The sequence below is a fragment of the Carcharhinus amblyrhynchos genome, unplaced genomic scaffold (genome assembly GCF_965287045.1).
Source record: "Carcharhinus amblyrhynchos unplaced genomic scaffold, sCarAmb.v2.hapA scaffold_44, whole genome shotgun sequence".
Classification (NCBI taxonomy): domain Eukaryota; kingdom Metazoa; phylum Chordata; class Chondrichthyes; order Carcharhiniformes; family Carcharhinidae; genus Carcharhinus; species Carcharhinus amblyrhynchos.
Window position 1 is genome coordinate 672,014 of NW_027649785.1, and position 72,089 is coordinate 744,102.

The window sequence follows — 72,089 nt, forward strand, 5'->3', positions numbered from 1 at the left end:
ATATTGCTACAGCGCTGGATTCACATGTAGGCCAGCAGATTTCCTTCCCTGAAGGACATCAGTGAACCAGATGGGTTTTTCCAACAATCATTTCATGGTCATCAGTAGATTCTTAACTCCAGGTAATTTTTATTGAATTCAAATTCCACCATCTCTGTGGTGGGATTCGAACCTGGATCCCCAGAACATTAGCTGAGTTCCTGGGTTAATAGCCTAGTGATAATACAACTGGGCTATCACCTCCCCAAGGTTGGGTGTTTCCCAACCTTTCCAAGCTCTTCTCTTTAAGATTCTGAGGGGTAGCGACAGGGTGGATGTGGAGAGGATGTATTTAGTTTGTCGTGTATGTTGGTCACTCCTTATCGGAGTGCTACCATTCTGCTCTGTTGCTTGCTGGTGCCTCAGTGGGAACTCCCTGTCTTTTGGTCACGCCTGCTGTGGCACACTTTACCATCAGATGGGGCATCATTGGCCACAGATCATAGTATCATAAAATCCCTATACTGCAGGAGGAGGAGGCCATTCAGCCCAGAGAGTCTGCACTGACAACAATCCCACCCAGGGCCTATTCCTGGAACCCCATGTATTTACCCTGCTAATCCCCCCTGACACTAATCGGCAATTTAACATGGCCAAATCAACCTAATCTTTGGCGTGTGGGAGGAAACCAGAGCACCTGGAGGAAACCCACGCAGACATGGGGAGAATGTGCAGGTTCCACACAGATACCTGAGGCTGGAACTGGACCCAGATCCTTGGCACTGTGAGGCAGCAGTGCTAATCACTGTGCTAGACTGGACCTATCAACAATGATATTTGGGTTTCCAACTGTGATTAAATCTATTCCTGGAAGTTGCATTATATGAGGTTCCACCATCCTCCCCCCCCCTGTATTCCTCCCCCCACCAAACCCCTGCACCCAGCCATGAGTTGGCCAACACCCAACAGATCCACCCTTGTGATGCAGAGCCTTCCTATTCCAATCGGAAAATACAAAGACTCGTTACCCAAGTCAATGATGCTCAACCGTCAGCCACAGAATCCCTATGGTGCCATTCGGCCCATCGAATCGGCAAAGACTGTCCAAAAGAGCATCCCACCCAGGGCCCTCACCCCCTCCTCCTCCCTCCAACCCTATCCCTGCCGAACAGACTTTACCCCCACATTTTCAATATTTTTACATCTGGTGTAGGGAAACGTTCAGAGAAAATGACAAACATATCTTTTGTTTTTAATGTCCAGATGATTTTTCTCTGGGGTTGAACAGAGCTGTGACTTGGAGAGTGATCTCCTGGTACTGGGAGGCTCCAGGAGCATTGGTAATCCTGAGCTATTGCGTCGCTGACTGCCCTGATTCCCTGTGGGAATCGTCACGGGAGGTTAACTGGGAGGTTGGAGGAGGGAGATTGGAGTTGTGAAGGATGTTTTGGGGCAGAGATTGGGGCTGTAGTGGAACAAACACAGGATGGTGAGATGGGGGGGTGCACAGAGGCAAGGAAAATGAGCACCTTAATATTGGTATTCTAGATGACAGTAAATCAATGAGTTTGAGGACTTGATGCATTCAAATCCAGCACACAAATACCATGCCTAGGCATCGAGGAGGACATGGGCCTCCCAAATCAAACACTCAAGCAACAGTGGTTGGCGCTGCTGCCTCACAGCGCCAGGGACCCCAGTTCAATTCCAGCCTTGGATCACTGTCTGTGTGGAGTTTGCACGTTCTCCCCATGTCTGCTTGGGTTTCCTCCAAGTGTTCCGGTGTCCTCGCACTTCCACAGAGGTGCAAGCTAGGTGGATTGGCCATGCAGAATTGCCCCTTAGTGTCAGGGCATTAGCAGGGGAAAGATGTAGGGTAAAGGGTAGAGTCTAAGAACTGTTGTGAGTGCAGATTCGATGGGCTGAATGGCCTCCTTCTGCACTGTAGGGATTCTATGATCTTGGGCTCAGTGTACAATATAACCTCTATTAGAAGGTCTGTGTGTGAGGATGGAGTTCACTGAGGCCATCCAACTGGAGGCACGAAGGGCCAACTAGTCTACTCCTGCTCCTATTTTCCATGTTCCTCAGGGTGATGCCTCCCCTGGGATTCTGCACAGATGTTCGTCTCTCTACAGCAATGTTTGTATTGACCCGTTCCCTCCCTTGTTTCCCGACTTACTTTAACATTGAAAACTTCTGTCAGTTTTTTTGACCCATTCTCCCTTTTCAAGTCACATCCCTGTGTAAGTCCTCGAGTGTGTTTGCCCTTTCTAAACGGCAGGGTGGCCCGCATTCTCAATACTTTCCTCAACTCCCCAAAGACACCGGATGGGGTACAAGCATTTCTACTGTCCTGCCAGGGCTCCATTGATGGCACCTTCACCTCCCAGTCATTAGATTTTGGGTGCGAGGCTCACTCAAGGCCTTGAGCACGGATATCAAGGCTGCCCCTCCCGTGCGGCACCGAGGGAGTGCCACACTGTCAGAGCTGCCGTCTTTCCAAAGAGACCTCAAATCAAGGTCCCACCTGCCGGCCAAGGGCGGCACAATTTCAAAGGAGAGCTTTCCCCAGTGTCCTGGTCAATATTTATCCCTCATGTCAGTATCGCCGATATAGATTATTTGGTCATTGCCACATTGTTGTTAGTGGGATCTTGCTGTGTGGGAATTAGCTGCCATGTTCCCTACATTGCCACAGTGACTACACTTCAACAAAGTACTTCAGTGGCTGCAAAGTGCTTTGAGATGTCGAGTGGCTAAGAAAATGCTTTCGAAATGTACGTCTTTCTATATTTGGTGAACCCATCTGGTTCACTAATGTCCCTTCAGGGGAAGGAAATCTGCCTTCCTTACCCGGTCTGGCCTACATGTGACTCCAGAGCCACGGCAGTACGGTTGACTGAACTCCCTCCGAGGGCAACTGGAGATGGGCAACAAATACTGGCCAGCCGGTGACAGGCATATCCCCACGAATAAATTTTAAAAAATATTCCTCTCCTATTGGGATTAGCAGGAGAAAACACAGACGGAGGTTAAAAAGCATTGGAGGCAGAGCAGAGAAGACTCACCAGGGTGATCCCGGGTATGGAGAGATTTTCTTACGAGGAGGGGTTGTATAAGTTGGGTCCATATTCACCGGAGTTGAGAAGAATGTGAGGCGACCTTATTGCAACATATCGGATTCTCGGAGGGGGGGGTTGACAGGGGTCGATGCTGAGAAGTTGTTTCCCTGTGTGGGGGAATCTGGGACCAGAGGGCATCATCTCAGAGTGAGGGGTTCGTCCATTGGAGACAGAGATAAGGAGGAATTTCTTTCCTCAGTGGCGGGGGGGGGTGAATCTGTGGAGTTCTTTACAGCAGAGGGCTGTAGAGGCTGGGGCTGAGATAGACAAGCTGAGATAGAAGATTGTTACTCAGCAAGGGAATCGAGGGAATAAGGCAGGAAAGTGGAGTTGAGGATTATCACATCAGATCAGGGTGGCACGGTGGCACAGTGGTTAGAACATAGAACACTACAGCACAAACAGACCCTTCGGCCCCACAAGTTGCACCGATCACATCTATACCTACTAAGCCATAGACATATCTATAACCCCCAATCCCATTAGATCCCATATACTCATCCAGAAGTCTTTTAAAAGACCCCAGCGAGTTCACCTCCACCACCACCGACGGCAGCCGATTCCATTCACTCACCACCCTCTGAGTGAAAAACTTACCCCTAACATCTCTGTACTTGCTTCTCTGCACCTTAAATCTGTGTCCTCTCGTAGCGACCATTTCGGCCCTGGGAAATAGCCTCTGAGAATCCACTCTATCTATTCCTCTCAACATTTTATAAGCCTCTACCAGGTCACCTCTCAACCTTCGTCTCTCCAGGGAGAAGAGTCCCAGTTCCCTCAACCTATCTTCATAAGGCATGCCTCCCAGTCCAGGCAACATCCTTGTAAATCTCCTCTGCACCCTCTCAATAGCTTCCACGTCCTTCCTATAGTGAGGCGACCAGAACTGCGCACGGTACTCCAAATGAGGTCTAACAAGGGTCTTATAAAGCACTGCTAGTTCACAGTGCTGGCGACCTGGGTTCGATTCCCAGCTTGGGTCACTGTTTGTGTGGAGTTTGCACATTCTCCCTATGTCTGTGTGGGTTCCCTCCGGGTGCTCCAGCTTCCTCCCACAGTCCAAAATTCGGGTTAGGTTGATTGGCCATGCTAAAATTGCCGCTTAGAGTCCTGAGATACGTAGGTTAGAGGGATTAGTGGGTAAATATGTAGGGATATGGGGGTAGGGCCTGGGCAGGATTGTGGTTAGTGCAGATTGATGGGCCGAATGGCCTCTTTCTGCACTGTAAGGTTCTATGATTGTTCATGATCTTACTGAATGGTGGAATGGGCCGAATGGACTACTTCTGCTTCTCCGTTTTATGATATTTGCCTGGCAACAGCAGGTTAGTGAGCCGAGGCGACGTCCCTCAGGGCATCTGAAGACTTGGCGAAATGTTGTAACCACTGCAATCATGTTGTTCCTGATGCGAGAGTCATCAGGCTTTAAATATTATTAAGTAATTGAAACACATTGTAGCACAGAGTAACTGCTTGACATCCTGTTTTCAAACAAACAAAGGAAACTGGATTCTAATTTTATTTAAAAAGGAAACATAGAATAACCTCAGGAAATCCTTTGAGGGAAAAATTGAAAAAAAAACCCCCATCAGATGTGCAAACTTGGATCAGCAGGATTCTGTAATCAGATCATTTCTGATCTGTGCCTTAACTCTTGTCTATTTTCCTCATTGCCGTATCTCTCACTGTCCAGAAAGGTAAGGAGATTTCTGCGACCACATTGTCCCTCAGCCTCAGCGGCTCTTTGAGGTGATAAGTTCCAGATTTCCACCCGCTCTTTGTGTGAAGAAGTTCTTCTTAACAGTGTCTCATATTAAGGTTCTGTTATAGGTCTCCCCAGAAATACAATCTGGCGGTTATAGCTTCTCTCCATCTCTCTCTCTCTCTCGCTTCAGTCCAGGCTCCAAGGTTCTCCATGGGAGATATGGGCCAGAACTCTACCACCTCACCCGCCCACCACAGAATCAGAGCGGGTGAGGAACCGACAAGAGAAATCTCCATTGATCTCAGGCAGGAATTTCTGCTCCTGCCCGAGGGACACTATAAAATCCACAGATATCTTCAGTGCTGAAAGAGGCCATTTGGTCCACCGAGTTTACACCGCCTCTCCAAAAGTTGCATCTTACTAAGGCCCACACCCACCTCCACCCTATCCCCATAGCCCCAACCATTGACCACAGACAATCCACCTACCCACAACAGCTTGGTACACTAAAGGGGCAATTTACCATGGACAATCCATCTAACCTGCTCATTTTTATTTATTCGTTCGTGGGACACGGGAGTCATTGGTTAGATCAGCATTTAATGCCCATCACAAATTGTCCTTGAGGAGGCGGTGGTGAGCTGCCTTCTTGAATCACTGCAGTCCACGTGCTGTGGATTGACACACAATGCCATTAGGGGGGGGAGCTCCAGGATTTTGACCCAGCGACTGTGAAGAACAGCACGATATATTTTCAAGTTAGGATGGTGAGTGGCTTGGAGGGGGACTTGCAGGTGGTGAGGTTCCCAGGTATCTGCTGCCATGTCCTTCTAGATAGAAGTGGTTGTGGGTTTGGAAGGTGCTGCCCAAGGAGCCTTGGTGAATTGCTGCAGTGTAGATGGTACCACAACTGAGGACACTGAGGGGCAATTTAGCACAGTCAATCCACCTAACCAGCATATCTTTGGAGTGTAGGAGGAAACCGGAGCAACCAGAGGAAACCCACGCAGACACAGGGAGAATGTGCAAACTCCACACAGACAGAGACCCAAGGCTGGAATTGAACCCAGGTGCCTGATGCTGTGAGGCAGCAGTGCTAACCACTGTGCTACCATACCACTGATATAACATGCACAGAACAGCAATAAAGCTTCTTGAATCAATGCCTTTCATGTTCCCTGCACATCCCACAGTGAGCATCTTCCTCAGTGATCTTAGTGTCAGGGTGGACACAGGCCAGCAGAGCTGGGAACAGAGTCACCAGGAAAAATGGAACTGGCAATGTGGAAGACCTTCTTCTGCTGTGCAGTATGTGTGACGTCCTCTGTCTGCCAAACCCAAACACAACATCCCGGCTGCACCTCTCAGTGGAAGATCTGACTATGTTACTATCGGACAAGGGTGAGATTTCCCAGCCGCACTCATCCCAAAATTAGAAAATCCTTTCCAAGTTTAAAGGACCTTTCCATGGTCCGTGCTTTGCGCACTACAATTTCCTTGGCAGGCGGACCAGTAAAATTTGCCCCCAGATGCCACTGGTGGAGAAGATTGTTTGGCTGAGCACATATCATCTCAAACCTCAAAATCCATATTCCTTTTAAAGTTTATTTATTAGTCACAGGTAGGCGTACATTAACACTGCAATGAAGTTACTGTGAAAACCCCCTAGTCGCCACATTCCAGCGCCTGTTTGGGAACTCTGTTGGAGAATTTATTATGGCCAATGCACCTGACCAGTACATCTTTCAGACGGTGGGAGGAAACCCACGCAGACACGGGAAGAATGTGCAAACTCCAAACAGACAGTGACCCAAGCCAGGAATTGAACCCAGGTCCCTGGCGCTGTGAGGCAATGGTAGCCGTGATGTGGGGATGCTGGCGCTGGACTGGGGTAAGCACAGTAAGAAGTGTCAGGTTAAAGTCCAAAAGTGTTAATTGGTAGCACAAGCCACAAGCTTTCGGAGCACTGCCCCTTCATCAGATGAGTGAGAGTTCTGTTTGCAAACAGGGCGTATAAAGACACAAACTCAATTTACAAAATAATGGTTAGAATGCGAGTCTTTACAGGTAATCAAATCTTAAAGGTACAGGCAATATGAGTGGAGAGAGGGTTAAGCACAGGTTAAAGGGATGTGTATCGTCTCCAGACAGGACATTTAGTGAGATTTTGCAAGCCCAGGCAAGTCGTGGAGGTTATAGATAGTGTGACATGAACCCAAGGTCCCGGTTGAGGCCATCCTCATATTTGCGGAATTTGGCTATCAGTTTCTGCTCAGCGACTCTGCTATGTCGCGTGTTGTGAAGGCCTCCTTGGAGAACATTTACCCGAAGATCAGAGGCCAAATGCCCATGACCACTGAAGTGTTCCCCAGCAGGAAGAGAACCATCCTGCCTGGCGATTGTTGAGTGGTGTTCATTCATCTGTTGTCGTCTCCCCAATGTACCATGCCTCGGGGCATCCTTTCCTGCAGCGTATCAGGTAGACAATGTCGGCCGAGTTGCAAGAGTATGTACCGTGTACCTGGTGGATGGTGTTCTCACCTATGATGATGTCATCCATGTCAATGGTCTGGCATGTCTTGCAGAGGTTGCTGTGGTAATGTTGTGTGGTGTTGTGGTCACTGTTCTCCTGAAGGCTGGGTAGTTTGCTGTGGACAATGGTCTGTTTGAGGTTGTGCGATTGTTTGAAGGCAAGAAGTGGGGGTGTGAGGATGGCCTTGGCGAGATGTTTGTCTTCATCGATGATATGTTGAAGGCTCCGAAGAAGATGACATAGCTTCTCTGCTCTGGGGAAGTACTGGACAACAAAGGGTACTCTGTCCACCCTAAACACGTTAAAGAAGCCATCCCCTATGGACAAGTCCTCCATATATACAGGATCTGCTCAGATGAGGAGGATTGCAACAGACCCCTTGAGATGCTGAAAGATGCCCTCATAAGAACAGGATATGGCGCTCAACTCATTGATCGAAAGTTCCGATGTGCCACAGCGAAAAACTGCACCAATCTCCTCAGGAGACAAACACAGCATGTGGCAGACAGAGTAACCTTTGATGTCCAGAACTTACCTGGAGCGGAGAAGCTATGAAATCTTCTCCGGAGCCTTCAACATGTCATCGATGAAGACGAACATAGGCAAAGGCAACCTAAGGGCAGCACTTGTGACACAGTGGTTAGCACTGCTGCCTCACAGCGCCAGGTACCCCGGTACAATTCCCGGCTTGGGTCACTGTCTGTGTGCAGTCTGCACGTTCTCCCCGTGTCTGCGTGGATTTCCTCCGTGTGCTCCGGTTTCTTCCCACAGTCTGAAAGACGTGCTGGTTAGGGTACATTGACTGTGATAAATTCTCCCTCAGCGTACCCAAACAGGCTCCAGAGTGTGGGGACTAGGGGATTTTCACAGTAACTTCATTTGCAGTGTTAGAACATAAGAACATAAGAAATAGGAGCAGGAGTAGGCCATCTAGCCCCTTGAGCCTGCCCCGCCATTCAATAAGATCATGGCTGATCTGTCGTGTCTCAGTTCCACATTCCCGCCCTCTCCCCATAACCCTTAATCCCCTTGCCTATCAAAAACCTATCAACCCGCGTCTTAAATATATTTAGCGAGGCAGCCTCCACCACTTCAACAGGCAGAGAATTCCAGAGATTCACCACCCTTTGAGTGAAGAAGTTCCTCCTCAACTCTGTTCTAAACCGCCCCCCTTTATCTTGAGGCTGTGTCCTCTAGTCCTACTGTCCTTTCTGAGCGGGAAGAGTCTCTCCACCTCTATCCTATCCATCCCATTCATCATCTTATACGTCTCAATGAGATCTCCCCTCATTCTTCTAAACTCTAACGAGTACAAGCCTAGTTTATTCAGCCTCTCCTCATAGTTAATGTAAGCCTTACTTGTGACACCAATAAATATTAAATTTGATGCTCGGCCATGATCACGGTGAATGCTTCTAAACTTTAAACTTAAACTTAACTCTCCTCCCGAGAGTGACGACATTTCCTCACGCAGGCAAAGGCTGCTTGGCACGGGACTGATTTAAAAACAGAAGCTGCAGGTTGGAAAATAAACAAAACCAAAACTGGAAAAAGTTCCAGATAAAAGTGGGGGGATCAGGCAGATGGTGGCAGACCTCAGCGATACCCTATCACACAGCAGGAAGAGAAAGAGCCCAGAGGCATAAGGTTATGAGCTTATAATAGAAATTTCAAATGAGGTCAAGATCTTCCAAGAGGCCACAGGGAGGAAGTTCTTATTTAGTACGAACTCTCATTATTTACTTGACCCAAAGGTTTGGTCATTTTTAACCGTTGCTGCTTTTAAGGATGTGGCATGACCTGCCTGGGAAACATGAGTCACTATCAACAGGGGTGAGAGTCGCTGAGTAGGCAAAAAAAAATCTAGTATCCAAATCTTGGATCCTTGCAGAAGAAAAGTGGGAGGCAAAGAAAGAGTTTAGAATAAACAGGAGGCTATCCAGGCCTGTTCCAACCCTTTGGAAGAGCTATAGAATCCCTACAGTGTCAAAGAAGGCTGTTCGGCCCATCAAGCCTGCACTGACAACAATCCCTGCACCCCTATGTATTTACCCTGCTAGTCCCCCTGATACCAAGGGTCAATTTAGCACGGCCAATCAACATCTTTGGGCTGTGGGAGGAAACCAGAGCACCCGGGAGAAACCCGCACAGACACAGGGAGAACGTGCAAACTCCCACAGACAGTCACCCAGGGCTGGAATTGAACCTGGGTACCTGGCCTTTTTGGCAGCAGTGTTAACCAGTGTGCAATCATGCCACCCCCAAGCTATATCCAATTTGTCCCTTAAACATCACATCCCAGCTTGGGTCATTGTCTGTATGGAGTCTGCATGTTCTCCCTGTGTCTGCCTGGGTTTCCTCCGGGTGCTCCGGGTGTTAAAAATCCACTTCTCCCCTGCCCCGGGTTCTTTTACTAATTATCCCAAAATTATCCAATTCCCCCGCTAATAGTTCCTCATTATTTTTTCTGTCAAACTTTTCATAATTTTGAACACTTCTGTGAAATTACCGTGATGTGGAGGTGCCGGCTTTGGACTGGGGCGGGTGGGCACAATGAGAAGTCTCACAACATCAGGTTTAAGTCCAACAGATTTATTTGGTATCACGAGCTTCTGGAGCACTGCTCCTCCATAAGGTGAGTGATGAAGGAGCAGTGCTCCGAAAGCCCGTGGTACCAAATAAACCTGTTGAACTTTAACATGGTGTTAAATCTCATGTTCACCTTTTTTTTTGCTCTAAGGAGAACAAACCCAGCTTCTCCAGTCTCTCCACATTAACTGAAGTCCCGCATTCTGGGAACATTCCAGTCAGTCTCCTCCACACCCTCGCTAAGGTCTTGACATCCTCCCTAAGAAGTGCTGCCCAGAATTGGAAACAATGCACCAGCTGAGACCTCGTTAGAATTGAAGGGGTGATGAGGTGGTTAAGGGCAGGGAGGTAATGATGGAGCTGTATAAAACACTGGTTAGGCCACAGCTAGAGTATTGTGTGCAATTCTGGTCGTCACACTATAGGAGGGATGTGATTGCACTAGAGAGGGTGCAGAGGAGATTCACCGGGAATTTACCTGGGCTGGAGTATTCCAGCTATGAAGGGAGGCTGCTTAGGCTGGGATCGTTTTCCTTAGAGCACAGAAGGCTGAGGGAGGACTGGATTGAGGTATTACAAAATTATGAGGGAAAAAACTTATCTCCATAGTTGAGGGATCAATAACCAGGAGGCACAGATTTAAGGTCAGGGGTGGGAGATTTGAGGACAAACTTTTTCACCCAGAGGGTGGTGAGAATCTAGAACTCACTGCCTGAAAGGACAATATAGGCAGGAACCCTCACAACATTTAAGAAGCATTTAGAAGAGCACGTAAAGCACAACAGCAAACAAGGCTGCAGAGCAAGTGCTGGAAAATGGAATTAGAGTAGATCGGTGCACTATGGCCAGCATCTTCCAACCTCACGATCTCTACCATCTAGAAGGACAAGGACAGCACATATTTGAGGAACACCATCACCTGCAAGTTCCCCTCCAAGTCACTCACCATCCTGACTAGGAAACATATTGGCCATTCCTTCACTGTTGCTGGGTCACAGTCCTGGAACTCCCTCACTAACAGCGCTGTGGGTGTACCTACACCATGTGGATTGCAGCGGTTCAAGGTGGTGGCAGGCACACAACCACCTTCTCAAGGGGCAATTAGGGATGGGCTATAAATGCTGGCCTAGTCAGCAACACCCACATCTGGTGAAAGAATTTTAAAAAATGCATGCAGAGTCAGCCTTGAGAATAAAAATAAACTTGAAACAAAGAACAGCAAAATGAGGGATCAGCCAGTGTGGCTCCAGCCACTGGGAGTCTAGCCAAGCCACACTGGCCAGTGGTGTCCCAAATGTGTCCCCAGTCTCTGAAACGGATGATCTCAGTCAGGGTAGTAGCCAGAGCATTGCTGTTGTCCTCAGGCTGTTGCATAAGGAAATGGACAACCAGATGGGGTTGTAACCCATTCTGGAAGGTATGGACACTAGCAGGACCAGCAGGGGGACATGGTGGCCCGATGGTTAGTCTGCTATCTCACAGCATCAAGGATATGGGTTCAATTCCGGTCTTGGGTCACTGTGTGGAGTTTGCACATTCTCCCTTTGTCTGCATGGGTTTCCTCCCACAGTCCAAAGATGTGCGGGTTATGTGGATTGGCCATGCCAAATTGCACCTTAGGGTCCAAAGATGTGCGGGTTAAGTGGATTGGCCACACTAAATTCTCCCTTTGTATCCATAAATGTACAGATTAGGTGGATTGGCCATGATAAATGCATGAAGACTGGGGATAGGGTGGAGGGAAAGGCCTCCTGGGTGGGATGCTCCTTTGGTGAGTCAGTGCAGACGTGATGGGCCAAATAGCCTCTTTCTGTACTGCAGGGATTCTACAGCCTTTCACCACTACGGAAGAAACCAGGGGCAAGGTCCAGTCTAGGGATGAGTGAGCAATAAGAAATTGGATTGAGGCTCTGGAATGTAGCCACATCCTCGACAGGAGACAGTAGAATAAAACCAGAAGGGGTTAAGGATAACTAGCAATCTGCTGCCTGTTCCAAGTAAAGAGATGGCAGTGATAAGCTGCGAGCTTTCTGAGGGTAATTACACTAAGCAAAGCATTTCCTTTCTTTCATTGGAGTGAAAAATTATTCGATTGAACAGAACAAAAAAAAATCCCACAGCAATTTAAAAAACATATAAACAGCTGGAATTTACCCAAACTGGGCAAGAGATTGTGTCTGTTCACTAAACAGAATCAACATTGCACTACAATGAAAAGCAAGAAATCCATTTGCTGGGAATTAGTTCCAGTTGTTGCATCTTTAAAGGAAAACAAACTTTTTTCAAACGGGAATTGTGGAAAGACAGTTTGGCTGAGTTAATGGAACCAAAGGGCTGGACTTTCCAGTGACAGAGACCTCTCAGCTTCAGTTTATTTATCAGTGTCACAAGTAGGCTTACATTAACACTGCAATGAAGTTACTGTGAAAATTCCCAAGTCTCCACACTCTGGCGCTGTTCGGATACACCAAGGGAGAATTTAACACGGTCAATGCACCCTAACCAGCACGTCTTTCGGGAACTGCAGCATCTAGAAGAAACCCACGCAGACACGGGGAGAACGTGCAGACTCTGCACAGACAGTGACCCAAGCCGGGAATCGAACCCGGGTCCCTGGAGCTGTGAGGCAGCTGTGCCGATTTTGCATGACGCAGTATCTCCTGTGAGGGGAGTTCGCGCAGGGTGGGCTGTCACTGGAGCTACTCGGGGTGAACAAGAGAGAATGGAGAGCAAATATTCAAAGGGGAGGATTTCCAGTCAGAAAACTGAAACCAAACACCACATCAGGATCAGATGGAGTCTCCCAATTTATCATAACCTACATGTCATTGGATTTTAAACATATAAGGAAAAAGCATCACTCACACTGGGGAGAAACCATACACGTGTTCATGGGCCATGGGTGTCGCTGGCTGGCCAGCATTTATTGCCCATCCCTAGTTGCCCTTGGAGAGCAGTTGAGAGTCAACCGCATTGCTGTGGCTTTGGAATCACATGTAGGCCAGGCCAGGGAAGGATGGCAGATTTCCTTCTTAGTGAACCAGATGGGTTTTTACGACAATCGACAATGGTTTCATGGCCTCCGTAGATTCTTAATTCCAGATATTTTTTATTGAATTCAAATTCCACCATCTGCGGCGGGATTCAAATTTCTGTCTCCAGAACATTAGCTGAGTTTCTGGATTAATAATCTAGCGATAATACCACTAGGCCGTCACCTCCCAAGGTTTTATGTGTGGACAAGGTTTCAGCCGATCATCTGGTCTGTGGAAACACAAACACATTCGCAACATGGAGGAAACAATGTAAATGTGGGACTGTGGGAAGGGGTTCCACTATCCATCTTAGCTGGAAACTCATTGGCCCAATCACACTGGGGAGAAACCTTCACTTGCTCCAAGTGTGGGAAAGGATTCACTAACTTATACCACCTGCTTGCGCACCAGGGAGTCCACACTAATAAGGGACCTTTGAACTGTTCAGATTGTGGGAAGTGCTATGAAAGCTCTGAAGAAAAAATTGGGAATGGCGGCATGGTTATTAGCACTGCTGCCTCATAACGCCAAAAACTCGGGATCCATTCTGGCCTTGGGTCTGTGTGGAGTTTCCACATTCTCCCCGTGTCTATATGGATTTCCTCCAGGTGTTCTCGTTTCCTCCCATAATCCAAAGATGTACAGGTTAGGTGGATTGGCCATGCTAAATTGCCCCTTAGTTTCCAAAGGTGTGCAGGTTAGGTGGATTGGCCATGCTGAATTGCCCCTTAGTGTCCAAAGATGTGCAGGTTAGGTGGATTGGCCATGCTAAATTGCCCCTTAGTGTCCAAAGATGTGCAGGTTAGGTGGATTGGCCATGCTAAATTGCCCCTTAGTGTCCAAAGATGTGCAGGTTAGGTGGATTGGCCATGCTAAATTGCCCCTTAGTGTCAAAGATGTGCAGGTTAGGTGGATTGGCCATGGTAAATTGCCCCTTAGTGTCTAAAGATGTGCAGGTTAGGTGGATTGGCCATGCTAAATTGCCCTTTAGTGTCCAAAGGTGTGCAGGTTAGATGGATTAACCATGTTAAATGCACGGGGTTACAGAGATGGGGTACACCTGGGTAAGATGCTCTTTCAGTGCAGACATGATGGGCCAAATGGCCTTCTTCTACACTGTAGGGATTCTATGGTTCGATGGTTCACCCATCCCATTGCTGGGCAACCCACCATGGGGCCTGCCTTTAGTAAGACTGGAAGGTCCTGCCGGAGGGGGGAAGGGCCGGATAATCCTGCCCAAGGTTTTTGATATACGTTGATTCGCCTAGCAACACTAAACAGATGTGTTTACCTGAGGTAGATAAAGATGGCAAAAGTTCAAAAGAGAAGGTGGGGGCAAATTTCACACTATGTTCTAGAAAATGAACTCATGTAATAAGAGTGATTGAAAGTGACTTCTGAGAAGGTTAATTCTTAAGGAAAGATCAAAAGGAAAAACATAACATCAGAGACAAGTTTGCCCTACACAATGTTTTGAGGCCGCAGGTAGCTGTGTCCACTCTCAATTAGCTGTGACTGGAGAAAACATAAGAACATAAGAAATAGGAGCAGGAGTAGGCCATCTAGCCCTTTGAGCCTGCCCTGCCATTCAATAAGATCATGGCTGATCTGAAGTGGATCAGTTCCACTTTCCCGCTTTCTCCCCATAACCTTTAATTCCCCTGTCTATCAGAAACCTATCTACCCGTGACTTAAATATATTCAACGAGGTAGCCTCCACCACTTCAATGGGCAGAGAATTCCAGAGGTTCACCAGCCTTTGAGTGAAGAAGTTCCTCCTCAACTCTGATCTAAACTGCCCTCCCCCCCTTATCTTGAGGCTGTGCCCTCTAGTCCTGCTGTCCTTTCTAAGTGGGAAGAATCTCTCTACCTCTACCCTATCCATCCCCTTCATTATCTTATATGTCTCTATAAGATTCCCCCCTCAGCTTTCTAAACTCCAACGAGTACAGACCTAGTCTATTCAATCTCTCTTCATAGGCTAACCCCCTCATCTCCGGTATGCTTGAGAAAACATGCTTGAGAAGCCACTTGTCTCTATCCAAAGTCGGAAGCAATCCCAAAAGATATAGGTGCCTGGTGAGGTAACTATTGCTGGATTTCACACAGAATTTTAAAACCTATGGGGTGTTGTCTGGGAAGGTTTAACTCTGAGGTTAGGAAATTAAAGAGTTTCGGAACTGGGCAACTTTATAGTCAATGATGTCGTTAAGTGTATTCCTAGTTAATTTTTTGCTGTATGTTCTACTGTTTAATAAAAATGTTTAAAATCTTCACAGAAACATCTGGGGCATCCTTCGCTGCTCTTCAGATCTTTTCTCAGATTACACCACATTGCAAAATTCAGTTGAGAGCAGGCATTTCAATTTTCCTCCTGGGATTTGGAATGCCCAACCATTTAACATCAACTCTGCTCCAAACCACATGAATTTTATCTCTTTTGGCTCTAGTTCAAATTTCAGAAGTCTGGATTTCACAGGCCTCAGATTTAAAGTGCTTTTGTCCATATTTACATCCCTTCATCACAGAATCACATAAGAACATAAGAAATAGGAGCAGGAGTAGGCCATCTAGCCCTTCGAGCCTGCCCCGCCATTCAATAAGATCATGGCTGATCTGAAGTGGATCAGTTCCACTTTCCCGCTTTCTCCCCATAACCCTTAATTCCCTTGTCTATCAGAAACCTATCTACCCGCGACTTAAATACATTTAGCGAGGCAGCCTCCACAGAATCGTTACGGTGCAGAAGGAGGCCATTCATAGAACATAGAACATAGAACATTACAGCACAGAACAGGCCCTTCGGCCCACGATGTTGCGCTGACCAATTAAAAAAGCAATGACCCTCTAACCTAAACCAATCCCTTTCCATCCGTAAACCTATCCACGGATCTCTTAAACGCCCCCAAACTAGGCGCATCTACAACTGCAGCAGGCAGGGCATTCCAATCCCTCACCACCCTCTGGGTAAAGAACCTACCTCTGACATCCGTCCTATAACTACCACCCCTTAATTTAAAGCTATGCCCCCTCGTGCTAGCTTTCTCCATCCGAGGAAAAAGGCTATCACTGTCCACCCTATCTAAACCTCTAATCATCTTATATGTTTCAATAAGGTCCCCTCTTAGCCGCCTTCTTTCTAACGAAAACAACCCCAAATCCCTCAGTCTCTCCTCATAGGACCTTCCCTCCATACCAGGCAACATCCTGGTAAACCTCCTCTGCACCCTCTCCAATGCCTCCACATCCTTCCTATAATGTGGGGACCAGAACTGCACACAATACTCCAAGTGCGGACGCACCAGAGTTTTGTACAGTTGCAACATGACGCTGCGGCTCCTAAATTCAATCCCCCTACCAATAAACTCCAAGACACCGTACGCCTTCCTAACCACCTTATCTACTTGATTCCCAATTTTCAGGGATCTATGTACACATACACCTAGATCCCTCTGTTCATCCACACTATTCAGAGTCCTACCGTCAGCCCTATACTCTACACATCTGTGATTCCTGCCAAAGTGAATTACCTCACACTTTTCCGCATTAAACTCCATCTGCCACCTCTCGGCCCAGCTCTGCAACTTGTCCAAGTCTCTCTGTAAACTATGACACCCCTCTCCACTATCTACCACTCCTCCGACTTTGGTGTCATCAGCAAATTTACTGATCCACCCAACTATACCCTCGTCCAGATCATTTATAAAAATTACAAACAGATTCGTCCCACCGTGTCTGCACCGGCTCGCTAAATAAGCATCATGACTAAGTGCCATTATTCTGCCTTTTCCTCGTTACCCTCCTGCACATTGTTTCTATGCAAATAATTATCTAACGCCCTCTCGAATGCCTCGATTGAAGCTGCCTCCATCACACCCCCAGGCAGCGCATTCCAGACCCCACTCGCTTGCTGGGTGGGAAAGCTTTTCCTCGCATCACATTTGCTTCTTTTGCAAATCTCTTTAAATTTGTGTCCCTCTCGTTCTCGACCCTGTTCCAAGCGGGAACAGTTTCTCCCTGTCTACTCTGTCCAGCCCCCTCATGATTTTAAACATCTTTATCAAATCTCCTCTTAGTCTTCCTCTCCCTCAAGGAGAACAGTGCCAACCCCTCCAACCCATCCTCATAACTAAATTTTCTTATCCCTGGAACCATTCTGCACTCAAACCTCTTCCACACTCTCTCCAGTGTGTTCACATTCTTCCTATAGTGCGGTGCCCAGAACTGTACACAATTCTTATGGCTTTGTCACTCCCTATCACTGTAACCTCCTCTAGCCTGACAACCAATCCCCACCTCTCCAACCCACCTCTGCCCTACAACTCCAGCCTCTTGTGTGTTCCTTGCACCCCGTAATGGGTGGATGTGTCTATTGGCCTCACTGCCTGAAATTCTCTCCCTGAACCACCTCTCCACCTCCCTGTGCTCCAGGGCGCTTCATTAACTGGCCACACACTTTTGATCCTAATGTTCCCCCAGTTTAACTCAGTACCCACATTTCCTCACGTCTCCCATGACCTCGCCTTCCTGGTATTTCCAACGGCCGCGCAATTGCAAGATCTGGTTCGTTGTTAACATCTAACTAAAATGTGCTCAACACACAGGAGTTTGCGTACAGAACTCAAAGAAGCATGCCATTATTCGTTTTGGAATGTGACCCGTAGATATTTGCAATGGGAATTCCAATCATACTGATGACTGGAGCCTATTTATTTTAAATGATTTCCCATTAGTGTTAACATCAGCAATTTGAAGCTTTGGCCCCTGGGACTCAATTCCAGGAATGTTTTCTTATGGCCAGAAACCACAGCAGCGCAGAGGGGAAAGAGAGAAAAATACAAGTCATCTCAGCTGAAAGTTTCTCAGATTCCTTTCACTATCATCCCCCATTCCCTCCATTCCCCCCATCGCTTCTTCATCCATTCTCCCCATCGCTCTTTTATCCATTCTCCCCGTCGCTCCTTCAGTGAGCCTTACTTCTGTTGTGGGCAAAGTTTTGGAAAGAATTATAAGGGATAGGATTTATAATCATCTAGAGGGAAATAAATTGATTAGGGCTAGTCAACATGGTTTTGTGAAGGGTAGGTCGTGCCTCACAAACCTTATCGAGTTTTTTGAAGAGATGACCAAAGAGGTAGATAAGGGTAAGGCAGTTGACGTGGTGTACATGGATTTTAGCAAAGCTTTTGATAAGGTTCCCCATGGTAGGCTATTGCAGAAAATGCAGATGCATGGGATTGAGGGTGATTTAGCAGTTTGGATCAGGAATTGGCTAGCTGATAGAAGACAGAGGGTGGTAGTTGATGGGAAATATTCAACCTGGAGTTCAGTTACAAGTGGTGTACCTCAAGGATCTGTTTTGGGGCAACTGCTGTTTGTCATTTTTATAAATGACCTAGATGAGGGTGTAGAAGGATGGGTGAGTAAATTTGCTAACGACACCAAAGTTGGAGGAGTTGTAGACAGTGAGGATGGATGTTACAGTTTGCAGAGGGACATAGATAAGCTGCAGAGCTGGGCCGAGAGGTGGCAGATGGAGTTTAATACGGAAAAGTGTGAGGTGATTCACTTTGGTAAGACTAACAGGAGTACAGAATATAGGGCTATTGGAAGGACTCTTAGTAGTGTAGACGAGCAGAGAGATCTCGGGGTACATGTGCATAGCTCCCTGAAAGTTGGCACCCAGGTTGATAAGGTTGTTAAGAAGGCGTACAGTGTGTTAGCTTTTATTGGTAGAGGGATTGAATTTTGGAGCCGTGAGGTCATGTTACAACTGTACAAGACTCTGGTGCGGCCGCACTTAGAGTATTACGTACAGTTCTGGTTGCCGCATTATAAGAAAGATGTGGAGGCATTGGAAAGGGTGCAGAGGAGGTTTACCAGGATGTTGCCTGGTATGGTGGGAAGGTCTTATGAGGAAAGGCTGAGGGACTTGAGGTTATTTTCATTGGAGAGAAGAAGGTTACGAGGTGACCTGATTGAGGTATACAAGATGATCAAAGGATTGGATAGGGTGGACAGTGAGAGCCTTTTACCTCGGATGGTGATGGCTAACACAAGGGGACTTAGCTTTAAATTATAATTATAGGACGGATGTCAGAGGTAGGTTCTTTACTCAGAGGATAGTAAGGGCGTGGAATGCCCTGCCTGCAGCAGTTGTGGACTCGCCAACTTCAAGGGCGTTCAAATGGTCTGTGGATAGGCATATGGATAACATTGGAATAGTTTAGGTTAGAGGATCATTAGATTGGTTCCACTGGTCGGCGCAACATCGAGGGCTGAAGGGCTGTACTGCGCTGTAATGTTCTATGTTCATCCACACTCCCCGGCACTCTGTCATCCCCCATTCCCTCCATTCCCCCCGTCGCTCCGTCATCCATTCTCCCCGTCGCTCCGTCATCCCTTCTCCCCGTCGCTCCTTCATCCATTCCCCCCGTCGCTCCGTCATCCATTCCCCCCGTCGCTCCGTCATCCATTCGCCCCGTCGCTCCGTCATCCCTTCGCCCCGTCGCTCCGTCATCCATTCTCCCCGTCGCTCCGTCATCCATTCCCCCCGTCGCTCCGTCATCCATTCCCCACGTCGCTCCGTCATCCATTCCCCACGTCGCTCCGTCATCCATTCCCCCCGTCGCTCCGTCATCCATTCTACCCGTCGCTCAGTCATCCATTCTACCCGTCGCTCCGTCATCCATTCTCCCCGTCGCTCAGTCATCCATTCTACCCGTCGCTCAGTCATCCATTCTACCCGTCGCTCCGTCATCCATTCTCCCCGTCGCTCCGTCATCCATTCTCCCCGTCGCTCAGTCATCCATTCTCCCCGTCGCTCAGTCATCCATTCTCCCCGTCGCTCCGTCATCCATTCTCCCCGTCGCTCAGTCATCCATTCTCCCCGTCGCTCAGTCATCCATTCTACCCGTCGCTCAGTCATCCATTCTACCCGTCGCTCCGTCATCCATTCTACCCGTCGCTCAGTCATCCATTCTCCCCGTCGCTCCGTCATCCATTCTCCCCGTCGCTCAGTCATCCATTCTCCCCGTCGCTCAGTCATCCATTCTCCCCATCACTCTGTCATCCAATATTCCCATCGCTCTGTCAACTATTCCCCCCATCGCTCTGTCGTCCATTCTCTCCAGCGCTCTGTCATCCATTGTCCCCATCGCTCTGTCATCCATTCTCCCCATCCTCCATTATCCATTCTCCCAATCGCTCTGTCATCCAATCTCCCCATCACTCCATCATGCATTCTCTCCATCACTTTGTCATCCATTCTCCCCATCTTCCATTATCCATTCTCCCCAATGCTCTGTTGTCCATTCTCCCCATCACTCTATCATCCATTATCCACATCGCTCTGTTATTCATTTTCCCCATCGCTCTGTTATCCATTCTCCCCATCACTCTATCATCCATTCACTCCATTGCTCCGTCATCCATGTTCCCCATTGCTGTGTCGTCCTTTCTCCCCATCGCTCCTTTGTCCAAGTTCCCCATTGCTTTGTCATCCATTCTCTCCATCATCCATTCTCCCCATTGCTGCACCGTCTACTCTCCATCTGTTTCCACGGTTCAGGCTCTCCTTCGCTCTCACTTTGAAGATGCACGTTCCTACAGTTTCCAGCTCATCCAATTAGAAGCTTGCTTCTTACTGCATAGCAGTCAATGCAGAGAGAAGACAGCCTTTGATTGGATGAGCAACTTCACATCATTTTTCAAATGCTATATGGCAACCTAACTGGGGATCAAGCCCCTGGATGTTTCTAATGGAACGCCAGGATTCCATGGAACCCAGTTTGGGAAACTCTGGATGCCGTCATACCTTGCAGCAGATCAATAGGGATCGATTGCTAACAGATTGTAGTCATTGTTGCCTGTGCCTCACATCCTCCACCCTCTCTGATTTCTGTTAGCTAACCAATCCATGCTAACCTATCACTCCCAACAGCATATGCTCTCATCTTACGGAGTAACCTTTTGTGGCACCTTATCAAATGCGTTTCAGAAACCCAAACACGCCACATCCACTGGTTCTCCTTTATTGACACTGCTTGTTACTTCCTCAAAGAACAGAGAGCAGAAAACAGAATAAGAGCACGCCAGTGGGGGTGGCAGACCAGTGGATTGGCAGACTAGTGGAGGCAAGGCCAATGGGAGTCAGGGGTGGCAGGCCAGTAGGGGTGATGGGCTAGTGGACGCAGGAGATGGCAGGCAGGGGGTTGTAGGCCAGTTGGGGGGGGGGGGGGGGGGGGGACAGCGTTAGTGCCAACAGACAGTCCATGTTTGGCCCCCCCAAGAGATCAGCAGACCACAGCCTTGACTGTAAACCAAACTGAAAAGGCTGCCCCCCCAACAGTGGTATCGTTTATTGGTAAAAATTTTGGAAGTATTTAGAGGGTACTTCCATTTTACAGCACCCTGAGTGGGAGTGGAGAATAGAGCTCACAATGAAAGATTCAGGCAACAAATACAGACAGAGTTAATTTTTGTTCTTTTGTGAGATGTGTGCATTGCTGACACTAAAGGAATGGTGATATAATTCCAAGTGAGGATGGTGAACAGCTTAGAGGGGAACTTTCAGGTGGTGGTGGTGTTCCCATGCATCTGCTGCCCTTGATCTTCTGCGTGGTTATAAGCTTGGAGTATAACAGGTGCTGTCTAAGGATCCTTGGTGAGTTCCTGCAAAGCATCTTGTAGATGGTACACACTGAGGTTACTGTGTGTCAGTGTTGGATCAAGTGAATGATTAAAGTGGTGGATGGAGTGTGAATCAAGTGAGCTGGTTTGTTCCGGATGATGTCCAACTTTTTGAGTGTCGTTGGAGCTGCACCCATCCAGGCCAATACACAGTATTCCATCACACTCCTAACTTTTGTCTTGTAAGCGGTAGACACGTAATGAGGAGTTACTCACCTCAGAACTCCCAACTTCTAACCTGTTACTGTAGCCACAGTATATGTACAGCTGGGTCAGTTGTTGGTCAATGGTAACCCCCAGGACGTTGATAGTGGGGATTCAGTGATGGCCATGCCATTGAATGTTGATGGGAATTAGTTAGATTCTCTCTTTAGAGATGGTAATTGTCTGGCCCCTGCACGAATATTACACAGTGAGGGATACAGACACATGGGACGGGATGTTAAGGTCGTGCTTGTTCTAAACCTGGAATATTCCGCCCAAGGTCAACAGCTCTTTGCATGATCTTGTCCCACCTGCTCCGATTCCTGTGGTGGACGGGGCGGGAAAATTCCACCCATAGTATTGGGATACAAGGTGCAGATTCAAGTAGCAATCCACACAAAGCTTTTTAAGGGAATCCTTACTGAAGGAGAGAATAGCAGAATGTTTAGAAATGCAAAAACACAATGATGACTAGTCAACAACAACCTTGTTGAATTTATGGAATTGGTAACAGAGACACTGGACAATGGTAACACATTAGTTGTAATTTATCTAGGTTTTTCAAAAGTACTTCGATAAGGTGTCAACAAAACAGACAAATGAATGATGTCTGAGAATGCAGGGTTGGGGGGGGTGGTGGTGGTGGAAGAAGACAAGAAGTAGAATTGATTTTGAGCTTGTTTCGGGGAAGAATCTGAGAGTGGGAGTAAAGCGTTATCCAGACTACCAGAAGGGTTCCACAAGGATCAGCGCTGGGACCACAACTGTTCACAATTTACTTTAACCATTTAGACTTTGAAACAAAAAAAAAATACAATTTCTAAGTTTGCGGATGACACCAAAATTGGGCGGAATAGCCAATACTGAAAACAGTAGTAAATTACAATACATTAAAAAACAAGCAGAATGGGCTTATAATTGACAAATTTCAATATAGATAAATGTGCCTATTGTATTTTGGAAAGACAAATGGAGAGGGTGTACTTTGGAAATGAGAATCTAAATGGGATAGAAGTGCAAAGGAATTGCAAAGTATGAATATCATTAAACGTTCCACCTCAGGTTAACAAGGTCTTAAAGAAAGCAACTTAATCACAAGGGTGGCACATTGGTTAGCACTGCTACCTCACAGCGCCAAAGACCAGAGCTCAATTCCAGCCTTGGGTAACTGTGTGGAGGTTTATGTTCTCCCTGTGTCCGCTTGAGTTTCCTCCAGGTGCTCCGGTGTCCTCTCACAATCCAAAGATATGCAGATTAGGTGGATTAGCCGTGGAAAATGAGTAGGGTTACAGGGATAAGGTGGGGAGAGGTCCTGGGTAAAATAATCCATCAGAGAGTCGGTGCAGGCTCAATGGGCTGAATGACATCTTCTGCACTGTAGGGATTCTATGACTGTCTACCTCTGCAACTGAAGTAGTTAATTCCACTTACAAATTCAGCCTGAATATTTGAATAGCTGGCAGGGAACTGCTCCTGATCTGTGGAGCTCATTTCCATATTACACCACACTGCCTCTAGGAAGGGTGAAACCCATGCAAGTTAATAACATGGAAAAGAGCATTGCTGTTTCTAAATGTAGAGTTAATTACAAGGAGTGGCTAACATAACCCCATCCTGTGAACAAATAAAATCTCTTTATTGCTAGAAATAGGCAGAGGGTGTATGTGCCCGGCAATGCCATTCGCCCATGCGCAAGAGGATACTGACATGCTGACCAGAGTGACAACACTGTACATCTGTGCATGTGCAGATGAGTATCAGTGGCTATCTTGCATGGCCATCTTGAATCAACCATCTTGCATGGCCATCTTGCATGAACATCTCGACTCATAGATCGGCAGTTCCGATGCGCCACAGCGAAAAACCGCACCGATCTCCTCAGAAGGCAAACACGGGACACAGTGGACAGAGTACCCTTCGTCGTCCAGTACTTCCCCGGAGCGGAGAAGCTACGACATCTTCTCCGGAGTCTTCAACATATCATTGATGAAGACGAACATCTCGCCAGGGCTATCCCCACACCCCCACTTCTTGCTTTCAGACAACCACACAACCTCAAACAGACCATTGTTCGCAGCAAACTACCCAGCCTTCAGGAGAACAGTGACCACAATACCACACAACCCTGCCACAGCAACCTCTGCAAGACATGCCGGATCATCGACATGGATACCATCATCACACGTGAGAATACCATCCACCAGGTACATGGTAAATACTCTTGCAACTCGGCCAAAATTGTCTACCTGATACGTTGCAAGAAAGGATGTCCCGAAGCATGGTACATTGGGGAGACCATGCAGACGCTACGACAACGGATGAATGAACATCGCTCGACAGTCACCAGGCAAGACTGTTCCCTTCCTGTTGGCGAACACTTCAGTGGTCACGGGCATTCAGCCTCTGACCTTCAGGTAAGCATTCTCCAAGGCGGCCTTCACGACACACGACAGCGCAGAGTCGCTGAACAGAGACTGACAGCCAAGTTCCGCACACATGAGGACGGTCTCAACAGGGATCTTGGGTTCATGTCGCACTATCTGTAACCCCCGTGACTTGCCTGGGTTTGCAAAACCTCACTTACTGTACTGTCTGGAGACAATACACATCTCCTTAACCTGTGATCAGTGCTCCTTCCACTCACATCATCAGCCACTTCAGGTCTTGAACAGCAGGTTAGGTGTAAGGATTCGCATTCTAATCAGTAATCTCTAAACTGTCTGTGCTTTATATGCTCTGTCTGAGGCCAGAACTCTCCATTCACCTGACGAAGGGGCTAACCCCGAAAGCTTGTGAGTATATTGTCAAATAAATAGGTTGGACTAAAACCTGGTGTTGTCAGACTTTTTACTGTGTTTACGCCAGTCCAACGCCGGCATACCCACATCATGACATCTTAAACTGACCATCTCGTACAGCCATCCTGCATCAACCATCTTGTATGGCCATCTTGAATTGGCCATGTTGCATCAGCCATCATGAATTGGCAGTAGGCATAGTGGAAAAGACAGTCAACAAGAAGCCAAATACGTAATTCAGAAAAAGAAGCATCTTTACCCAGACAGTGATGAGAATATGGAACTTGCTACCACAGGGAATAGTTGGAGGCTGATTCCGGAGATGGCAGGCCTGATGTATGAGGAGAGATTGACTAGGTTAGTATTATTTTCGCTAGAAATGAGGGAGGGGGTTCTCATAGAGATTTATAAAATTCTAACAGGGCTAAATAGGGTGGATGCAGGGAGGATGTTCCCAATGTTGGGGGAGTCCAGAACCAGGGGTCACAGTCTAAGGATTCAGGGTAGACCATTTAGGTTGGAGGTGAGGAGACATTTCTTCACCCAGAGAGTGGTGAGCCTGTGGAATTCATTACCACAGGAAGTAGTTGATGCCAAAACATTGAACGTATTCAAGAAGCAGCTGGATATAGCACTCGGGGCGAATGGGATCAAGGTTATGCTGAAAAAGCAAGATTAAGCTACTCAGTTGGACGATCAGCCATGATTGTAATGAATGGTGGAGCAGGCTCGAAGGGCCAAATGGCCTCCTCCCACATATCTTCTAAGTGAACAGTATCGATGTATTTAAGGGGTGGCTGGAAAGCACTTGAGAGAGAAGGGAATAGAGGATTATGTTGATGGATTTAGATGAGAAAAAAAAATGAGAGGCTGTTCAAGTGGAGCACAAACACCAGCAGGGACAGTTGGACTGAATGGCCTATGCTGAGTATCTTTTGTAACCCTAGGAGTAACATATCTGTAGCATCACTGCTTTGCCTCCCCAGCACAACATTCAGGGTCACCACCTCGGGTAAGAAGTGGAATATTTAGCGCTCGGTAAATTGCAACATATTCTGAAACAGTCATTTTGTAAGAAATGGAACTTGGTTTTGGAGGAATAACCAATTAAGTATTTTAACATTTGAAACGTAAACACAAAAACAGAGATTAAATTCCATTCTGCAGATAATGAGCTTTAGTTGCTTAAGATTACGTTTGTACAATGTATTCCTTACAGTAGTGATGGTGGATCTGTGATCTGTCCCATTCAAGGGCACATGCTAATTAATGGATACTTTTTAAAAAGGACAGATCAACAGGGCCAAGCACACAACATTCTCCCATTTAATAGCCAGAGGCATTTCTGTTCCCGATAACCGTAATTCCGGGAAAGGCTCAGCAATACATCAGTCTGACTTTACCATGGAGTGTTTTATCTTTCAGACAGAGACGAGACAAGCCCTTGCAGGGGGAACGGGAAGGCTATGGTGTCATGACCGCCCTCCCCGATCATTGTTCTTAGCCAACAACAGCACAATAACAATTGCGGATGTCAGAGAGCTGGCTGCTTGCAAGATATGTTTTGGTTAAGATATGGGGCAGGATTTTCCACGTCCGTTCTGCAGAGCTCTGGTAATGGCAGAGGTGGCCCGCCATTGGTGGCGACAAGATCTTCTGATGCTGCCACCATCAACAGGGAGGCGATGGTCTAGTGGTATTAGCGCTATACTATTAATCCAGAAATTCAGCTAATGTTCTGGACACCCGGGTTCGAATCCCGCCACGGCCGTTGGTGAAATTTAAATACAATATGAAATACTGGAATTAAGATTCTACTGACGTCCATGAAACCATTGTTGATTGCTGGAAAAACTCATCTGGTTCATTAATGTCCCTTTAGGGAAGGAAATCTGCCATCCTTACACGGTCCAGCCTATATGTGACTCCAGAGCCACAGCAATGGGGTTGACCCTCAACTGCTCTCGGGCAACTGGGGATGGACACTAAATGCTGGCCAGCCAGCAACACACATGTCCCATGAATGAATTTTTTAAAAAAAAACAAGATTTCCTGTTGTTTGCACCTTCTGCCACTGCAGGGCCAGCAGATCCCGGTGGTGGGGACTGCCAGAGAATGTTGGCCAAGGTGTGTGGAATGTAAGGATGCCAACCTTCCAGGGTTGGCCTGGAATCTCCAGGAATTGAGTATTTATTTCCAGGTAACAGCTGTACATGACCCTGGAGAAAAATCATCTGCACATTAAAAAATATAACTTCTTAAAATCTTCCTTGAGCATTTTTCTTTAGCAGATATAGAAATATTGAAAATAGTTGGAGCAGGGGCTGGGAGGGAGCTGCTGTGTGGCTGACAGCCAGGAATCATCCAATTAGAACCATAGAAAATTACAGCTTGGAAACAGGCCTTTTGGCTCTTCTTGTCTGTGCCGAACCATTTTTCGCCTAGTCCCACTGACCTGCACTTGAACCACATCCCGCCATACCCCTCTCGTCCATGAACCCGTCGAAGTTTTTCTTAAATGTTAAAAGTGACTCCGCATTTACCACTTTATCTGGCAGCTCATTCCACACTTCCACCGCTCTCTGTGTGAAGAAGCCCTCCCCAATATTCCCTTTAAACTTTTCTCCTTTCACCCTTAACCCATGCCCTCTGGACTTTTTTCTCCTCTAGCCTCAGTGGAAAAAGCCTGCTTGCATTCACTCTAACTATACCCATCAAAATCTTATACACCTCTATCAAATCTCCCCTCATTCTTCTACACTCCAGGGAATAAAGTCCTAACCTATTCAATCACTCTCTGTAACTCAGCTTCTCAAGTCCCAGCAACATCCTTGTGAACCTTCTCTGCACTCTTTCAACCTTATTTACATCCTTCCTGTAACTAGGTGACTAAAACTGTACACAATTGGGTAACGAGTCTTTTTGCTTTCCAATTTGTGTAGGAAGGCCGTACATCACAAGGTTGGATGCGTTGGCTGACTTATGGCTGGAGTGTGGGGTCAGACAGTTTAGAATTAAGAGGACAGTCCATCCACTTTTGGAGTAGATAGTTGTAGCTTAGACTGGGCGATCGGGGAATTTCTGAACGAACAACTGAATGGTGAGTATGTTTTTTTCAAAATTTTGCCTCCCCTCTATTGTCTCATGATGTGAAAGTGTTAATTACTAATGTTTTAAATTTATCATTATCAGCTCTGAAAACAACAGACCAGCAAGCTGCCTTGGTTCTATCCTATCCCTAGGCCAGAGTAGGCCCCAGTGTTACATGGGGTCAATTACAGCACTGGGAGCAAGGCAGCTGAAATAAAGGCCGCCGACGGTGGAGCAAATGATGCTGGGAGTGCACATTAGGCCAGAATTGAAGGAGGGTTCTCAGGGTTAGAGATGGTTGAAGAGATTTGGGAGGGATGTGGGGCCTGGAGAATGGTTACAGAGATTTTGGTAGGATGTAGGGTTTGGAGATGGTTAAAGAGATTTGGGAGTAATGTAGGGGCTGGAGAGGGTGACAGAGATTTGAGATATTGTAGGGTTTGGAGAGGAGTACAGAGATTGGGATATATGTAGGGTCTGGAGATGGTTTCAGAGAATTGGGAGGAGTGTAGGGTCTGGGGATGGTGACAGAGATTTGAGGGATTGCAGGATTTGTTGGGGGGGGGGAGGTGGGGGGCGGTGGTAACAGAGCTTTGGGAGAGATGTAGGGTCTGGAGAGGGGTACAGAGATTTGGGAGATTGTAGGGCTGGAGAGGGATACAGAGATTTGGGAGGGATGTAGGGGCTGGAGAGAGGTACAGAAATTTGGAAGGGTTGCTGGGCTGGAAAAGGGTACATAGATTTGGGAAGGATGTATGAGCTGGAGGAGGGTACATGGTTTTGGGAAGGATGTATGGGTTGGAGTTGGCTAGAGATTTGGAAGGATTGCTGGAGAAGGATACAAAGAATTGTGAAGTTGTAGAGATACAGAGAAAGGGAGCCATCCAGTATCCAGAGTTGAGAGCCAATTTCTGCCAGCTTTATTCAGTTTTCTCATTCTGGAATAAAGGGCTGCTATCAATAATAGTGATTATGAGGCTATCTAATTGTTGAAAACTCCTAACTAATTCAACTAGTTCATTAACCATTTCGGTTTCATCATAACACCTTGTCTGAACTCTCTACGATTACGTCATTCTACAGAGAGTGCAGACAATAACCATTTGTTAACGTTGCAAGTTCAGAGTTTAACAGGACTTTTAAACAATAGCATTTCTGGCTCACAGTATTGTCTATGATTATGTTATCGTCCAGGGTTGAAGGGAGTTGGATAAAGTTAAAGAAGAACAGGTCATAGTTTATTTTCTGTGTCCCGTCAACTTCCTTACATGAACACGAACATGTGAATGAAGTTCCAGTTTAGCAAGTGACAGATCTGTGATTCTTCAGAAGGAGTCATTTCAAACATTTGCTCACAGACTGAGGCTCAAGTAGGATTTCCTTAAGCTGTTACCAGCCACCGGCCAGAATAGTACATCTTTCATGTTAACAATGTCATTGTCATTCCTTCAGCAGCCTTCCACCACTGGCAGAGTTTTATTACATTTATTTTGCTGGATCTTGTATCCGTCCATAATACTGAGAACGTCATCCAATATTGACGGCCCCAAGTCTAGGTCCAAACCCAGGGAGGATTCAGATCCACTCAGGTAGGAGTCAGAAGGAAAGAGACTCTCATTGTTGAGGGACATCTCGCTGTTGTAGATTAAGGCTCGTTTCCTATCCAGCTCCCCAATGCCAATGACAGAGCATTCCGAGGAAGTGTTTGACTCTGCTAGTAAGGAAACTGATGAGCCGGCTGTCTTGCCGAGTGCTGGGATGGTGAACATTTCTTCGGTGCTGTGGAAGCATTCTGTCGTACAGCTGACCGACAGTGATCTCTGGCCAGTGCCTTCCTCCAGGTGGAGTCTGGGAGGTTTTGGAGGCGCTTGCTCCTGCTCTTGGCTTTTGTGCGTGCCAGCGAACGCCGGGAGAGACACGGCATTTTTCAGGAGGGTGGGATAGCCCCCCGTTCCACTGTTAAAAGGCCCCTCATAGCTGCATTTGCCGTCCAGTCCTTGCCCCGTGCTTTGAGAAGTTGACCGCCTGCTGAGGTTTGGAAGGAGATCATACTTGCCCTGCAAGAAGGAGATGTCCCCGAACATGTCATCTTCGCCGCCCCTCCCGATGTGGGCACTGTGGCGGAAATCGCCCAGGGGTGGACTAATCATGTCACTGGACAGAACGTCGCGTAGCCTCATTTTCTTGCCCCGCTTGGGAGTCGATGTCTTTAGATACATGGGGGTTTTTGCAGGCATGACGTGCTGAGCTTTTCAGGCTGAGCTAGACATCAACTGGCAGAAAAAATCCAATTGCTAGAAAACCGTTCTTGACTCCTCTTCAGTGAAGCTCCTCCCTTGCCGGCAGCTCCTGTATTATTAATGCATTGGCATCACGGATGAAGATGATTCTCACCTCGGCAGCAATGCTACTGATCTTGGTTCTGCCTCAGATTTGAGGGTTTAAAAAGGCAAAGACCAGGGCTGTGAGGAATCTGTCACCTCCTTATACACCAGAGCCTGAAAACACACAAAAAACTGATGCATTAAATGTCTGTTGCTAGTTTCACTTTACAGATTTCATCACTTTACAGATTTCTAATCACATTTTACCTCAATTTGGCTTTCTTTAACTTGTAATCCGCTGTGTACAGATTTGCAGCAGACTGATGGCTAGCAAGTTGTTTTATGTTTTAAATGAATATTAACCAGAACAATCCCTTGTAAAAGTTAGAGAATCTTAGCTGCAACAATAGTTGATGCACTGAGGTTGATCTTATGGTGAGGAGAATTTCACTCTTGGTTGTGATCACTGTCGTTGCTGAGTAGAAAGCATTCTCAGCTGGGTGTCAGAATGTGGTACAATTCTCTGGCCAACTCCTGCTTGAAGCATTACTTTGGGCCGAGGTGAAAGTAGGAGAAGTGTTCCCTGAAAACCCTTCAGTGGGCAGGGCCTCCTGTGGGTGACCAAGTCCACTTCCCTTTCTGGATGAGTGCACCATGTCACTAACAAACTTCCAAAGAACACAGACCTCGGTGTATCCACAAACACCTCCATGGTGACGGAAGTCAAAAGCAAGTTGGATAGGGGAGGGGGGGTATCTCATGCAGCTGGGCACACATCCATTTGTGAATGCTTAGCACTGGTGTTTAGTGCACCTGCATGGTCCAAGTTTGAAAGACTGGCCAAATCCACGGGATGCCTGATTTCATGGAATCAAGCTGGAGGTGATTGCAGAGAAAGAGAGAGTTGTTGGGCTGAAAGAGGTTATAATGATTTAGGAGAGGGTAGTGGATGGAGGTGTTTTAAGGGGGTTGTAGGGACTAGGCGCGGTTACAGAGATTGGGGAGGTGATAAAATAAAGAAGTTACAGAAATTTGGGAGGGCTGCAGGAAGTTAGGGAGAGTTGTGAAGGTTGAAGGGACTGGATGAGGTTACAGAAGTTTAGAAAGGCTAGTGAATGGTGCAGGTTTGGGAGGGTTATACAGGCTGGAGGAGGTTCCAGAGATTTAGGAGGGGGCAGTGGATGGAGGAAGTTGGAGAGATTTGGGAGCATTGCAGGACTGGAGGATGTTTCAGAGGAGACTTGGGAGGGCTGTTGGGGGTAATAGAGATTAGGGAGCATTATAGGGCTGGAAGAGGTTACAGAGATTGGGGAAGGTTGTAGGGACTGAAGGAGATAATGGGGATTGGGGAAGGTTATAGGGCTGGAGGAGGTTGTAGAAATTTGGGGGGCGGGGCAGATAGGCTGCAGGGACTGGAGGAAGTTTTGGAGGTATTAGGGCAAGAGGAGGTTACAGAGGAGGGTTGTGCTGACTGGAGAAGGGTACAGAGAAAGGGAGGCATCCACTATCCATATTGCCAATACCAGCAGCGCGACTGAGCACAATTTCACAGGGGTCCTATAGCGTCGGCCAATAACTCGAGGATTGAGACTCCTGCCCCTCAATAAAGTGGAGTTCCCAATTTGCACAGAACACTACTGCTGTCATTCTTTTTTTTTAATTCATTCATGGGGTGTGGGTGTCACTGGCTAGGGTTTACTCCGCATCCCTGATTGCCCTTGAGAAGGTGGTGGGTGAGCTGCCCTTTGTGAACTGCTGCAGTCCATGTGGTGTAGGACAACAATCAAAGAAAGAAAGAGTCAATGTTAATTCCTTTACTCTCCCAGTAAAAGGCTAGCTACGGAAAAAAATGCAGATTAATTCATAAGTTTTTCCTCCCTCGAAGAACCACATTGTTCTTTTCCCAGCGGGTTTAATAATCCATAAAGACTTCCACCTACGTTACTCTTGGCCCATAAATGTGAACGTTGAAAATAATGAAAGGGCCCTTGTAAATCCATCTCTGCTGAACTTGAAAGCAGAAAACTCTAAATGCTCGAGTAAAACAAGTCAATAATTCCCACAGTTTACTTGATTTACATTATACTGCAGCTCAGTGAAATTAAACAAAACAACACAACTGCTGCCAGTTTTTGTTATGCAAACATTCCATTCTTACTGATTATCCACAAAGATATTAGCAAATTACCAAGAGAGTTTTACCAAAAATGAGGGAATAGTACTGAACATTTTTTTTTTATGAAGGCCCAACAATTTTTGAGTCAGTGAGCCTATTTTTACCATTTTGATTCTAAGTGCTGGGCGGACTTGAATCTGGGAGTGTTTCAGATCCGACTTTTAAACCCATTCACAGGCACCCCCCCATACACACTCTGCCTCAAAAAATATCAGCAATTCCGAATCGCGCTCTAGAAGCCTGTTGGCAGGGCTTAATGCGCCCGAAACCCTGCAGTTCCGATCGGCACCTCCAACTGCGCATGCATAGAAAGATAGAATGCAGCTCCCTGCCACATCCCTCCCGGGCCGGATAATGCCTCCCCCTGGTCCCCACAGATATTACCCCACAACGTTACTGACCCCTTTATTCCCCCCACCCACCCACTACCCAGACCGATTGCAGCTCCCTCCCCCCCCTTTCCCCCTCACCGATCAAAGGCAGAGTAGCAGCGGACCCCTCCCTTCCCCCTCACCGATCAAAGGCAGAGTGGCAGCGGACCCCTCCCTTCCCCCTCACCGATCAAAGGCAGAGTAGCAGCGGACACCGCCCCCCCCCCCCCCAACTTCCCCCTCACTGATCGTGGGCAGAGTGGCAGCGGACCCCCCCCACCGATCTCAAACAGAGAGCCATCGGATGCTCATCACTTACCTCCTCACTAGCTGGAGCACTCAAATCGGACTGTGGTCAGTGAGGAGGGAGCGGGGGTAGGGCGGAGGATCTGCTGTCACTCTGCCTGTCATCAGTGAGGGGGGAGGGAGGGGGGTCCGCTGCCATGTCTGTTTTGCGCCAAATCTGGATGGGCGAACGCGGTGGTAAAGGGAGAAGTGCCGGTAAAGTTGGGTGTGCAGCTCATTAAGCCAATTTAAATGCATGCAAATGCATTAAAATGGCCGTTGTTGCCCATTTCGGGTGCGGTCCCGATCTTAGCTATTTTTGGGTGTTGGTAAAAGGGGCCTGGCGCAGAGGCAGGTGTAGATTGCAGTATTCGTCTCATGCCCGACTTTACCAAGTTTTCACGACCTAAAGTGGGTGCAACACAATAGTAAAATAAGGCCCATAGAGTTATAGGGGTTTACAGCATAGGAAAAGGCCTTTCAGTCCAACTTGGCCATGCCACCCAGTTTTTACCATTAAGCTACTCCCAATTGCCTGCATTTGGCCCAAATCCTACTGAAACCATCTTACTCATGTAACAGTCTAAATGCTTTTTAAAAGACAACATTTCTCCCCGCCTCTACTACTACCTCTGGTAGCTTGTTTCAGATACTCACCACCCTCTGTGTGAAAATATTTCCCTTGTGTATCTCTCCCCTTTCACCTGAAAGCTATGCCCTCTAATTTTAGACTCCCCTACCTCTGGAAAAAGATGTTGACCTTATTTATACCCCACATTATTTTATAGATCTCTATCAGTTCGCCCCTAAGCCTCCTCTGCTCCAGGGAAAAAAGTCCCACTTTTTCCAGCCTCTCCTTATAACTCAAACCATCAAGTCCTGCTAGTATCCTTGCAAATCTTTTCTGCACTCTTTCTATAATAGGGTGACCAGAACTGTACACAGTATTCCAAATGTGGCCTTACCAACGTCTTGTACAACTTCAACAAGGCCTCCCAAATCCTGTATTCAATGTTCTGACCAATGAAACCAAGCATGCCAAATGCCTTCACCACCCTGTCCACTAGTGACTCCACTTTCAAGGAGCTATGAACCTGTACCCTGAGATCTCTTTGTTCTGTAACTCTCCTCAACACCCTATCATTAACCGAGTAAGTCCCACCCTGGTTTGAAGTGCCAAAATGCATCACCTCGCGTTTATCTAAATTAAACTCCACCTGCCATTCATTGGCCCACTGGCCCAATTGATCCCTTTGCAATCCTAGATAACTTTCTTCACCGTCCACTATGCCACCAATCTTGGCGTCATCTGCAAACATTCTAAATTTTCATCCAAATCATTAATATAAATGATAAATAACTGTGGACCCAGCAGTGATCCCTGAGGCACACTGCTGGTCACAGGCCTCCAGTTTGAAAAACAACAAAACCCTCTGCAACCACCTTCTGTCTTCTGTCCTCAAGCCAATGTTGTCTCAATTTAGCTACCTCACTCTGGATCCCGTGAGATTTAACCTAATGCAACAACGTGCCATGTTCCTCCTTGTGAAAGGCCTTGCTAAAGTCCATGTAGATAATGTTGACTGCACTGCCCTCATCTAACTTCTAGATTGCCCTTTCAAGAAACTCAATCAAATTGATCAGACATGATTTTCCACTCACAAATCCATTGATTAATGGAAAGTTTTAATTTTCACTTACAAAGCACTGCTCATTACTTCACTTCCCAACATCGGAGTAATGCCAAAGGACACTGGTTCATGTCGCCTGGAAATCCTTATTCAAATCCAAATCTTGTCATCGGGGTTAAGCGCTATATAAACATGTTGGGTATAATCTCTTCTTTCCCATTATCTACCTACACACTCTGTTCATAGAATCACAGAATCCTTACAGTGCAGAAGGAGCCCAATTGGCCCATTGAGTCTGCACTGACTTTCCAACAGAGCATCTATTCCCGTTTGCCCACACATTTGCCCCATTAATCCCCCTAACCTATACATAGCAGTTAGCACTGCTGCCTGACAGCGCCAAGGACCCGGGTTTGAGTCGCAGCTTGGGTCACTGTCTGTGTGGAGTTCACACATTCTCCCCATGTCTGCGTAGGTTTCCTCCAGGTGCTCCGCTTTCCTCCCACAGCCCAAAGACATGCTGTTTAGGGTGCATTGGCCATGCTCAATTCTCCCTTAGTGTACCCGAACAGGCGCCGAAGTGTGGCGACTGGGGGATTTTCACAGTAACTTCATTGCAGCGTTAATGTAAGCCTACTTGTGACACTAATAAATAAACTTTAAACATCTTTGGACACTAAGGGACAATTTAGCATGGCCAATCCACCTAACCTTCCCACCTTTGTTACAGCAACTGTGCCAGGCAGGAGAAAGTAGAAAAAAAACATTCAACCTCATGTCTATACATCCACCTTCCAGATTCCTGCAGGTCAATTCTTTGAGGGGAAGGATCCAGATAATTCTAGGGTCGAGTTTTTCTAATTGACACTATCTTAGCCCATTTATCTTGCAGCGTGATAAATAACATTAATTAGAGAATCAAAATCCAAATCTCAAAGGAATTTAAGTGGGCACATAATGGAGGCTCAAGTATCCCTTAAGATAACTGAGTAGACAAATCTGCAGTAAGACGTCCTTGCCCCTGTACTTGAGTCCTCTTGCAATGAAGGACAACATATAATTGACCTTATTTCTGTTTGCTTTCAGTGACTGATATACGAGGACATTCAGGTCCTTTTGTATGTCAACACTTCCCACTCTATCACCAGTTAAATAATACCCTGACATTCTGTTTCTCTGTCCAAAGTGGATAACTTCACAATAACCCATGTTATGCTGCATCTGCCATGCATTTGCCCACACACTGAACTTGTCTAAATCACCTTGAAGCTTTTTAATGTTCTCCTCACCACTCACAGAGTGGTATCTCAGCCATGCCCTGATGAGATCTGACTGCGCTCCTCCCACTCTTGCTTTTAGATTGAAAGATTGCCAGCTATGTAAAATGCCTTCTTCATTGAACAGTACATGTTGAGTACATGAGGGAGAAAAGAATAGGATCTGCCTCACAGCCAATGAAGTACACTGAAGTGCAATGTGGGAGACGCAGCATTCAATTTGCAAGCTCCCAACAACAGAATTGTGCTCAAAACCAGTTTTTAAACAAGCCTGGAAGCCATTACAATCTGGCTACATCCCAGTCCAGCGAACAGCTTCAATTTTGGTTCCCAAAGATTCTCAGTGAGAGATTTGTTGGCCAAAGTCCCGCATTCCTAAAGTGATTGATTTATTGACCTTCCCCTCGGGAAGTATTTCACAATCACTATAAAACATATCCCCCTGGTGCATGTCTGAGGCAGGTCACTGGAGTATGTGATGGTTTCATTTAACTTCAAGACAAGCTCAATATGCAGCACTCATTTGTGAAGCTATTTCTGGAAAAGTTGGTTTCTACAGATCCAGTGTGAGCTTAAGTTATAAAGGAGAGATGATTCAGATGAGCAAGAGTTTCCTGAATGATTTGATCCAACACAGTTACTTCCTCTTGTCTTAATAATCTTTTGAGGGCCATATAATGAATGAACAGTTTGTCGTATAAGTGCATTAGCTGCAAGCCTGAAAGACAGGCTGGTTAAGTGCATTGTCCATGCTAACTTCTCCCACAGTGTACCCCAACAGTGTGGTGACTAGGGGATTTTCACAGAAATTTCATTGCACTGTCAACATAAGCCTACTTGTGACCCGGGTCCTTGACGCTGTGAAGCAGCAGTGCTCACCACTTGTGCCCCCCAAATCTAAACTTTGACAGGGATGGGATTCAAAGGCCAGAACACAACGTTTCCACCAATCCAGAGGAATTAACTGGGTTGTCCATCCCTTTTCCTGTCCCCATTCAACCTGGAATTTGGTGGGTTGGAGGCACCTATTAGACTTTTAACATCTCAACCCACCCACCAGCGTTTTGAGTTAAGAGTCATCTCAAAGAATAAAAAGACTTGGGGGGAGGGGTGGGGGGTGGTGGGGGAAATAGTGGGGGACAGCTATGGAAAGATTATTTTAAAATCTATGTCATTAACATAGCATTCATGTATTTGAGCTTCATGGTATCAGCCAGGAGTCTTTCCCATTTTTCATTGATTGGAACTCTGGAAATTCATGGAATCATACAACCCCTACAGTGCAGAAGGAGACCATTCGGCCCATCGAGCCTGCACTGACAAAATCCCACCCAGGCCCTATCCCTGTAATCCCACATATTTAGTTTGGTCTATCCCCTAATCTGCACATCTTCAGACTGCAGGAGGGAACCAGAGCACCCAGAGGAAGCCCATGCAGACACAGGGAGAATGTGCAAACTCCAAACAGACAGTGACCCGAGGCTGGAATTGAACCCAAGTCCCTGGCACCGTGAGGCAGCAGTGCTTACTGGCAACCATAGGCAACAACTCAGGGGTGTCCCTTCATCTCAGGGGGATTAGTGGGGTAAACATGTGGGGTTACAGGGATAGGACATGTGTGGGATTGTTGTTGGTGCAGGCTCGATAGACCAAATGGCCTCTTTCTGTACTGCAGGGATTCTATGATTCCATGATAATGAATCTGTGGAATTCTCTACCGCAGAGGGCTGTAGCAGTTAGGTTGTGAGGTCTGTTCAAGACTGAGACAGGGAGATTTTTAATCAGTAAGGGAATCGAGGGTTATAGGGATAAGGCAGAGTTGAGGATGCTCACATCAGATCAGTCATGATCTCACTGAATGGTGGAGCAGGTTCGAAGGGCCAAATGGCTTACTTCTGCACTGTAGGGATTCTATGATTCTAGGCTCAACTCACATTGATCTAAAGCGTAATGGAAAAGATGCAGCGCAAACAGCAGTCAAATTGCCACAGCAGGAATGCAAAACAGCAATATGATAAATGACCAAACCTTTCTGGATTAGTTGGCTTTGTTCATTCATTAATTACGTTCTTTCCACCATCCTTCAGATCGATGCGAGCTGATCAGAGAATTCCAGAATCCCTACAGAGTGGAAGGAGGCGATTCGGCCCATCAAGTCTGCACTGACCACAATCAATTATATTTCATTTGGTTGCAAAATATTTCGGAAATATCCTAAAAATATTCAAGGCACTAAATAAATAAATGCTACATCCTTCTTTTCAGGAGATTCATTGCTCTGCCATTGATATATATTTATATATATATTTATATATATCATATATATATATATATATGATATCCATTGGGATGGATAGGATAGAGGTGGAAAGACTCTTCCCGCTCAAAAAAGACAATAGGACTAGGGGGCACAGCCTCAAGATAAAAAGGGGGCGGTTTAGAACGGAGTTGAGGAGGAACTTCTTCACTCAAAGGGTGGTGAATCTCTGGAATTCTCTGCCCGTTGAAATGGTGGAGGCTGCCTCGCTAAATATTTTTAAGACGCGGGTTGATGGGTTTTTGATAGGAGAGGGGATTAAGGGTTATGGGGAGAGGGCGGGAAAGTGGAACTGAGCAGCGACAGATCAGCCATGATGTTATTGAATGGCGGGGCAGGCTCGAAGGGCTGGATGGCCTACTCCTGCTCCTATTTCTTATGTTCTTATATGTTCTTATTGATTAAATCAATTAGCCACAGGCTTTTAAATTCACAGGAAATTGCCATCACTAAGGGAAATCAGCTGATCAAGTTGTTCCCACATGGAACATATCCTCCTGTCAATGTTGAGAACTTCTAAGAGAAGGATCAAGGTCTAAAATCTGGGACATCAACATGGTTGACGAGAGCAGAAGATAAGTTTGGAATCAATGGTCCGATGATTTAAATAGACTAAATAAAGAGAAACTGTTCCCAATGGATGAAGGGTTGAAAGCTAGGGGATACAGATTTAAGGTGATCAGCAAAACAACTAAAGGCAGCATGAGCCAAGAGCTCCTTTATGGAATAGATATTAAGATTTGAAATGCATTGCCTCGTAGAGTGGTGGAAACAGATTCAATAGTAGGTGAATAAGTTGCAGTGATAGGAGGAAAGAGCAGGAAGTGAGGCCAACTCGAATGCTCTTAAAAGACCCAGCACAGGCTAGCTGGACCAAATGTCCTCCTTGCATGCTGTACAATGGGCAGTACCGGTGGCACAATGGTTAACACTGCTGCCTCACAGCGCCATGGTCCCTGGTTCAATTCCCAAGTCGGGTCACTGTCTATACAGAATCTGTATGATCTCCTACATGTGTTTCCTCTGGGTACTCCAGCTTCCTCTCACAGTCCGAAAGACTTGCTGGTTAGGATACATCGGCCATGCTAAATTCTCGCCCAGTGTACCCAAACAAATGCCGGAGTGTGGCGACTCAGGGATTTTCACAGTAAATTCATTGCAGTGTATTTGTGACACTAATAATTAAACAAATGACAATGATTTAATGATACAGGGTCAAATTCCCATGACAGGCAGAATGATCTTGAATCGTCCCTCCTGAAGACCATGGGCAGACCATGGAAAGGTTTCAAGTCGAGCGCAGCCAGAAAATCCCACCTACAAAGTTTGAAGAGAAGAGTGGAGTTAAAGTCCACAGATCTGTGGCCCTGGCAAAGAATGGGTAAAGAATGAGACACCATATTAAAATTTACCAGGCAAGAATCAAATTGGGGTAATAGCAATACCCAGTGGATCGGTATCCTTGTACAAGATTACTCTGTCTATTATTTCAGTGAATTAAAGGCCAATTTAAGATAAATGAGTTAACACTAAAAGAGTAGATTATGGAATTTCATCTCGATTTTTTTAGTCCCTAATAAGCATGCACTCTAATTTCTTTCATTTTAATGTAAATACAATAACGTGACGACCAAGTAAGGCTCATCATATTACCTGCAAATAAGCAGAAGCCAGGAAGGAAAGTTTCAAAAAGCACTGGTCATACAATATCAATAAGGTAAGGCAAGAGAGACTGCTATTCTCCAAAGGATTTTATAGAGGCCGAAGGAGATAGGTGCTTTTTTTTATAAATCCGTCTGTGCTTCAAGTTCACCTTGACTACATTCAGGATTTACAGCCCAATCCAATTAAGGATGTGGTTTGAGGCATTGGCGTAGTGGTATTGTCTCTGCACTAGCAACGCAGAGATCCAAGGTAATGCTGTGGGAACCCAAGTTCAAATCCCACCAAGGCAGACAGTGAAATTAAAATTCAATTTTTAAAAAATTGTTGGAATTTAAAGTTCAAATGGTAACCATGAAACCAGCTCTGACAAAGAGTAATCCAGACCGGAAACGTTGGCTCTATTCTTTCTCCACAGATGCTGTCAGACCTGCTGAGGTTTTCTAGGATTTTCTGTTTTTGTTTCAGATTCCAATATTTTGCTCTTAGCATGAAGCTGTGAATACCAACAGCAGTGGACGTTAACACCAGCAGATTATCAACAGCCGTCTAAATCACTGTGCATGGTGTTGCATTGCCATTGTGTAAACCAGAGTTGCCTAGTTCAGCCGTCAGCAGACACATGAGACTCACTGGAAATCTAGGGTGAAGCTAATTGACGAATAACATTTTAGTAATCCCCGTCTATAAAGTTGAGGTGGTTCAAACCCTGCTGTTAGTCCTGTTCACCTCTCATTCCTGGTGACTGGCTTTCAGTTGGGTAATGCCTCAATTTTGAAACTCTCATCTTTATCTTCAAACCCCACCATGGCCTCACTCCTCCCCACCTCTATAATCTCCTCCATCTCCACAACCCCTCCCTAAGATCTCTGCACTCCTCTAAATGGCCAGACCCAATTCCAAGATGGCATCGGAACGTAGCGACTTTTTACAAGCTGCGCCCGGTATACCTTCGAATTCTATCTTTTACTCTCATTCTATGCTTCTAAAAGTTTATTCTAGTTCTCTTAAACTTTCTAACAATGCTTTAATTATGACTGTAACACTACATTCTGCACTCTCTCCTTTCCTTCCCCATAATGCTTTGTCCGTGTAGCGCGCAAGAAACAATATTTTTCACTGTATGCCAATATGTGACAATAATAAATCTAATCAAATCAAAGCCACAGTCGACTGTGGTTAAAAACCTATCTGGTTCACTAATGTCCCTTTAGGAAAGGAAATCTGCCATCCTCACCCGGTCTGGCCTACATGTGACTCCAGATCCACAATAATGTGGTTGACTTCCAACTGCCCTCAGGAATAGGCAATAAATGCTGGCTCAGACAGCAAAATACGTATCCCATGAATGAATTTTAAAAAGATTCTGCGATACTGTTCACCCATTCTCACACCTCCACTCAGGTGAGGTTGGTGAGACTTGCACCATTTGCTTCCAAAAATGTCTGACCTCCAACTAAAATTATAGAGACATAGAAACATAGAACAGTACAGCACAGTACAGGCCCTTCTGCCCTCAGTGTTGTGCCGAGCTATGTCCAAACCCAAGATCAAGCTATCCCACTCCCTGTCAAAGAACAAAGAACAACACAGCACGGGAAACAGGCCCTTCGGCCCAACATGCCTGTGCTGCCATTTTAGCACTACGAGTTCCCTCTTCCACCCATGACCTTTGTCTACGCTTGTGGCACTCCACATTGGAAACCAGATTGAGGGGAGACTAATTTAGGGACAATTTGTTACACCAATCAGCCTAATAGCACATCTTTGGGGTGTGGGAGGAAACCGGAGCACCCAGAGAAAACCCACGCAAGCACAGGGAGAATGCGAAAACTCCCACAGATATCATTCTGGTGTGCTCCATGTGCCTATCCAATAACCACTTGAAAGTTCCTAAGGTGTCCGACTCCACTAAAATTATCAATGTGATTTATATTCCATTGCATTCTTTGACCTGTTTGATTAAATTGTGGCTTATAACTTACGCTGGAGGCAGTTATTGCACTGTGGCGTACACAGACAACTCCCGGGAAAGGCAGCATCTGCACAAAGTCCCAAAAAGGGACAAATTCAGCTGACTGGGTGGTTTCATAGAACACCATGTTAAATCCAACAGGTTTATTTGGTAGCAAAAGCCACCAGCCCCTGGAGCGCTGTTCCTTCACCAGGACTTACCTGATGAAGGAGCAGCGCTCCAAAAGCTAGCGGATTTGCTACCAAATAAATCTGTTGGACTTCAACCTGGTGTTGTGAGACTTCTTACTGTGTTTGCCCCAGTCCAACACCGGCATCTCCACATCATGTTTCATTGAATCACGAGGCCACTCAGCCCATCGAGTCTGCACTAACTCTGACAGAACGTTTTACCCAGGCCCTCTGCCCTGCCCTACTTCCATAGCCCTAAACATTTACAAGGCCAATCCACCTAACCTACACATCTTTGGACAGTAGGGGCAACTTGGTATGGCCAATCCCCCTAACCTACACATCATTGGGCACTAAGAGGCAATTTAGCATGGCCAATTTCCCCTCCTCCCCCAACCCACACATCACTGGATGCTAAGGGGCAATTTACATGGCCAATCCCCCTAACCTACACATCACTGGATGCTAAGGGACAATTTAGCGTGGCCAATCCCCATAACCTACACTTCATTGGACACTAAAGGGCAATTTAGTATGGCCAATCCCCTAACCTACATGTCTTTGGACTGAGCGAGGAAACCAGAGCACCTGGTGGAAAACCATTGAACCAATGCAGGGAGAAAATGCAAACTTCACCCAATCACCCGAGGCCGGAATTGAACTCTGGTCGCTGGTGCTGTGAGGCAACAGTGCTAACCACTGTGCCACCATGCTGCCCATGCCACTGTATCATTTTAACAAGAGCCACTTTCCCCCTAGCCAAGCATTTGCTGGAAGGCCATCTTTTCAACACATTCCAAACTGAATACATTCCTTCAGCATGGTCACAGTAACTGCTGCCAAAGGGCTAATATATCCCACATTTTGGTTAAGCATATTCAAATTTGATGCAGTTGACTTGATTGTTTGATTAAATTGTGGCTTATAACTCATGGGTGACTGGATGGATGAATGGGTGGATGAACGGACAGACAGAAGGAGGAAAGGACAGATGGACGGATGGAATGGATGGAGGGATAGACGGATAGACAGACGGATGGATGAACAAATGTACAAATGGAGGGACAGACTGATGGATGAATGAACACACAGATAGAAGGACAGGTGAATGGATGAAAGGATGGAGGGATAGACAGATGGATGGATGAATGAACCTATGGATGGAGGGTTGGATGGATGGATTGACTGACACAAATAGATGAATGCTCAGTTGGACAGATAAGCGTGCGTATTGATGGATGGATAGATGGACAGACTGGCAGACAGATGGATGGATGGATGGATAGGCAGACAGATATATGAGTATGTAGATAGGCAGGTTGATTTCCCACAAACAAGATGATCAGAGGGTTAGATAGGGTGGATAGTGAGAGCCTTTTTCCTCAGATGGTGACGGCTAATACGAGGGGACATAGCTTTAAATTAAGGGGTGGTAATTATTGGACGGATGTCAGAGGTAGGTTCTTTACTCAGAGGGTAGTAAGGGCGTGGAAGCAATTGTGGACTCGCCAACTTTAAGGGCGTTCAAATGGTCAGTGGATAGGCACATGGATAACATTGGAATAGTTTAGGTTAGAGGGTCATTAGATTGGTTCCACTGGTCGGCGCAACAGAGGGCTGGAGGGCCTGTACTGCGCTGTAATGTTCTATGTTCTATCTGAATATCCTTCAACAGATAACAGGCTACACTCTTCCAGATATCCGTTATATCTGCTTGTATCATTTAGTTTTCAAGACCAGATCACCACTGGCCAAGCATGACACATGATTATATCTTTAAAAATAAGTTGCATTTATATGGCCTCAGAATGTCACAAAAAAACTTTACAACCAATGCAGCACACTTCTGCAGTGTAAACTCTGTAATATAGGGAACTTTTCAGCCAATTTGCACACAGCAAGAACCTACAAGTAACAATTACGTAAATGACCAGATTTTAGGTATTGGTTCAGGGATTAAAAAGTAGCCAAAACAGTGGGAGAACTCCACAATTCTTCTTCAATTAGTGCTACGGAATCTTTCAGTGTCGCCCGAGGCGAAATACAGGACATTGGTTTAACAATTCACCCAAACAGTAGCTCGTTCAAGAGTTCCTGCACTCAGAGTGACAGCCCAGCACATTTCAGTGAAACATCATCTGTTTTTAAAACCCGGGCACCTATTTAAGCACCAGTTAAATTCTAGGTATCTCTAATTTGAGAAAATATCTTGATTATGTAACTTTATGCAGCAGAAACATCTCAAAGTGCTTCATCTACAGGACATTGAATTGGAACACAGAATTCATTATGCAGACAAGACTAACCTTTAAAGCAGTTTTGAACTGTAATCACTGTTGTAATGTAATGTAGAAAACACAGCAACCATTTTATACACAGCAAGATTCTATGAAGTAACTGACTTGATAATCTGTTTATCATCAATGCTGATTGAAAGTTAAATGTTGGCCAGGCTACTGGAGAGAACTACTTCCCAACATTACAACAAAGAATTTGCTCAAAGTCATTACAGCACAGAAAGAGGCCCTTCAGCCCATCAAACCTGTGCCAGCTGCTGAGCACCTGTCTATTCTAATCCTATTTTCCAGAACTTGGGCCATAGTCAAGTAGCTTTGAGCTATATTGTGAAAGGTGACATATAAATGCACTGGGCTGCTGTTAAGTCTGCATGTCCTCATCACAAATCCACCAAGTCTATGATTATATTGGGTTTACTGGGACATGGATCTCCCACTTGCCAACATTGGTACTTTGGAAGACCAGGCTAAAAACAAAATGCCCCTCCGGCTGACAGTCTGGTAGCTGGAACAAACCTGTGCACTGAGTGATGATAGTCATATAGTACAGGCCACAAAGCCCAGAATTTTGCTGCAATAACAGTAATTACAACTGTGCATGCTGTTTTTAATGTGCAAATCACAGAATCATAAAATAACAAGTTCATAAGATATAGGGACAGAATTAGGCCATTCGGCCCATCGAGGTTGCTCCACCATTTGATCATGGCTGATAAGCTCCTCATCCCCGTTTTCCTACCTTCTCCCCGTAACCTTTCAACTTATTACCAATTAAAAATCTGTCCAACTCCTCCTTAAATGTACTCACTGTCCCAGCATCCACCATACTCTGGGGTGGCAAATTCCACAGATTCACAGCCCTTTGGGAGATGTTTCTCCTCAAATTTGTTTTATCTTTGCTACCCCTTATCCTAAGGCCTCTCATCCTAGAATGCCCCACAAGAGAAAGCGTACACTCTATGTCTACTTTATTCATGAGGTAGAGATGCCGGCATTGGACTGGGGTAAACGCAGTAAGAAGCCTCACAACACCAGGTTAAAGTCCAACCAGTTTATTTGATAGTAAACCCACAAGCTTTCGGAAACGCTGTTCCTTCGTCAGGTATGTGGAAGGTTCTGATCAGAGAAGGGCATGTAAAGTCACACACAGTTGTGTGACTTGTGTGAACTGTGTGTGACTTTACATGCCCTTCTCTGATCAGAACCTTCCACATACCTGACGAAGGAACAGCGTTTCCGAAAGCTTGTGGATTTACTATCAAATAAACTGGTTGGACTTTAACCTGGTGTTGTGAGACTTCTTACTCTACTTTATTCATGCCATTTATCATCTTGTATACCTCAATTTGATCTTCCATCATTCTTCTAAGCTCCAGAGAGTATCGGCCTAAACTGTTCAATCTCTCTTCATACAACAAACCCCTCATCTCTGGGATCAATTTAATGAACCTCCTCTGAACTGCCTCCAATGCCACTACATCTTTCCTCAAATAAGGGGAGCAAAACTGTGCACAATTCTCCAGGTGTGGCCTCATCAATGCCTTGTCTAGTGGCAACAATACTTCCTTATTTTTATATTCTATTCCTTTAGCTATAAATGCCAACATCCCATTTGCTTTATTATTTGCTGTACCTACACGGTAGGTACAGTGCAGAAGGAGGTTATTCTGCTCATCAAATCTGCACCAACTCAACATCTTACCCAGATCCACCCATCTGCCCTATCTCCATAACCCCATGCATTTAGCATGGCTAATCCACCTAACCAACATATATCCACCACTTCAACGGGCAGAGAATTCCAGAGATTCACCACCCTTTGAGTGAAGAAGTTCCTCCTCAATTCTGTTCTAAACTGCTCCCCCCTTATCTTGAGGCTGTGCCCTCTAGTCCTGCTGTGCTTTCTCAGCAGGAAGAACCTCTCTACCTCTACCCTATCCATCCCCTTCCTTATCTTATATGTCTCTATAAGATCCCCCCTCATCTTTCTAAACTCCAACGAGTACAGACCCAGTTTATTTAGTCTCTCTTCATAGTCCAACCCCTTCATCTCCGCTATCAGCCTAGTGAACCTCCTCTGCACTCCCTCCAAGGCCAAAATATCCTTGCGCAAGTGTGGTGACCAAAACTGCACACAGTACTCCAGCTGCGGCCTCACCAGTACTCTGTACAGTTGCAGCAAGACCTCCCTACTTTTATATTTTATCCCCCTCGCTATAAAGGCCAGCATCCCATTTGCCTTCTTGATCACCTGCTGCACCTGCATACTGGGTTTTTGCGGCTCATGCACAAGGACCCCTAGGTCCGTCTGCACCGTAGCATGCTGCAGCTTTTCACCCTTTAAATAATAATCCCTCCTACTATTATTCCTGCCAAAGTGGATAACCTCACACTTGCTAACATTGTACTCCATCTGCCAGGTCCTCGCCCATTCGCTCAGCCTATCTAGATCCCTCTGCAGACATTCCACACCCTCCGCACAATTTGCTTTTCCATTTATCTTCGTGTCATCAGCAAATTTCGACACCCTACACTCAGCCCCCTCCTCCAGATCATCTATATAAATGGTAAATAGCTGAGGCCCCAGCACCAATCCCTGCAGCACTCCACTAGTCACCAACCGCCAATCAGAATAGCGCCCATTGATACCAACTCTCTGCCTCCTATTAGACAACCAATCCTCTATCCACGCTAACACCTAACCTCCAACTCCATGCCCCCTAACTTTCTGAAGCAACCTTTTGTGCGGCACCTTATCAAACGCCTTTTGAAAAATCGAGAAACACCACATCCACCGGTTCCCCTCTGTCTACCGCACTAGTCACATCCTCATAGAATTCCAATAAATTCATCAAACACAACTTGCCCTTAATGAATCCGTGCTGCGTCTGCTCTATCAAACAATTCTTCTCTAGGTGCCTCGCTATTTCTTCTTTGATGACGGATTCAAGCATTTTTCCAACAACAGACGTTAAACTAACCGGCCTATAATTCCCTGCCTTTTGCCTGCTACCTTTTTTAAACAGCGGCATAACATTAGCCGTTTTCCAATCTTCCGGCACTTCCCCGGAATCCAGCGAAGTTTGGTAAATAATCATTAAGGCATCCACTATCACCTCTGCCATTTTCCTTCAGAACCCTGGGATGCATTCCATCCGGTCCTGGGGACTTGTCCACCATCAGTCCTGCTAGTCGATCAAGCACTACCTCTCTAGTGACAGTAATCGCATTCAGGCCCTCAACTCCTACCATCCTTCTATCTTTAATACCCGGCAAACTATTCGCGTCCTCCTCCGTGAAGACCAAGGCAAAAAACTTATTTAAGGCCTCAGCCGTTTCCTCATCTCCCACCACTAAATGCCCCCTCTCATCCTCTAAGGGTCCAACATTCACTCTAGCCAGCCTCCTCCTCTTTATATATTTATAAAAGCTCTTACTGTTCTTTTTTATATTTAGTGCTAGTTTAGCTTCATAGTCTATCCTTCCTTTCTTTATCAACTTCTTAGTCAATCTTTGTTGATTTTTAAACCTCTCCCAATCTTCTACTCGCCCACTACTTTTAGCCACTCTAAACGCATCAGCTTTTAATTTAATACTCTCCTTTATTTCCTTTGATAACCACGGCTGATTATCCCTCCTCCTACGCTCCTTCTTTACCATCGGAATAAATTTCTGCTGAGTACCGAAAAAGATCTCCTTAAAGATCCTCCACTGTTCCTCAGCAGTCCTACCGACCAATCTGCGCCCCCAATCTACATTTGCCAATTCCTCTCTCATCCAATCATACTCCCCTCTGTTCAAACAGAGGACACAGGTCCGGGACCCTACTTTCTCATCCTCCATCTGCATCAAAAACTCAACTATACAATGATCGCTCGTCCCAAGAGGATCCCTCACAACAAGATCCCTAATTCTGTCTACCTCGTTACATAACACCAGATCCAAGATAGCTCGCTCCCTCATCGGTTCCATCACACACTGTTCTTGGAAACTATCCTGGCAGCATTCCAAGAACTCTTCCTCAAGCCCACCGCGTCCGACATGGGTCAACCAATCAATATGTAGGTTGAAATCCCCCATAATTATCGCCGTTCCATTTCTGCACGCATCATTTATTTGCTTGTTTATAGCCTGCCCCACCTCCAAGTTATTATTTGGGGGCCTATAGACCACACCCACCAGCGTCTTCCTCCCCTTAGTATTCCTTATCTCCACCCACAACAATTCCACGTTCTGCTCTTTGGAGCCTATATCTTCCCTTACTACCGCCCTGATATTATCCTTAATCAGCAGAGCTACCCCACCCCCTTTTTCCTCCCATCTATCCTTCCTAAACACTTGATACCCCTGGACATTCAGCTCCCAGTCCCTGTCACCCTGCAACCACGTTTCCGTAATGGCCACCAGATCATATCCATTTGTGCTGATCTGCGCCACCAGCTCATTCACTTTGTTCCGAATGCTTTGTGCATTCAGATAAAGTGTCTTTATCCCAGCCTTTATCTGGATCCTATTTGAAGGAACGCTACCAACCTCTCACATGCCTCCTACTCCCTTTATTATTGGGACATCCTCAACATTTCCCCGTGCCCGTACCCTCTTCTTTTACTTTTCCCATCAGCCTACTGTCTCTTTCATCAATCTGACTGGTTAAGAAGATGTGGTGTTGGGTCTGTTGTTTACCCTGATCCCAGGTGCCCTGTAGTGACCCCTGTTAATAGCTGGGAGTCCAGCAATTTTTGGCACAAGTCTTTCTCGAACTGGAGAACAGAGGGAGGTAACTAGTTCAATTGAAAGCCTGGGCTGCTCCAGCAGGAAGATGTGAGCTTTTAGATATGAAAGCAAGCCGGGAGCTGGAAGCATACCAATAACTGACGGGTCTCTTTCTAATTTGATGGAAAGCACCATCCAAAAATTTAATTTTAGTCTCTCCGCAACTGCCATCCTTAAACCAAAATACTGGCAGAACTCGAGTGAAAAGTACGTTTTAGCTTTCTACATCTCAAACAGCAGGGAGGGAGAATGGAACAGGCCCTAAAGCTGGCTTTATGCAAACGATGCAGAAAAAAAAACTTCCTTTAGAAGAAAAATGTAAAATATTTGCCAGAAGAAAAGTGCAACCGCCAGCAACACAGAGTGAATTAAAAGACAATCTTTAACTGGGTAGATAATTAGAAACTGCTTACCTGAAGAAACTGCTCTATCTTTTCTTCATTCGGTTTCTAAACTTGTTTTCTTTTTCTTTTGGTTTGATTACAACTGAAAGAAAACGATGGAGAGAAAAGCAGATTGCAAGGGTGCGTGTACGTGAGTGTGTGTGTGCGTGTGTTCCAGCACAGAGCGCTCTGGACCGCACTGAATTCCAAACAGGGCAGCACACAGCTGAAGAACCGTCTAACGTCAAGATACAGTTTAGGTCGCTCTACCGCATGCCTTGAAGTGTGAGACTGTGTGTGGGGAGGAGGAGAGGGGAGGGGAGAGGTGGGGGGGAGTGAGTCAGTGAGTGGACTGCCACCCTGCAACTACAACCTCAGGCTCAGGAAGCTGGCGTCAGAAAGGCAACAACATTGCTTAAGCCTCTCTGCAGCTGTCCTTTCCTGCGGCTGGGAAAATGTTATCTCATGTTGAGATTAAAGTCCCAGCGCTGCGATTTGAGCCGAATGGATGAGGTGGTCATCTCCCCCCTCTTCTTGCGCTCCAGTCTTATTATATTTGCAATGCACAGTGACACAAGGGAGGGCATTCCCTTTCCAAAGTGTCACCAGCAAAGACAATAGAATATATTCACTTCTTATGAGTTATCAAGTTGCTATTTGAATTTTACAGTTAAAAAAAACAAATCCATTCCAATACAGGGTGGGGAGGGACAAAGGGAAGAAGAGATGAGTGTATGGGTAAATATGTAACACAATAAAAACAGGGGAACCGGTACATTTTATACATGGTGTGATTGCACTGTCTTTTAAAGATTGCCGAGCTTCTTTGTTCAAAAATCATTTGCATAATGGATAAATCTGTCAACAAGGGAATCTGAAGATGTGTGGGTTAGGTTGATTAGTCATGATAGATTGCCTCTTTGTATCAGGGGGACTAGCTAGCGTAAATACATGGGGTTACAGAGTTAGGGCCTGGGTAGGATTGTTGTCGGTGCAGACTTAATGGGCAGTACGTGGCACAGTACTGCCTCAGAGTACCAGGAACCCAGGTTCGATTCCTGGCTTTGGTCACTGTCTGTGCGGAGTCTGCACACTCTCCCCATGTCTGCGTAGGTTTCCTCCGGATGTTCCAGTTTCCTCCCACAGTCCGAAAGAGGTGCTAGTTAGGTGCATTCACCTGAACAGGCACTGGAGTGTGGCGACTAGTGAATTTTCACAGTAACTTCATTGCAATACTAATGTAAGCCTTACTTGTGACTAATAAATAAGCTTTAATGGGCTGAATGGCCTCTTTCTGCACTCTAAGGATTTGATTATTCTATGATCTGTCAATCAGTAACTCTATCAATTGATAAGTCTATTAATAATCAATATAACTATCAATGAGGACATTATTTCAAAAGATGGAACAGTGGCACACGCTACCAGCAGGCTAGCAGACTGATTTATAAAGCAATTAGATGTTGTAACTGGGAGACAATAAGCATTGTCCTTCTGAAAGGCTGAGATTTAATTGGCTAAAGGATCTACTTCACCCAAACGAATATTATTTTTTTGTCACCATCCCTCGATGCCCAAGTGCACTCTTCCCAGGTCTTGGCAGTTTACTGTAATACAGAACTGGCACAAAGGTGAATACCCCAGACACACTCTCTTCTACCTTCTTTTGTCGGGAAGAAGGTACAAAAGTCTGAGGTTGCATACCAACTTATTCAAGAACAGCTTCTTCCCTGCTACTGTCAGACTATTGAATGGACCTACAATGTATTATGCTGATCTTTCTCTATACCCTAGCTATGACTGTAACACTACATTCTGCACCCTCTCCTTTCCTTCTCTATGAATGGTATGCTTTGTCTGTATAGCGTTCAAGAACCAATACTTCCACTATATCCCGGCGCATGTGATGATAATAAATATCAAATCAAATTTTTAAATTGCACAGATACATTGTTGACATTTTAAGGGAAACAAGCTGCCTTCAAGGCCCAGTTTTTGTTTAGAATTTGCTGGTCAACTTTCATTAAAACAAACAAAAAAAAACTTCATTTAATTTTCCCAAGAGCACAAGCTGAAGACTCCTTTTAAAATTAAACAATGAACATGAGGATTTTGCATCGTAAAATCGAGGAATCTTTATAAAAATAATATCAGAGCGTTCTCTTCATCAACTGAAAAATAGAATTACATGTTGAGGTTTAATACGTGAAGCTCAGTTCGGTCGGATTTAACTGACTCTTAGTGGAAGAGCCACAAGAACAAAACCATCATCATGGACAAAGTAACACTGGGGTATTCCTCTTGTTGGCCAGTTCTAACTCCAATCTGTGCTGAATTAGCAGAACCCAGGAGTGACACTGAGCCTGTCACACCCCTGGGCACAATTCATACTGTAGAACACAATGTGGTGACCCTCCTCATCCCTGCTGGAAAATACCAGATGCATATCTGGTAAGACCACGGGCAAACTCTTGTCCAAAGCCTCTCTCCTGGCTAAATAGCCAACACTTAATCCACATGACAAACTGCTCCTTAAAAGCTGCACTACAAGTTTATTGGCACTTGAAGAATTGAAACACAGCACAAAGTCCAGCATAGGATTTCTGCCTCCCTCGGTTCAAATATTAACAAATGCCCCACAGTGGTTAGCACTGCTGCCTTACAGCGCCAGGGACCTGGGTTGATTCCCGTCTTGGCTCACTGTCTGTGTGGAATCTGCACGTTCTCCCTGTGTCTGTGTTGGTTTCCTCCGGGCGCTCCGGTTTCTTCCCACAGTCCAAAAGACATGCGGGTTAGGTTGATTGACAACACTAAATTGCCCCTTAGGGTCAGGGGGACTACCAGAGTAAACACGTGGGGTTACGGGTTAGGGTGGGATTGTGGTCAGTATAGGCCCAATAGGCCGAATGGCCTCCTTCAGTACTGTAGGGATCCACCCCATATCTGCACTAACTGAAAAATGTATCAGAATCATAGAACCTACAGTGCAGAAAGAGGCACTTCAGCCCATCAAGTCTGCCCATCACAATCCCACCCAGGCCCTACCCCCCCGCATCCCTTTATATTTTACCCACTAATCCCTCTAACCTAAGCATCCTAGTACACTAAGGGGGCAATTTAGCATGGCCAATCAACTTAACCCACACATCTTTGGACTGTGGGGGGAAACCAGAGCACCTTGAGGAAACCCACGCAGACACAAGGAGAATGTGCAAACTCCACACAGACAGTGACCCGAGCCGGGAATCGAACCCAGGACCCTGGAGCTGTGATACAGCAGTGCTAACCCACTGTGCTACCCTGTCACCCGACACTTTTTATTCTTTTGTAAGACGCTTTTTATCTGATTGGATCATACTTCATAGTCTTTCTCCACCCTCCACCCACAACTGCAGTAATTATATCACTATTAGTCAAACATTCAAACAAATGAAAATAAAACACACAATATACTTAACACTCCCATGACATTTCTTGCTAGAATTGCTCATTGAAAGGTCCAGGAAAAGGACCTTGAGGTCCTTGAGGTAATCCTTGAGGGTGGGTTAAGAATTCTAAAAACAAGGAATGAAAGAAAACAATTGAGTCAGTATCTTTGATCCACTCATGCGCTGCTGAGTCATAGAATCCCTATCCTGTAGAAGGAGGCCATTCGGCCAATCAAGCCTGCACTGTCCACAATACCATCCAGGCCCTATTCTCGTAACCCCACATATTTACCCTGTCAATCCCCTGACACTAGGGTGAATTTAGCACGGCCAGTCAACCTAACCCGCACGTCTTTGGAATGTGGGAGGAAACTGGAGCAAACCCACACAGGCACGGGGGAAGAACCTTCAGATTCCACACAGATGGTGATCCGAGGGCAGAATTGAACGCAGGTCCCTGGCGCTGTGAGGCAGAAGTGCTAACCACCGTGCTGCCCAGTCCTCAACCAGCTGATAGAACCACCTGACAACAAAAGATAAGGGGTCAACTTTAACAACAGCTTAATTACTGACAGCATCAGCTGTTAAGGCACCCCTTCTTTAAACACAAGAGCATGTTTTCAGTTGCCCCCCCACCCCTCCCTTGCCCCGCCATCCCCCCCCCCCCCCCCCCCTCACCTCCCCCATCCTTTCCTTTAGCTTGATTTCCGTTTTGTTCTCACCTGTATAGTGAGCAGAACCAATATTCTCAGTTACGGCAGATGTGTAGACCTAAAGAAAGATTTGCACGGGCGGCACAGTGGCTAGCACCGCTGTCTCACAGAGCCACGGATCGGGGTTCAATTCAGGTCTTGGGTGACTGTGCTGAGTCCACACGTTGGCCATGCTAAGTTGTCCCTTAGTATTAGGGGAACTAGCAGGGTAAACACATGGGGATACGGGGATAGGGCCTGGGTAGGATTGTTGTTAGTGCAGGCTCAATGGGCCAAATGGCCTCTTTCTGCACTGTAGGGATTTTATGATTTATACCGAGGCTTTTTAATGAACCAGATGACTCAATGCACTTTACAACTAATTCAGTACTTTTGAAGTGTAGTCACTGCTGCAGTGCAGCAGCCAATTGATTATTGAGTGTCTTTAAGATAGAGATTGATAGGTTCTTGATTAATAAGGGGATCAGAGGTTATGGGGAAAAGGCAGGAGAATGGGGATGAGAAAATTATCAGCTATGTTGAATAGCGGAGCAGACTCGATGGGTCGAGTGGCCTAATTCTGCTTCTGCGTTTTATGGTCTTCATTTGTGCACAGCAAGCTCCCACAAACAGCAACACGACAAAAATAAAAAGGTCTGCATTCGTACAGCACTTGTTGTGACCGCCAGACGTCTCAGAACACTTTACAACCAAAAAAGTACCTTTTGAAGTGTAGTCAAACGTGTACACAGCAAACTCCCACAAGCAGCAATGCAACAACGGAAGATAAACTGTTTTCTGTGATGATGAAAGAGCTGACCAAGACCCAACAGAAACTCCCCCGTTTTTCTTTGGAATAATGTCATAGCAACTAATACTTCCATCAGAGTTGGCAGATTGAGCCTTAGTTTGTTAACCTTGATTCTTGTGTCGATGTGAGAGAGAGAGATTTGACCTTGTAACATAACTGAGCCACTGCTGACATCAAGAAACCTATTTTGGTAATGTTAGTTGATCGAAGGGACGGCATGGTGGCACAGTGGTTAGCATTACTGCCTCGCAGCGTCAGGGACCCGGGTTCAATTCCAGCCTTGGGCCATTGGCCGTGTGGAGTTTGCACGTTCTCCCCGTGTCTGTGTGGGTTTCCTCCAGGTGCTCCGGTTTCCTCTCACACTCCAAAGATGCACGGGTTAGATGGATTCACCATGGTAAGTGTTGCCCCTTGTGTCCCAAGATGTGTATGATAGGAAGATTAGCCACGGAAAATGTGCAGGATTAAGGGGTTAAGGTGGGGTAAAGGACCTGAGTAAGATACCCTTGTCAGAGAGTCGATGTAGACTCAACGTCCCGAATGGCTCCTTCTGCACTGTAGGGATTCTAAGATCAGGACACAAAATAGTCTCATGTAACATGTACAACCACCCAAGGGGGATCCAGTTTAATATTGCGTACAAAATTCTCCGGCCTCCCAGCCACCTGTTTCCTGCCGGTGGGAGGTAGCATGTTGTTTGCTAGCGACAGATTCTCTGGTCTTGTCATTGTCAATGGGAATTCCCATTGACATCACCCCATGCCGGTGCGCAGTCGGTGGGACCGGAGAATCCCGCCAGTGAGAATGGCCAGAGAATTCCGGCCAACGTCTTAAAGTCAGCATGAAAAGTCAGTACTGCAGTGAGAACTTCAGCCTGGACTGTGTGCAGTCTTGAACATGCAACCACTTCAGCATACTGCAAATCCGACTTTTACTGAGTCAAAAGCAACTAAGAACATGGGAACCTGGATGGACACCCTGTCAATTTTAACGCAGGGACTCAACAACAGCTCCGTTCTCCACAGGCAGCCAGGCCAGCCAGCAAGCAGGGAGAGGGGGAAACACTAGCAATTGACAGCGCGCAACTGAAGGTTTGGACTGCTGCAGCGAGCAAAGGCTCAGAGCTTTCAGACACAGAGTAATTATCAAGCAAAAGGAACAGTAAAGTGATAGTGCTGTCCCAAGTGGTAAAAGAAATTTGGTTGTGATAGGGTTAAAACTCTTTTCATAGTGGCATTCCATTGAGCTAATGGATATGAGTTTATCTTGGCCTGTGGCTCTCCGTATTTGGCCAGAAAGCTGAACTTGTTCCATTGCCAGCTGATCAGAGAATGACATATTCTTTACTCATGTGGAATTAGGATTTTGGATAAGTATCCTGAGAGGCCTTTCCGAGGAAACCACAACTTTACTGGAACCATCTGCTTTGTGTTTCGGCTTGTGGGAACGCTGAGGTTTGAGTTTTTTGTTCTAATGGGCCCTAAGTAGGCCCACTTTTTTGGGGGTAAAACAAAACATGAAAAATTGCTCCCAAATTAATGCTCGTTTATCTTCATCCATTTTGCTTAATTTCACTTAATGATCATCTTTAAAATTAACCCCTCCTGCGCCCTCAATTGCGTCATCTCAAATACACGCAGCAGGGCTTCCCGAGATACCATGTCGCATGTCAGCCCGGTTTGCTTTGTCATGCAACAATGCATCCAAGATTAGTTAGCTTGCTCTCTCAAACACGCTGATCAGGCTAGATTTTACGTTTGAATCATAGGACTCTACAGTGCAGAAAGAGGCCCTTCGGCCCATCGAGTCTGCACCAAACACAATCCCACCCAGCTCCTACCCCCATATCCTTACATATTATACCCACTAATCCCTCCAACCTACGCATCCCTGGACACTAAGGGGCAATTTCTTAGCATGGTCAATCAACCTAACCCGCACATCTTTGGAGTGTGGGAGGAAACCGGAGCACCCGGAGAAAACCCACACAGACACGAGGAGAACGTGCAAACGCCACACAGAGAGTAACCTGAGCCGGGAATCGAACCCAGGACCCTGGAGCTGTGAAGCAGCAGTGCTAACCCACTGTACTACCGTGCCAGTGTTTAGTGACTGGGGTGGGGGGGGGAATTAATCTTTGAGCTAGTTTATTTATACTGAAGCTCGGGGAGAGGTCACTATTTTGCAGCATTTTTCAGCATAGAAGGGGCTTGTTTGGCACATCATGCTGGCTCTTAGAAAAAGCTGGCCAATCAGATCCACTCACCCTGCAATGACAAGATAAACTGTTTTCTGTGACGCTGAAAGAGCTGACCAGCAGAAACTCCCCCATCTTCCTTCAGGATAATGTCATAGGAACTAATACTTCCATCAGAGTTGGCAGATCAAGCTTTTAGGCGGGATTCTGACTTGAAGGCGTTCAGTCATAATCCCACAGATGGTAGCTTCGCACCATTGGCTCCTCAGCCAAGCACATACACCAGATGTCTGAACCTGCGGTTCCTCTGGTGCTGAGCAGGATTACTATTGCAACAACACTTTATCATCAGTAGGCTAAAACTAACCTCATAGCTCTGCAAGGCATTCCTTTTTGAGAATCTGTCCCATTCCTTCTGTAAGGTGCTATCGAGCCTCCTTCTACAACATCTCCAGGCCACGCATTCAGGATCATAAATCGCTTTGTAAAAACAATCTCCTCATCTCTCCGCCCAGATTATTTTATCTCCAATCTGTGTCATTTGGTATGGTCCCTGCCATCACTAGCAACACTTTGTCCTTATTTACTCTTAACAAAACCCCTTAAAGAACAAAGAACAAAGAAAATTACAGCACAGGAACAGACCCTTCGGCTCTCCAAGCCTGCACCAACTGTGCAGCCTGACTGAACTAAAGCCCCCCGCCCTTCTGGAGACCATATCCCTCTATCCCCATCCTATTCATGTATTTGTCCAGATGCCCCTTAAAACTCACTATCATATCTGCTTCCAAACCCTCCCCCAGCAGTGAGTTCCAGGCACCCACCACCTCTGCGTAAAAAACTTGCTTCGTACATCTCCTTTAAACTTTGCCCCTGGCACCTTAAACCTATGTTCCCTAATAATTGATTCTTCCACTCTGGGAAAAAACTTCTGACTATCCATTCTGTCCGTGCCCCTCATAATCTTGTAGACTTTTATCAGGTCGCTCCTCAACCTCCGTAGTTCCAGTGAGAACAAACCAAGTTTCTCCAACCTCTCCTCATAGCTAATGCCCTCCATACTAGGCAACATCCTGGTAAGTCTTTTCTGTACCCTCTCCAAAGCCTCCACATCCTTCTGGTAGTGTGGCGACCAGAAACGAACACTATATTTTGGGAGGCCAAAAGCAGCTAAAAACATGGGAATGTGGGTGGACATCCTGACAATCTTAACGTGGGGACTCAACAACATTTTGTAGCTCCATTCTCCACGGGCAGGCAGACCAGCAGGCAGGGAGAGAGGGAACATCAGCAGGACGGTCATCTTCACACTCCCAGGCCCTGGATAGAGTGGACGTGAGGAAGATATTTCCATTAGTGGGAGAAACTAGGATCCGAGGGCACAGCTCAGAGTAAAGGGACGACCCTTTGGAACTGAGAAATGGAGGAATTTCTTCAGCCAAACGGTCATGAATCTGTGGAATTCATTGCAACAGAGGGCTATGGAGGCCAGGTCATTGAATGTCTTCAAAACTGAGATAGATGGGTTCTTGATTGGTAAGGGGATCAAAGTTTATGGGGAAAAGGCGGAAGAATGGGGTTCAGAAATTTAGCAGCCATGGTTAAATGGAAGAACAGATTCAATGGGCCGAATGGCCTAATTCTGCTCCTGCATCTTATGGTCTTATGACCATTCTTTGGATATTGCACCCAGTCCAAAATGAATGATCAGACCTGAAAGAAAGTACACATCTACGAAATATGCTTAAAGGTTTAATTTCAAAGAGAACATAGTTGTGCAGCATCCCTCGAGCAATATCAAGACACTTCAGGCTTCGTGAGGAATATTCACATTAACAGAGAAGCAGTGAAGTTTTTCCTGAGAAGGGAGACTCCAAGTTACATTACTCATCTTTTCGTGATGTACGACTTGGTCCAGGGAATTATACCTTTGTGACGGGACAACAGAGGAAGAGGATTAACACCCCTTCATCTCCCCAACCCAGGTCCACCAAATGCATGTGATTTTAAACCTGTGCATTTCTGTATCTGTCTTTTAGCTCAGCTCTATGTAGATCAGTAATTCCTTCAAACAAATACCTTTCATTTTATCAACATCATCAGTCAACTGCTCCAAAACTTCCTCAAGCAGGCTTAACATAAGATTGCACGATCTGGCTGCAAATAACTCAAGACAGGGTAAATGCATGTTCCAGGGCTCATTGGGAAATGTTGAGCTATGGTAGTTCACTAATTCTAACCATTGGTCTATTTTTTTTTGTCTTGTAGCCATATAGGCCATCTAAAATGGTGTTTTGTAAAGCACTCTGGGACAACTGGGCAAGAAACTAAACCAACAGGCTGCAGTTTAAAGACAAACAGGCTGCAACCCTGATAAGTGAATACACAGGATATGGGCCATCTCCAGGATGAAAGAGACTTTCTGATCACACTGGGTTGTGTGCCAGACGTAAAGGCACCGTGAATCCTTATTTAGGAGGAAGGTATGTGACCTATGTGCCTCTAACACCTACAGACATGGCCGCTGGGGACACACCCAGAGATCGGTGTTGTAGCACCTGTTTGGACTCTTATCGATCAGGGTGATCAAGTCCTGATCGATTATTGGCAATGGCCAAAAAGGGGCTTGAAACCAAACGGGGTATAAAGGGTGCTGCACAACCAGGAATCTCTCTCTCTCTCTGACCCCACGAACGAGCTGCAACAATGGTGAACATTGCCACCACATCCGAGAAGGAAGGAAGACCACAGCCAGAATGTCAGACCAGACCAAAGGACCAAACTACATCGACATCTATCAAGACCAGCACACAGAAAGGTGAATATCTGTTTGGGTACTTGTCAGTCACACAAAGTTAAGTCAAGGTCTTGCATTGTACTTGAATTCTAGTATTTTCTGTAAGATAACTTATTGTTGGTCGGGTGGGTGATTATTGATTGTGGGGGTTTAAATAAATATTGTTTGTACTGATAAGACGTCTACTCAAAGTTATTTGGCCACCGTATAAGGGTTAAAACAGACTGATTTTTACAACAGTTGGCACCCCAGATGGGACATCGATAAGAAGCAACTTTGTTGCTCCGATATCAAACCCCGCAGACTTTATATTGAATGGTTATTTAAAACTCAGAGCCGACAGGCGTAAACTCCTTATTGGACAAATAACTGCTTTCGGGAAATTGATTATTGTGCATGTATTGTTACTAACAAGGAGGATAGGGTAAACTCTGTAGGTTTGTATTAGAACCCAGAGAGATTAGGACCGGAACATAGCGCAAAGCCGTACCCGCAGTCTGATCGCCTCCCTACCCCTTGTCGTTAAATATAGAATGGCAGGAAACAGTATAGAGACAGACAAGTGTCCCATATGGGAAAAAAGAATCAGAGAATATATTAAGAAGAAAAAGTGGCCCCATGGGCAGAATCTTGTGCTAATGCTGAGATGGGACTGGGATCCCAAGGGCAGATTTTGAAGTAAGGCTAGTCAAGGGCAAGAGTGAACTCTATTGTCGACCATGAGGCAAGGCGGAAACCCAACTCTGGAGTAGAGAGGGGTGTTCATCATACCCTTGATACTAACTGACTTAGAGGGACTGATTGGTAAATTAGTAGGCACTGTACCCTTTCAGTCACTTCTTGTTCTCCTGGGACTATGCCTAGAGAAATACGTAGAATATTATAGTGAGTTTTTGGATCTGGGATCCATGAGTCAGATGTTTTAATGACAGAAACAGAGATAAAAGAAAATGTTTGTTGAAACTGAGCAACGTTATTGTGATTATTAGTTTAGAAGAGTTACAGAGAGAGAAGTCAGAGAAAATTAAGTTAGAAGAGGAGTTAGAAATTGAGAGTTGAGAAGTTAAGAGAAGAAGTAAGTAATTTTGTGGGAAAGTAGATAAGCAGGGACAAAACAATGAGGTAAATATATTGTCTATGAGTCAGTTTTAAGTATATTGAGTTCGTGAAAAGAATCCAAGTTCTGATTTCTCCAAGTTCCAGCAGGAGATTAATCAATTAAAATCTGAAGTTGACAATGCAGATAAGGATGATGTCTGTGATCAGTTTGAGACAGTTGAGTCTGAGAGAGATGGTGTTTATGGATTGGGTTGTGGCATTGACTGGGGACCCCCCCCCCACCTTTTTTTTGGAGGCACCTGATCCCACAGTAAGTTTAGAATTTGCCCCTGGTCTGATGAATTCTGTGACTATTAGTTGCAAGGAAGGCATGGAATTACCAGGAGATGTTGTTGATTGGGAGGGAATGAATGTTTTAAAGAATATTAGCACTGTATATAGTCACACCCAAGTGGTCCTTTGTTTTTTTTTGAAAGGAGGGAGTTTGCAATATGTGTTATAGAATTTTGAGAGAAAGAAACTATGTTCTCTCAACTTACTAGGAAATTATAAATTAATTGGCAAGACGGAAAATTGATTAGACTAAATCTAAGGTTGAGCTAATAATTCGATTAGTTTTTTTATTTCAGTGTGTTTGTGTGGTCTGGTTGCTTGTTGAATGTAGGTGATTGTTGTTGCATTAGATTAACAGCAGGAGTTGTTAAAAGTCTGTTTGTTTTGTGGAGTATTATACAATGCTTTACATGTTGGTTTAACTACAAAGGGGCTGAGGAAGTGTTAAAACTGTTAAATTTATGTACAAGATTTCTTGGATTTACTTCTGTTTTTGAGTTTAATTACAGTTTGGAAGAAAGAAGAATGAAGACGCCTGTCTTAATCTATTTTCGTTCAATGTTTTATTTTCGTCCCAGTTTAAAATGTTGAATTTGAATGAAAGATAATGTGGAATGAATGTTGGAAGCTTCCATGTGTGTTTGTGTGTGTTTGGTAAAGTGGCTGTATCAATGTTTTTGTTTTGTTGTTTATTTAATGTGTTAATGTTCTTCCCCTAATTGTGATTTTACAACAGTGAGTTTGATACAGATTTTAAATACAAATTGGATTGGATTAAATGGAAATAAATTTTTGGAATTTTCTTAAGCCTTTTGAGTATAATCAATGGCCATGATTGTGCTTAAAAGGTGTAGAACAAATGTGGGATGTTACTTTGAACACAATGTTTGGAAAGTAAATTGAAATTTCAAAATTGAAGAACATAAATTGAAGTTTGAAATAACCAATTTGAATTTTGAATAATCCTGAGTTTGAATTTGTTAAGGATTTAAAACTTGGAGGGAACTATGTGCTCTTTCCTTTATCTTGAAGAAATCGTGACATCATCACATTGGAATGTTTTATTTCTTGGGTTTTCTTAATCGATAGATTTCACCATCTCCTGTTTCTAATCCGGCAATTAAAAATTATATATATTGGTGGTTCTGAATTTTATTTTTTATTTAATTTGACAGTTTTTGAGACCAAATTAATTCATTTGACTCCAAGCCAAATGTATCTTATGTGTTTTGTTTTAAATAGATGGCTCATGAATAACAAGCCCAGCAGCTTCAAGACAAGCAAGATTGTTTATCACAACCTAGTGATAACTGAGACTTGAAGAGTTTGGCTCATTCGGATTTTCTCACTATTAACTTTCAAACTAAAGTGATTGGTTACAGTTTGTGACATTTAATTGATAGAACAAAATGAGTACACAAAGTAACCAACTTATAAATGGGAAGTTGCTTAAATTCTAAGGAGATAAATAAGTTTAATTTTGACAAATAAAGGGTAATGGAAAGAGAGTCTGTATGAGTTTTGTGTTTCAAAGAGGGATGCATTGAAACATATTCTCAGTTTATGATGTAACCATTTGAATGTGAGAAAGTTTTACAAAATAATATGTTTGTTTTGTGACATTTGTATACTGAGTAAATATTATCTGTGGTAATCCTTGTGTTCACATGTAATGTTTGTTCAGTTCAATGTATGTAAATGCTAACAAGTTGGGAGTTAATTTTTCTGGAAAGTTAAGGGCTCTGGAGAGTGTTAATGACTTTACAACAGATGACGGGATTTTCCTAGTATCTAGTTATTTGAGTTAAAATGCTTAAAAGGGGAACAAATAAACCATTTGTGCAAGTTATGTTATTCATAAATAAAATTGGTAAAGTAGACAGAATGCTGGAGGAGGTTCCTAAAATTATTTGAATTACTTCAACTTGTACATTGGTTACAATCTATTAATTGGGTCATAAAAACATAGTATGTGTATGCTAGGAGATAGATTTTGAGCTGTGACTGTGGAAGTTTAAATCTAAAATGGTAACTGTGACAAAAGGTGTTTACTATGCAAATTTGGATAATTTTTAAATTACAAATAATTTGGAAAGTTAAACCTACCTCTTCAGCACTTTTGAGTGCATGAGCCTCCAGCCCAAATTTAAACGTTATTTCCCTTTTGCATCTGCATCAAAGATTTATTATTGTCCTATGCATAACTCTGAACTTAAAATGGTGTTTAGAATATCTGATTGTCTGTATCTGTGGGTAACTAGCTTATTGTAATAATGGGGTTTAGAATATGTGGTTGTTTGTATTTGTAGGCTGTTGTTGTCTGTAGCTTCTGGAATATGTTGTAGGGATGTATTATTACTGTACATGTCGATGCCTGGGCCTTGCTTGACTGTTGAGTGACTGGGGAATTCCTGACAGATATTGGTCCTGAGTTTGTGATCCATCATGCTTTGCGTTCAGGATCAAAAGGGGGGAATGTAGCCAAACAGGCCATCTAAAATGGCGTTTTGTAAAGCACTCTGGGACAACTGGGCAAGAAACTAAACCAACAGGCTGCAGTTTAAAGACAGACAAACAGGCTGCAACCCTGATGAGTGAATACACAGGATATGGGCCATCTCCAGGATGAAAGAGACTTTCTGATCACACTGGGTTGTGTGCCAGACGTAAAGGCACCGTGAATCCTTATTTAGGTGGAAGGTATGTGACCTATGTGCCTCTAACACCTACAGACATGGCCGCTGGAGACACACCCAGAGATCGGTGTTGTAGCACCTGATTGGACTCTTATCGATCAGGGTGATCAAGTCCTGATCGATTATTGGCAATGGCCAAAAAGGGGCGTGAAATCAAACGGGGTATAAAGGGTGCTGCACAACCAGGAATCTCTCTCTCTCTCTCTCTGACCACATGAATGAGCTGCAACAATGGTGAACATCGCCAGCAAGAGGAGAGCCACCACACCCGAGAAAGAAGGAAGAAAGACCACAGCCAGAATGCCAGACCAGACCAAAGGACCAAACTACACAGACAACTACCAAGACCAGCACACAGATAAAGACCAATATCTGTTTGGGTACTTGTCAGTCACGCAAAGTTAAGTCAAGGTCTTGTATTATCCTTGAATTCTAGTATTTTCTGTAATGTTGGTCGGGTGGGTGATTATTGATTGTGTGGGTTTAAATAAATATTGTTTGTACTAATAAGACGTCTACTCAAAGTTATTTGTCCACCGTATAAGGGTTAAAACAGACTGATTTTTACAACAGTCTTAAGCAGCTTTACACCTGCACTAAATAGTGCAAGCAATTCAATAAGAATGTAGGTAATGTCACTGGTATTGTGGTATTGTCACTGGACTAGTTAACCAGGCACTCAGATAGTGCTCTGGGGAGCAGGGTTCAAATCCCACCACTGCAGATTGTGAAATTTAAATTCATTAAAAGTCTAATGATGACCATGAAACTATTGTCCATTGTGCCATCTGGTTCACTAATGTCCTTTAGGGAAGGGCTGCTCTTGGGTGTTTTGAGAGTAGCCTAGTGCTTCATGTCGTTAGTGTACGCTTAAACTGGACCAGATGCTGGGCAACATGACAGCTCAGTGACTATCACTGTTTGCTGTGCAGATACATGGATTTGGGCCAGTGTCTGTGGGAGTTTGCACATGCTCCCCATGCTTGCATGGGTTTTCTCCGGGTGCTCCAGTTTCCTCCCACACCCCAAAGATGTGCTCTTAGGCTGATTGGTGTAAGAAATTGTCCCTAAATTATTCTCTCCTCAATCTGGTTTCCAATGTGGAGTGCCATAAGCATAGACAAGGGTCATGGGCGGAGAGGGGACTCACAATGCTGAAATGGCAGCGTGGGCTTGTTGGGCCGAAGGGCCTGTTTCCCGTGCTGTGTTGTTCTTTCTTCTTTGAAATCTGCTGTCCTCATCCTGAATTGACCTTCATGTGACTTCAGAACTGCCGCAATGTGGTTGACTCTTAAATACCCACTGAAATGGTTAGGAGTGGGAAACATAAGCTGGCCCACCCAGTGACACCCACATCCTATTAATTAACTTTTAAAACCCCCAGCACATAGAAAAATGAAAATAGGCTTCTTAAAAGGATAATCTATTTATTCTGAAGAAATATATTTTAGAGATAACTCCAAAGTCATTTATTTCAAGGGTGTGGTATTGCATTAGTATGAGCTGCAGCTCTGCTGGCAACACTATTCCTTCTACTCAGTACGTTCAAGACCCATTCCAGACTGCTTAAGTGAAGAACATAGGTTGGTGCTCCAAATGGAGTATTGAAGGAGTACGGCACTGTAAAATGTACCATCTTTTATAACGGGATGGATCTAAAAAGATCCCGTGGCACAGTGTGGAGAAGAACGCTAAACCAGATGGTCCATTCATTATCCCTTTATGGGATCTTGCTGGGTGCAGATTGGCTGCCATTTTTCTTACATTACAGCAGTGACCTCACATCAAAAAAAATACTGAATGGGCTTTAAGGCACTGTGGCGTGGTGAAGGTAGCTATACAATCACAAATCTTTCATTTTTTTTAGAACAAACTCTGTGGTTGCTTTTGGCGACACTCTGAATAATATCTACTGCAACTCTCTGTCCATTCACTAATCCCAATTGTACTTAACATTTAACCTGTTTAGACTGTAAGGAGATTAACAAATAAATCATCTATTTATAGTCCAGCATTAGGACTCGCCTGTCCAGTAACACCTTTTATTGTAAAACCTGTGCACAACAACAAAACTGTATCTCAGCTTTCCGTAAGATAGCTGTTATCAAGTGCTGATAGTTTCCTAAGACAGATTCCAATTAGAAAACGGTGGCATCTGATATTGAATTTAGCAAGATCTGTGCATGGCAGATTAGTCAAACTTGGGATCCAAGGGTAAGTTACAAACTGGATGGAAAATTGGCAGGAAACAAAGGGCAATGGTTGATGGGTATTTTTGTGACTAGAAGACTGTTTACAATGGCATTCTGCCTGGCTCAGTATGGGTCGCTGGCTTTCTGTGGTATATATTAATATTTTATACTTAGATGTAGGGGTCTTCATTAAGACTAAATCACATTCCTTTCCTTTGTCCTTCAGTACCTCCACAAGTATTGCAGTTTTCGCTGAAGATGCAGGGGGAACAAATCCTCAGAGGACCCCATGCCTTCAGAGGGCACACCTTCACTGAAGGGGATGGGGCAATGGGTGAGATCTTTAAAAGTCATTTTTATGGAATGTGGGAAATCGCTCTTTGTTGCCCATCCCTAATTGCCCTTGAGAAGATGGTAGTGAGTCATTTTCTTGAACCGCTGCAGTCTAACTGGTGCAGGTACACTTGCCATTGCTGCTAGGAAGAGAATTCCTGCGACAATGAAGGAACGGTGATATCGTTCCAAGTCATGATGGTCTGTGGCTGAAGAGGAACTTCCTGGGCATGGTGTCCCCATGAATCTGCTGCCCTTGTCCTTCTAGGTGGTGGAGGTCATGGGTAGAGGTCATGGATTTGGAAGGTCCATTGAGTTGGTGAATTGTTGCAGTGCATCTTGCAGATGGTACACACTGCTGCCACTGTGGGCTGGCAGTGGAGGGATTAAATGTTTAATATGGTGAATGGGGTGCTTTATCCTGGAATATGATAAGATGAAGTGTCATTGGAGTCGGAGTTATCCAGGAATGTGGAGAGTATTCCACCACACTCCTGATTTGCAGCCTGTGGATAGACCTTGGGGAGTCAGGAAGTGGGTTCCTCACTGCAGAATTCAGGGAATAGGGTCTGGGCAGAATTCCCAGCCTCTGACCTGCTCTTGTAATCACAGTATTTATTGGGTGGTCCAATTCCATTTCTGGTCAATAGTAATCCGCAGGCTGTTGACAGTAGGATGATTCAGTCATGCTATTTGAATGTCAATGGGAAATGGCTAGATTCTGTCTTGTTGGAGAGGTCATTAGCTGGTACTTGCGTGTCACAAATATTACTAGCCACTTAACAGCCCAAACCTGAATGCTTTCCAGGTCTTGTTGCTAATTGGCATGGACAGCTTCAGTAACTGAGGAGCCATGAATGATAGGCCTACTGAATACAGTGCAATCGTCAGTGAACATCCCCACTTCTGACCTTCTGATGGAGGGATGGTCATTGATGAAGCAGCTGAAGATGGTTGGACCTAGAACACTACCCTGAGGAACTCCTCAACTATGTCCTGGGACTGAGGTGATTGGCTTCCAACAACACAACTAACTTCTTCGTGCACGATATGATTCCAAGCAGTGTTGAGTTTTTCTGTTAATTTTTATTGACTTCAATTTTGCTTGAGGTCCCTGACGCTGTACTCTGTCAATTATTGCCTTGATGTCAAGGGCAGTCAGTCTCACTTCACCAATGCAGTTCGACTATTTTAGACCATAACATCTGGTCCAACTTGTTTTGAGTGTTTGCTCATTTAAAATTTGTTTCATCTTCCACTTTGCATTTAAAGGCTGCTGATCAGTCATCTCACCTAGAGGCATCTTTTGTTTCTTTACGTCATCCATTACGACTCCCTTCAGCTGTTATATCATGAAACCCTTTCATTATTTAATCTCTCCTACTCTCCATGCAACGGGACCTTCCTTTTTGTTTTTCCACCTCGCTTCCCCTGTTTCACTTGCTCAAATTTCCATATTTCAGCACTTCTATATTCCCTCTGTTCAGGGATTGCTGTCAGTGCAGGCTCGATGGGCCATATGGCCTCCTTCTGCACTGTAGTGATTCTATGATAATAAAAGATCAGGCTTGATTTTCAGTCAGGCTGACTTTGGAGGTCTTGAAAATTGGTGGGCAGGATCCAGATGCGGCAACTCTGACCCCATTTCCAGCAGATCCTATTTTTGCTTTCAGTGGATGGAGCATTAATGGCACAGGTAATAAGCACAAACTCAACAGGGCCATTTAAGATCAGTACTAAGTTCAAATAGGCACCATTTCAGCCGTTCCAAGGCGCAGCAGTACAGAAGTCATTAACTGACTGAGGAGTCATAAACACTCATGAAAGACCTTCATTAATCGAGGGATTGAGTTTAGGAGTTGAGAGGTAATGCTGCAACTTTATAAGACCCTTGTCAGACCCCACTTGGAGTACTGTGCACAGTTCTGGTCGCCTCACTATAGGAAGGACGCGGAAGCTATTGAGAGGGTGCAGAGGAGATTTACAAGGATGTTGCCTGGATTGGGAGGCATGCCTTATGAGGATAGGTTGAGGGAGCTGGGACTCTTCTCCCTGGAGAGACAAAAGTTGAGAGGTGACCTGATAGAGGTTTATAAGATGTTGAGAGGAATAGATAGGGTGGATTCTCAGAGGCTATTTCCCCGGGCTGAAATGGTCACTACGAGAGGGCACAGATTTAAGGTGCAGGGACGCAAGTACAGAGATGTTAGGGGTAAGTTTCTCACTCAGGGTGTTGAGTGAATGGAATCGGCTGCCGTCGGTGGTGGTGGAGGCGAACTCGCTGGGGTCTTTTAAAAGACTTCTGGTTGAGTATATGGAATCCAATGGGATTGGGGGTTATAGATAGGTCTATAGGTTAGTAGGTATAGAAGTGATCGGCATAACTTGTGGGCCAAAGGGCCTGTTTGTGCTGTAGTGTTCTATGTTCTATAACATATGTTAACTATCATGATCTGAAATTATTTAAACCCCAGCCCTTTAAACATAAATAACACCAAGCTACTTGCTTATAGAGAAAAAAAGACAAATACTGCTGGAGTGCATTAATTGACAGACCATCTGTTTTGGTTTAAGTAGCAAAAACCAAGACTATCTGTTCCTACAATTTCAATAGACTTCATTGTTGACATTTAACAATGCTATAATTAAAGATGAGCCCATTATGAATACCTGGCTGAGTTTCAGTAGCTCCAAAAACACATATTTCTACATTTTGAATGACTGAAAGGACTATTAAAATAAACTTGTCTTCAATGTGGTTATTGAGTAGAGGTTTGTTTGACGTTTTACAACAGATGCACCAATTGTGGGAATTTGAAATTTTTGAATGGGTTTCATGAATTAGGATTTTTTTTCTCTATCTAGTGTGTGAAAGAGAACGTTTTTTTTCATTTCCACATGGCTCCTGAAGTCTGCCCACAGTGGATATAGGGTGAGTGGCAATGGGGACGGCATGGGGAGGGGGTGTACGAGGTGGTATGGGGGTATAACATGGCATGAAGTTGGCATGGGGATATGAGATGGCATGGAGCTGACGAGGTGGTATGAAGTGCTATATGGGGTTGTTGGAAATTATGAGAGGAATGCGGGCTAGATAGCCTAACAGCCCTTTATAAAACTGGGCTAAAGTCTCAGAGAACTGAGATGGGCCTCCTATCCAGCCTCCGCAGGTGACAAACCCTACTTGATCATGCACCACCCCACCTCCAACTCTTCCTGGGGCAAAATCATATATATAGGGGTAATTTCCATGGAGATGTAATTTCAAGCAGGTTAAAAGAAGAGTGTTGACAGAGGTTGCTATAGAGATAGTGGATGTATTGGTGATCATCTTCCAAAATTTAACAGATATTGGAATGTTTCCTGAAGACTAGGACATAGCAAATGTCACCCCACTATTTAAGAAGGGAGGGAGAGAGAAAACAGGTAACTACAGAGCTGCTTGCCCTACATCAATAGTAGGGAAAATGCTGGAATCTGTTATAAAGGATGTGATAAATGGACACTTGGACAATTGACTGGTAAATTAAACAATCCTGAACCCAACAACTTAGAAAAAATACATCTATGGAAACTGTATTTATGGTTTCACATGTAGGTCACTGAGGGTAAGTGTTGGGTGGGAAAGGGTGTCTGATTTCTACATATTGGCAACATTGACGGCTGGAGAAACCCAATGTTCCCTGTCTCCAAAGAAATCATTTATGAATGAGAAATCATATTCGATGAACTTGTTGGAATTTTTTGAGGATGTCATTAACAAAATTGACAAATGAGAGTTGGTGAACTTGGTATCTTTGGATTTTCAAAAGCTTCCAATATAGGCCCACACAAGAGGCTGATTAACAAAATAAAAGTACACAGCATAGGAGACAATATATAGTAGCATGAATTGAGGATTGGCTAACTGAGAGTAGGAATAAATGAATCATTCTCGCGTTGGCAAGCTGTGGCTAGTGGGATAGCACAAGGATCAGTACTTGGGCTTCAACTGTTCCCAATGTAGGTCAATGATTTGAATGCGGAGACCAAATATAATACTTCCAAGATCATGGATGAGTCAAAGTCAGATGGGAATGTGTGTTGTGAGGAAGATGCCAAACGTCTGCAAGAAGATTTTGACAGACTTAGTGAGTGGGCAAGAGCAAGGCAAATGGAATATAATGTGGAAAAATGTGAGGCAACCTACGTTGGTGGAAGAACAGATGTGCAGAATATTTCCTCAATGATAAATTAGACGGTGCAAAGAGACCTGGGTGTTCTTGTCTATAAATCACTTAAGGCTAGCACAAAAATTCAAGAAATAGAAGCAGGAGTAGGCCACCAGGCCCTTCAAACTTGGCCCACCATTCAATATGATCATGGCTGATCAACGCCAGCTTTAATTCCCTTTCTGTGCCATTTCCCCATAGCTCTCCATTCCTCGATCTATCAAATACTTATCCAATTCCACTTTAAATAATTCTAATGATTTAATGATTAGCGCGCAGGTGCAGCAAGCAGTTAGGAAGGCTAATGGAATGTTAGCCTTTGTCGCAAGAGGATTTGAGTACAGGAGTAGTGAACTTTTGCTTCAATCGTATAGGAGCTTGGTTAGGCCGCAAACTGTGTGCAGTTTTGGTCCCCTTACCTCAAAAAGGGTATTATTGCGAAAGGGGGAATGTAAAGAAGGTTCACCAAACTTGTCCCGGGAATGGTGGGATTACCATTTGAAGAGAGATTGGGAAAACTGGCCCTGTATTTTTGAAGAATGAGAGGTGATCTCACTGAAACCTTATGTCTTATGGTCTAAAATACTTAGAGTAGACAACTGGATGCAGGTAAGCTGTTTCCCTTAGGTGAGGGAGTCAAGAACCAGGGGCCACAATTTCAACGTAAGCACAGAGATGAGGAGAAATTTCATTACACAGAGGGTGGTGAATCTTTGGAATTCTCTACCCCAGAGGGCTGTGGAAGCTCAGTCGTTGAGGATGGTTAAGGTAGAAATTGATATACTTCTGATTAACAATAATGTAGAGGGCTTTGGGGATATTGTGTGTAAATTAAAGTGTCCAATCAGCTATGATCCTGTTGAATGGTGGAGCAGGCTTGAAGGGCTGAATGGCCTACAGCTGTTCCTATGTCTCTTCACCGCCCCCCCCTCCCCACTCTACCCCCACCTTGTCCCCAACGAATTCCAAATGTTCACAACCCTTTGAGAAGAAATTCCTCCTAAAATTTGCCTGATATGGAAGAGAACTCCCCCCCCAACCCCACCGCAGTTCTAGCTTCCCCATGAGAATCCTCTCACCATCCCACCCTGTCAAGCCCCTGCAAAATGATCTAACCTGGAGTAAATCTCTTTGATTCTTCTGTGCTAGCAGGAAGTTTCTGCAGTCACCATTTCTAGGAAATTCCTAAGTGTTTCCTTCCGTGACGTATTTTTGATTTCTTTGGGAACTTCGGGTTTCTCCAGCCATCAACGTTGCCAATATGTAGAAATCGGATGCCCTTTCCCACCCAACACTTCCTCTCAGTGACCTACATGTGAAGCCATAAATATAGTTTTCATAGATGTATTTTTTTTAAGTTGTTCGGTTCAGGGTTTTTTTTTAAAACCATGTACTGTAGAATCCCTACAGTGCAGAAAAAGGCCATTCAGTTCATCGAGTCTGCACCAACTCTCTGAAACACCCACGCCTCCCTCAACCTTGTACATTTACCACGGCTAATCCACCTAACTTACACATCTTTGGAGTGTGGCAGGAAATCGGACCACCCAGAGGAAACCCACGCAGACCTGTGTGCAAACCTCACAGAGTCACCCAAGGCCGGAATTGAACACAGGTACCTGGCACTGTGAGGCAGTAATGTTAACCACTGCGCCTCTGTGCCATCAGTTTTCTCCATCATCAATACACTTCCAAAATGAAATGAGATTCATTCTTATTGCGTTACAAAAAGGGAGAAAAACCTTATAAAAAAAAAGAAACACTTTCTCACACACACATTCATTCTCTTAGCAATGGTCAATATACAGATGATCTGGCCACCACCTCCCAGCTTTGACTGCGAGCTTCCATCTCCCCACCCAAACACCCCCTCTCCCAGTTATCAGGGACCAATTCCAATAACCCAAGGCTCCAGTGGCCTGCAGCTGAGGCTTTCTCTCTAACTTGCCT

At 45.2% G+C, this 72,089-nt stretch overlaps 1 protein-coding gene across 6 annotated transcripts; it reads right to left on the minus strand.

Annotated features, from left to right (window-relative positions):
• Positions 1–24,487: 24,487 nt before the first annotated feature.
• LOC145337185 (cdc42 effector protein 2) lies at positions 24,488–52,887 on the minus strand. Of its 6 annotated transcripts, none has more exons than XM_080181990.1 (3): positions 49,421–49,975; positions 37,842–37,934; positions 24,488–30,247 (listed from the first exon to the last, which is right to left on the minus strand). In XM_080181990.1, the coding sequence occupies exon 3, from the start codon at positions 29,984–29,986 to the stop codon at positions 29,198–29,200; it is 789 nt and encodes a 262-aa protein (XP_080038116.1). In that variant the 5' UTR covers positions 29,987–30,247; positions 37,842–37,934; positions 49,421–49,975; the 3' UTR covers positions 24,488–29,197. The 6 variants fall into 6 exon arrangements, with proteins under 6 accessions (XP_080038116.1, XP_080038114.1, XP_080038115.1 ...); XM_080181988.1 differs by having other exon boundaries at positions 37,842–37,970; XM_080181989.1 differs by having other exon boundaries at positions 37,842–37,975.
• Between the last annotated feature and the right edge of the window lie 19,202 nt (positions 52,888–72,089).

Bases quoted from the DNA above. Each gene is read 5' to 3' on its own strand.
- LOC145337185 (XM_080181992.1), bottom strand. From the start codon at position 29,986: ATGCCTGCAAAAACCCCCATGTATCTAAAGACATCGACTCCCAAGCGG.